This window comes from Arachis stenosperma, chromosome 1 (genome assembly GCF_014773155.1).
Source record: "Arachis stenosperma cultivar V10309 chromosome 1, arast.V10309.gnm1.PFL2, whole genome shotgun sequence".
Classification (NCBI taxonomy): Eukaryota; Viridiplantae; Streptophyta; class Magnoliopsida; order Fabales; family Fabaceae; genus Arachis; species Arachis stenosperma.
This window is the reverse complement of record NC_080377.1, coordinates 36,188,239-36,260,327: the sequence shown is the minus strand read 5'-3', so window position 1 is coordinate 36,260,327 and position 72,089 is coordinate 36,188,239. Positions and strand designations below refer to the sequence as shown.

The 72,089-nt window shown below is 37.5% G+C and overlaps 2 protein-coding genes and 2 non-coding genes across 4 annotated transcripts; 3 read left to right on the top strand and 1 right to left on the bottom strand.

The window, feature by feature from the left end:
- Window positions 1–15,464: 15,464 nt before the first annotated feature.
- LOC130949060 (small nucleolar RNA R71) lies at window positions 15,465–15,566 on the top strand. The gene has a single exon (XR_009073320.1). It is a non-coding gene; the product is annotated as a small nucleolar RNA R71 (small nucleolar RNA).
- A 24,253-nt stretch (window positions 15,567–39,819) lies between these two features.
- On the top strand, window positions 39,820–39,927 carry LOC130948916 (small nucleolar RNA R71). The gene has a single exon (XR_009073294.1). It is a non-coding gene; the product is annotated as a small nucleolar RNA R71 (small nucleolar RNA).
- A 10,273-nt stretch (window positions 39,928–50,200) lies between these two features.
- LOC130977773 (uncharacterized) lies at window positions 50,201–50,701 on the bottom strand. Its single transcript, XM_057902217.1, has one exon. The coding sequence runs from the start codon at window positions 50,699–50,701 to the stop codon at window positions 50,201–50,203; it is 501 nt and encodes a 166-aa protein (XP_057758200.1).
- Window positions 50,702–54,598: 3,897 nt separating this feature from the next.
- On the top strand, window positions 54,599–70,578 carry LOC130960314 (lon protease homolog 2, peroxisomal-like). Its single transcript, XM_057885693.1, has 17 exons — window positions 54,599–54,891; window positions 55,713–55,825; window positions 55,924–56,026; window positions 56,189–56,358; window positions 57,054–57,145; window positions 57,433–57,612; window positions 57,697–57,780; window positions 58,515–58,642; window positions 58,734–58,935; window positions 59,027–59,233; window positions 59,928–60,058; window positions 60,533–60,746; window positions 61,145–61,447; window positions 61,622–61,816; window positions 62,073–62,318; window positions 69,671–69,772; window positions 70,073–70,578. The coding sequence occupies exons 1-17, from the start codon at window positions 54,785–54,787 to the stop codon at window positions 70,154–70,156; spliced, it is 2,661 nt and encodes an 886-aa protein (XP_057741676.1). The 5' UTR covers window positions 54,599–54,784; the 3' UTR covers window positions 70,157–70,578.
- Window positions 70,579–72,089: the final 1,511 nt, after the last annotated feature.

Here is a 72,089-nt window from a genome sequence, read left to right as displayed (position 1 = left end):
ATTACTTTTCCAAGGTTCATAATAACTCAAAAAGAATAAGGGTTATTCTTCCAATCTCTCCAAATCCATAAGATGAAGAACGAAAATAAATTCTTAAAATTGAAATCAATACATTAATTAAAATAGAAGAGTAATAATTTAATCCATAGAACAAATAGAGTGCCTAACCTTAATAGTGGAGGTTCAATTACTCATGGTTCAGAGAGAAAACTAAGGTTTTAAGTGTAAACTGCGAAATGAGGTGCGTTAGAAAGAAGAGAGTTCGAAGGACTGAATCTTTTTCCTTTTATATCTAACCTAATTAATGTAAAATATATTTTCTAAAACTAATTAATATCTTTTTCTATTTTTGAATAAAATAAAGTTTTAAATCAAAATTATATGGGAGATCCTCGTGCTAGCTCCAATTGTTTGTGGGGACCATGTCGAAACCTTGAACCTGGCGGGCCAAGTTTGGTGCCAGTCAAGTTTGGCGCCACACCACCCGTTTGTACACTCAATGGAACATCATCCTGGCACCACCAAGGCAGCACGCATGGGAGGCTTTGTGACATCCATAGTGCCAAACTTGGAGAATGCCAAGTTTGGTGCCACCTCCTGGACTTTCAGTGGCTCTGTTTCTTCCTTCTAAACTCTGTTAAATCCGTCTAAATGCTACCTAAAATAAACCAAATTGCACACAACTCAAAGTAGCATCCATAGTGGCTCAAAGTACTTAAAATCTTGATTAAACTTAACAAATTCAAATGCAAATTCACTAGAAAAAGATAGAAAAGATACTCACGCATCAATCTCCTCAGCATCGTGTTCAATGTTTATGGCCGAACCCCAGTTATACTTGTCGAGTCCATCGAGGTCAGCAACATATAGGATCCACCGTAAGTGAACTCTAGCTCCAGACTTGTTGCCAAAAAGCAATGTGGACAACAACATCACGATGTAACCACATGCATAAACCTGTACTGTGGCCTCTAGTGCATCAGCTGGCATGACTTTGAATTTGTTCTAGAACCAGGCATACGACACGGTGAAGTCATCAACACAATCGTCAGGTGGAAGCTCACCAAACAACTTTTCAAATCACTTCCACGTAGGCTTTTTCCATCAATTACTCAAAGTCGCTGAGACATCCACTAACTAAAAATACATCAATAGAGAGGCCGAACTGATATGCCACATCCTGTAACGTGACCGTGCACTCCCCAAATGACATATCAAACGTGTGGGTGTCGGAACGCCATCGCTACATAAATGCACTAATCAGTGGCTCATTAAGCTTAAACCAATAATCATTCATCCTGGCAACATGCAATAATCTGGCATTATCTAGGTACGACATTATGCGGTTATGCAATATCATCTTCTGTTGCCGACGAATGCTCTTTACACATCGGGTTGGCTGATAAAACAATAATATACAATCTCAACTCAATAATGCATCATAACAACAAAAACATATCTTAATAGGGAAATTCTCCCGTAAACCTCACAACAACCACTATATTTATAAGTATTTTAACCCTAACCACAATATTCCTAAGCATTTTAACTCTAAAATATTAGCAAATATCTAAATTACAAACTATATAGATTACATTAAGACAACTCCATATGTTACTGTCATCAACTATATAAATTGTAAACAAGTTTGAAAATTGACCTTTTCGTCGATAAATCCCACAACGTGTGCAATTCTATTTAATTGGTACATGTTTCCTTCGTTTCTCGCCATGCTTAACCAAAGCTATTATGGCCCCACCATGCACTCCCCCCTACGCCACCTACCGACACTGCAATCGCCACTGTCGGTAGCTGCTGTTGTCGTCCACCATGCAACCCTATTGGCCGTGGCACTGCCGTTGACCCAGAGTCTCCTTCTTCTTTCTCCACCATTGACCGCCTTCTTCTCTAACTCTCCTCCTCTCTAAAAGCCTTTTCGCCGTCAATGGAGTAGCTCATTGTGAAACATAACTTGTGGAAAGGCATTCAGGGGTTCTTTATATTTATAACTTGTGCTAGAATATTGAGATCGGTAGTTGCACATAAATCGTGCTAGGATGCTGTGGGATAAAATTTTTTATATAAATTGTGTTATCTTAATATGAGTTAGGCTAAAAATACGTAACTCATGCTACTCTTACACGAATTATGTTCAACTTGCAAAGCACATAACCCTATCACGATTTGTGAATTATTATTGGAGAAATTTCATACATAAATGGTGTTTGAATATGGTAGTTAACATATTATCTAACACACACCACCTAACACGATTTATATATTAATAGATTTAAAAGATATCATGTTTTGAAATTTTATTTAACAGAATTTGATAATATTTTTTATTTTATTTAAATAGAAACGTCCCAATTTTAAGAATTTTTTGAGAGTTTAACTCTCTAATTCTTAATTATCAAGTTATTCTTTACGGTTAAAATAACATTTCTGTTAATGATATATATCATATATTTTTATATAAATATCTATCAACTATTCCACCGTTTTCTCTTGAATAATTAATTCCATATCATTTTGTTGAAAGAAAAATTATTGCCTTCTCTACATTTGTACGTTATCTTTGTAGACTTCCACTTTAATTATGGATATTTTAACCTCATTCACGGAGTTCACTATCTTTATTATGCTGTCCAAAGATAAAATAATAGACTTATATTAAAACAACAATTTTTCTAAAACATCAAATTGAATATATAAATATAAACATCAAATTTGTCAAAAGATAAATAAATCTGTCTCCTTCTTCAGAAACATCATATTTGAGTTCTAAATATTTTAAAAATTATACTAATAAAGAAATTATGGTTTCTCGAAATTGAAATGGTGAATTCTTAATAAAAGATTTCAAATACTGATGGACTGATGGTGACTAATATGAAAATTATTAGTCACATAATGTTCCCCACTCTCCGGCATGTTGAGTAATAAGAAAACAACCCACCAATAGGTTTTGGGAAGACTTGTGGGTCCCACGATTATTCTTATGGGTCCCACAATCTCTTTCGCATTTTGCTGTTTGGTCTTGAAGTTCGTTACTTGCCCTTTATTTGTTCTTCTATATTTTAAGGTAAAGATTTACGTAAAATTATTTTTATATAAAATTAATTATTAAATTATTTGATATATTTAATTAAATTATTATTTAATAATTTTTAATTAATGATTTTATATAAAAATAATTATTATTTAATAATTTTACAAAATATATTTTACTAAACACATATTAATTAAATGCAATATAATTTATAAAAATTCAGAAAAAATAAAAATAAAATAATTATATATTAATAATTTTACAAATATATATTTTACTAAACACATATTACTTAAATGCATCAGAAAAAATAAAAATTCAGAAAAAATAAAAATTCGTTGCGTTCCTTCTAGACTTATAGCTCTAGAGTAGAGTAGAGTAGGTAGGTGGCATCTAATGTTTGTTTTATTATTCAATGGGAATCAATGAAACTAGTTAACCGATGATGCATTATTCTTCCGACTAATTTCTGTCAATTAATTTAGATATAACGAAGATTCGAAGCAACATCGTTTAAGAGGACACGTGTGGCTGGGAAGGAAAACCATGGTGCATGTGTTACAACTTACGAGGAATGTTAGGCCCATGTGAAATTATTATTTGTTGGTTAATTAGAAAAAAACTATTCAAAACATTTAGAGCCTTAGAAAAAGTAGTTATTTATTTAAAAAAATAAAAAATATTTTATATTTAAATATATCTTTAAAAAATTAAATATTAAAAACTTCTTATTTTATATTTTTTTAAAATAAGGTATTATTAATTTTTAAGTGAATAAATAATTCACTTTTTTAATTATTTTTTTAAAAAAATATATTCAAACATATTTAATATTTAATAAAAATTCTTTATTTTTTAAAAAAATTAATAAAAAAATTTAATCCAAATAAACACTTAATCGATGATAAAAATAATATTAAAAATTAAAAATGACCATAAATCTTTAAGAGAATCAGTTTGATAAAAATAATTAAAAAAATAATTTAAAAAAAAAACTAAGATAAAAACTGTTTTTTAATAATGAGTAAAAATTATTTATTTTACAATAAATAAAAAATAAAAATATTGTGTAAAATGTATACTCCTCAAAATTTTTTGGCAAGACAATTCATTTAAATAAAATATTTAGAAGTTAAATTTATACAAATACAATTTTTAAACAAAATTATATTTGTGTCCTGATTTTTTTCTATCTAAACTGTGACAGGCTACCATAATTTACAATTCTTATATAATCTATTGTACTCTATTACAAATTACGAACAACACTCGTTTAAGTCTAATTTGCTATATTTTACGCAATTTATATTCAAGTTTACACAAAATAAAATTACTATACTTCTACCACAATTTATATTCAACGGTATCGAAGCATAAATTGTTACAAGGTGTAGTAATTTACGAACAAATAGAATAAAATAGTAAATCACATCATAAAATCAAAAATGTATAAAAAAATAGATAAAAATCTTACAATTAGAACATCATTGGTCAAACATTTTTAAATATCGTAGGACTACCTTTGCAATTAAAACATCATTAGTCAGTCTTTTGAGATACTGTGAAAAAAGATATACATGAGATTATTTTTGTATGTAATTTTAAAATTTTTCAACTAAATTTAATCTGTGTCATTGAATATATTAGTATGGTGATCATCATAGTTTTGTTATGATACTAATGTGATAAAAATTACGGTAATTTTATAACTAATATATGAGACGAACCAAATTATTAAAGTAATAAAAAAAATAGCATTCTAATGCGTGTATAAAGTTTATAAAATATGATTATTTCAGAAAAGAATATATGTATAGCATAAGTAGGAGATTATTAAAAAATTATTTAATTTTTTAATTTATTTGTGGATAATATATATATTAATTATAATAAAAAATTATGTTATTTCAAATTAAATGACTTATATAACGATGATTTTATTTATTATTATAAATGCTAAGTTGAATAAGTCATAATTACTTTTAATTTAAAACTAAATAAAAATCAAATCAAATATTATCTTTAATTAGATTTTAGATATTATTTTTATTTGGATTTTAGGTTTAACGAGTGTTACGTTCAAATATAAATAATGTCTTCGAGTTTTAGCTCTAATATATCAAAATTGTTTTTGTAACTTATCTTTTATTATAACAGTTATAATTCAATCTTATTAAAAATGTAGAAAGCTTGAAGGCTTTAATCGAAGAAGATAAAAAAAAAAAAACTAAATTTTTTTAATCATTTTTATAAATATAAATATATAGTGATTTAATATAAATGATGTGGAGTAATAAAATTATTTATTCTAACACTATTCATTAATATTATTAGTGCATCCACTAACTTGGCCTTGCGAATATACAGGTGTAGTGCTCACAACATGTTAGCTCATCAATTATTGAGGTAACCTGTGCAACTCACCTATTTAAGATTCTATTAAACTATTTATATATATACGGTGCTATTTCATATTTAATTTCTTGAGAATGAAGGTGGTTGTACCTCACGTAAAAATTCACAAAAAAATAATAAAGGAAGACATACAAATTGTTAGAATATAATTAGGATCAATTAAGATCAATTAGGATAAAATGTCATTCACGAGTCTGAAGACGTAATAATAAAGATGTAATCTCCTATAATAAATATTTAGATATCCTAAATAATACTAATTAATTTTAATTGATCCTAATTATATTCTAACACAAATGATATTTGCATTACCCACGTGCCACTACTCATTTACCAATTAATAATCTAACTTTTGTTAGTTGATAGATGTGATGCGATAGTTAATAATATTAGTTTAAATATTCTGTTAATTTTTGTAATTTTATTAAATTTTTAGTTAAAATTTTATAATTTAAAAATTTATAATTGAGTTTTTATATTAAATAAAAATTTATAATTAGATTTTATTAATTATTATTTAAAAAAATATATTAATATATTTACTAAAATTATAAAACAAATAGAATAATAAAATTATTAATATCTAATGTTACCTGTGAATTTTTTCATTGAATTACTAATAAAATAATACTAGAATAAGCTTTTATTTATTAACAAATCAAATTTCACATTTTCTTCAAAATAATTTCACTGAATCAAACATCTGATTCACCAATTATTTACACTAATCAATCTGTCAGTCTTAAATAAATGGTGTATACGAAAATAAATCTCAAATACTAATACTTTATCTTCTGGTTTAAATTAAATTATACTCTTTTGTACTACTTTATAAAGCTAGCTAGGAATCTGCCTAGTTAATTAGATGCAACGTATGTTATGTATAAAACAAATGACGATTCTGAACACACTGAAATGAATTGCGAATCCACGGCAACAGCCACATACATTACAATATTTTGTTCTCTGATTACTTTACATGGTTAATTAAAGAACGTCACTTATTACTACTTGAATTTTAATAGTACTAGTGTTATTATTTATTAATACATTATGGCAAGTTTGTGTCTAAGTAAATTAATATATACGCTTGTTACTTTAAGGATTCGAACTTGTACTTTTTTCTTTGGACATTGAAATTGTACTTTATGCAAGAGATGCATGTGTCCTAAAGATTTGTTTTTAGAAGGGGAAAAAAAATATCTCAAATAATCTTCTGAAAAGTGATTAATCATATAATAAAACGTGGGATGCAATTAAAGTTAAACCTGTATGTGTACACTGTACAGAAGTCCACTGAAGCAATTAGAAGGTTAATTAATTTATTCTTGTCTCCCTTTTGCTGTGCATAAACAGTATTTAATATTAATATAATATGAAAAATACTAGAAAGTTATTATAATTTATTGATTTTAGTCAGTATTTTTATTTAATATTAATCTAATTTTTTTAATAAAAAGAAAATTCAAAAATTAATAAAAATTATTATTTTTAATTAATATTTTTAGTTATTAATTTAATTTTTAATTTAATAATTTAAAAATATACTTTTAACTCATATTTTTAAATATTATTAGTTAATAAAAAAATAAATTATATTAACTTTCTAGTATTTATCCGTAATGCTGGGGCGAGTGAGAAGTGATGAGAACCTTTAACACTATGATATTTGGGCACATGGCTCATTGGTGACAGCTAAGAGAGAGACACAACAATTACAAATAATCACAACTTGAGTTTTACAATCATATCTAATTGGATTTACCAAATCTATTTCAATGAACACTTGCTAATATTAATAATCGAATCAACAAAATCTATGGATGGTTTATCTCAACTTGGCAATTTCGGAAGTCAAAAATAGTGTTAATCAATATTCTTGGGAAGAGCATTTCAACAAGATCAGGTAATGAGATTGTGGGTTTAGGTAAGAGAGGAAAGAGGAGATAAGATTAAGATGGAATATATTATTATAATAGAAACATATTTGACATATTTAAAAAAAAAAAGAAACATATTTGAAATATGATGCACTAGTACACATCTAGATTATTATAAATTAGAAGTAAAAAAAAGTTTTTTCCCGCAGGGGGGCTATAGAAATTATAAATTAAACCACGGTAGGATGAAATCAAGTTAAATTTTATGTCTATTTATGGTCTTGTGATATCATTTTTTTTTCTTTTTGTCAGGGGTCTTGTGATATCTTGGCTAGCTAGCGACTATTGAATACTATTAGTTTTTGTTAGTATTTGGCGAAGCTCACCATAGTGTGTATTTAATAACGGGCTACTATGATGAAGAAGCCCAGTCCATTCTAATTGCTCTTCCTGAATGCTTGCATGCTCCATATTACTGATATTTTTTTTTTTCTGCAAATCTGGTACTATAACAGTTTACATCATTTGACCCAAGAATATGGAATTTTTTTTCTGAAATCAATTTAAAAAACCACTATTTCCCATAAAAAAAAACATACTGTACTAAAATCTGGTTTTGGAATGGACCCAGATCTGGTTGGCCCTGGCATTCTTGGGCCGAAAGCAGCCTGTTCTGCATCAATACAAATTGGGGTTCCTACTCCGATTTGCATCAATATGGCGTCCTTATGCCTTCCTCTTATTAAATAATCTCAACTCCCAAGCATAAATGAAACATAAATATCCCTATCATTGCTTTGATTTTTGTGCTTTATAGCATGTCTTTAGCGTAGTTATCGAATCAGAATCCGAATCGGTAATGAATTCAATCAAATTACTAGGCGACTAGATTATTAATTTAAACAAGTTATTAGTTGAATCAGTTGATTCGAATTTAATTAAAAAATTATATAAATTTATATTTTATTCTTATATTATAAGTATTTTATTTTATTTTTATTAAATTAACTATTATTTTTTAATTTCAATAATTTATTAATTAATTTATATCTGTTATATATTTAAAGTATTTACACTAGTTTTGATTGGTTTTAACCAGTTTAACCGATTTATTTTTTTAAATGGTCATAACCCTGAATTGGACCAATTAGAAATCTAGTTCACTAGTGAGTTTCAAAGATAAGAAAAATGGTCTAAAAATATTAAGAGGGGGTCGTAGAGTATTAGAGAGCATCTATTTTTGAAGTTCAACATGATCACATGAATTTGTGGATACAGATTCATGGAATGACTTTGGAGTATATATGTTTGGAAATAGCACAGACTATTGGAGGAATGCTAGGAGTGTTGCTGGAAGCAGAGGATTCAAGAAGTCATGAAATACTAGAGAGGACTTGTATCTATCAACATAACAATTCCTTTGCAAACTGGATTTTGGCTAACCAAGGAGCAACTACCGGATGCTATTCAAGCAAATTCCAGCACAATAGCAGAAGCATTAGTGCTCAGATAAGATTTAATTATAGTAAACAACTTAGAAATGGGAGAAACTATTATTGAATCAGACAATCAAAACAAAGAGCCAACTCAGAGAATTATGGGCAATTCTCTAGGATATTCAGAAGCTATTGGAGGACTCACCAGAAAAAGGGTTGACATGGACACCGAGACAGGGCAATCTCCTAGCCCATGAAGTAGCAAGAGCAACAGCAGAGGGAGTGTTAATGCCAGACTAGACCTGTCATCATCCTACAGAGATACAAATCATCATTAGAAGGAAAATTAGCAGATAGTTATGTATCTGATATATATATGAACATATGAGTGTGTATTGTAGTTTTTGTTCATATATATATATATGAACATACCAATTTTTAGGGGTTTTTCATTCATTTTCTTAGGTTTTAATTAAATTTCTTATGTTTTCTAAAAGAATTTAATAAATAATCAAATATTTGGAATTGGGATAGTGTTTTATGTTTTCAGGAGTTTTTGGCTAAAAAACAAGCGAGAATTAAAGTTTTTCATAAAGAAAACACAAGTACATCAAACGCGTAGTCCAAGAAGTAGAAGAGTCCCTAAAGAAAAGAGGAAATGGAGCCAAAAGCACGTAACATGCACGCCTGGAGGATAGGCATGCACGCTCGGCGGACCCCTCCTTGCTCTTGCACGCCCGGCGGCTTGTCCCTGCACCCAGCAGACCCTCCTTTCTCCCTTCCTCCGCTGGGCGTCCTCCTGCACTCCACACACGCCCGGCGTGTGTCATCCTTGGAAGGTGAATTTTGGGCTTTTGCTCAATTTTCTCGAATACAAGTCTATTTTAAAGATAATTACAATTCTCAGAAAGCAACAATTAATGCCCAAGTTTAATTATCCATATCATTAGAAGTTTTATTCACATCCAAAATATTGAAGACTCTATAAAACTAGTTGTTAATTCTTTCTAGAAACATAAAGGTTTTGGTCGTTAGGATTTGATTTGAATTATTGTTTTGAATTTGAAATTGAAGCTAGTAATTAGTTATCTTATTTTTTTCTCCGAAAGATGAGATTAGGATAGTTTGAATTTGAATTCTAGAATTAGGATATAAATAAGTGAACCTTGTTCACAGACGGACATTCCGCTCCTCAGCACATTTTTCTTCTTGTTTTTCTTTCATTCAATGGGTAACTAATCCTCTGTCAAAGGATTAGGAGCTCTGTTTATGTTTTCTATATATTATTAATCTTATTTATTTTATTTTAAAGTCTTGCATTGATCTATTTCATGATTGAGTTATTCGTTCTTCATTCAGATTAGTATCATCGAACGTTATGCGAATCCCTTTTTATTTCTTTTATTATAATTGAAAATTTTGATATTTGAATTAAAACTTGAAAACTCTTTCATATGGCTCTTTGAATTCAGTTAAGAATATTGGTTCAATTAGTGTGCGACACATCCATGACTTTCAATCACTCTAATTTTGAATAAAGATATAAAATTTGGATTAGAACAAATTTTGAAAATTATAATTTTTTCTAAGGTTTAACCGGACAGAACTAACTTGAATACGTGACATATAATTCGACCTAAGGACTACTTTTAAATCTTATTAGAAATTAAATCAATCTTTGTACTTAAACTCTTTAATTAATTAACTAACAACTATTTGATTAAAGAGAAACTGAGGAATCAAAGAATTGAAAACCAGGTACTAAAGATTTGTCGTGATTTTACAAAAACTAATATTCTTATTCGGTACTCAAATCCCATACGAGGGACTAACCTCTGGTCAAATACATAATATAGTAGTACAAATTAGAGTAGAAATATGTACTAACACTAGACTATAAGAAAATATAAGAAGATAAAATATTAGAAGTAGGCGAAAATTAGAAAATTTTTGTCAACAATATAGCATTATCACTGAAAGGATACCTAGTAACTAAAATAGAATCATTAAGAAAAGAAATATAAAATATGGGAATAGGTATCAATCTAAAGAACCATATACAATAAAAAACAAGTCAAAGAAATCTAAGAATACTTAAACAAAGGATTAATTAGGCCATCAAAGTCTGCTTGGAGCTGTACATGATTTTATGTAAAGAAGGCTTCAGAGATAGAAAGGCAAACTCCCAGGTTAGTTATTAATTACAAACCTTTAAATAAAACCTTAAAATAGATAAGATATCTCTTACCCAACAAGAATGACTTAATTAAAAGATTAAGTAATGCTACTAATTTTTCTAAATTTGATTTAAAATTTGGGTATTTTCAAATATCAGTAAAAAAAAGATAGATATAAAACAGCCTTTATCGTACTTTTTGGGAATTATGAATGGAATGTAGTTCCCCAAGAATTAAAAAACGCACCAAGTGAGTTTCAAAAAATTATGTGTAATATTTTTTAGTCATATGTAGACTTTACTATAGTTTACTTAGACGATGTACTAGTATACTCTAAAGGAATTAACCAACACATTAAGCATTTAAAAAAATTCATCAATATTATAGAAGAGAACGACCTTATCTTATCTGAAAAGAGAATGAACATATTCATAACAAAAGTAAACTGTTTGGAATATAAAATTTTCCATGGAACGATTACTCCGATTAAAAAATCTATTAAATTTGCAAGCAAGTAAGTTTCCAAATGAGATTATTAATAGAAAACAATTACAGAAGTTTTTAGGATGCCTTAATTATGTCGTAGAATTTTTATCAGGAATAAGAACCCTATGTGAACCTTTATATGGAAGATTGAGAAAACAATCTCTTCCTTAAACAGAGAATATATCCAAGATAGTTTGAAAAGTTAAAACCTTAGTCAAGAAAATCCCTTGTTTAAGCATACTAGACCCAAAGGTAAGCTTAATAGTTGAAACAGATACTTCAGAATTAGGATATAGGGGAGTACTTAAATAAGTTCTCCCAAACTCATCAAAAGAATGAATAGTTAAATATCATTCTGGAGTATGAAATTCAACTCAAAAAAATTATGCAACCATTAAAAAGAAAATATTAGCCATTGTTTTATGTGTTTCACCATTTCAAGAAGATCTATTTAAAAATCCTTTTTAATCATAATTGATTGTAGAGATGCACCTAGTATGCTAAAAAATGATGTTAAAAATTTAGTTTCTAGACAAATATTTGCCAGGTGGCAGGCCATATTATAATGTTTTAATTTTACTATTAAACATATTAAAGGTAAATCAAATGTATTTTCTGATTTCCTAACAAGAGAACTTTTGTAAGGTAAAAATGAGCAAGCAGCAAATAAGTAGTGAAGATTATGCTCAACTACCTAACCAACCAATAATTTCATTACTAGCTATATAATTAGCCATCAAATCTCTGATGATGTCACAGATTGTTAAAAGTTAAAAATATCAGCATCAACTAAAAGCTTATATGAAGTACATATAGCTAATAGATATGCATTATTACAACTATCTAATCTTTTTAAAATCAAACCACTACCAGAAGAGCATCCTTACCATGAAAAACGTATACCTATAAAAATAATAGCCTTAGAAAAAGAATGGTTCAAAATGGACCGGAAAACCCTTTATAAAATAGTATTCCCAAATACCTTCCATTATCCACTAGTGAGTACAGAAAATCCGAATCTTCTATGAATTCATCTTAGTTGATACATGGTTAATTGAAGTAATCCATAGTAAAGACCTAACCACCAAAGTTGTAATATACTCCAAAATCAAAATAATCAAAGTAATAACCTTATCAGAATGGAAAAAACCTCCCTTTCATTGCAAATGTTTTACCAGAAAATTTGAACTTCGAAATTATTTCTATTATGATTGTATAAATGCATGGTGGTTTACCCTGTACCTATCTCCGAACTCACACTCGTGGTTCATATGGTTCTACAAGGGAATTTCTCAACAATTTTCTAAGTAGTTCAAGGTATGAATTCAATAATTTGTACCAATAGAAGCCATATTTCCAATGGATGCCAGCCTGACCTACGAATATTTTAAAAGTAATACGTCATTTTTAGAGGACTACAAACTGATTTCCTTCATAATCACTATGAGAATATGCTGGATAATGACATGAAAAAATGAATTAGCAGGATATGAAAACACTCCTAGTATGTAATATTTAATTCAAAACGTAAAAGTAAAATGGTGGAATAAATTTAATCTCAACCTAATCAGTAAAAAGGCCATTGATAATTAGATGACCATGTCTGAAAAAAGATCAAACCCCCAAGCTATAGCTCAAGATTTGATAAAATATCATACGAAAAAGAGACTCATTTTCTAGCACACAAAAAATAGATAATAACTGCCCTTGCAGTAGCAACCTCAGAAGAAGAAATACAAAATTCTTTAAAAGCAATAAAATCAGTCCCATCAAAAGAAGATGAAAAAGTTCAGTACAGCCCAGGACTGTACATATTAGATACCCAATATCTATTTGAACAGTAAAAAAGAGTACCAAATCAGAAAAAAGACACATGTTTAACCATAAATAGAAGAGGTGTCAAAGAAACTCCAAAATCAAGGAGACATCACATGTAGAAGACAGCAAATTATACCAGCAGAATACTAGCAAAATACTAGCAGAATTATAAGACTAGCAACCATAATTCCAAAACTATGACAGAATTAAAAAATAAAAACTATCAAAACCAGAACAAAGTCCCTGAATCAACCAACAGAAAATCACAGTCCCTGAATTAATCCATGAAAAGAGCAACCAGATTTGCGAAAACCACGATAAACTTGTAAAATAGCTATTGTAATAAAGGGCATAGTCCCCCTATAAATAGGGAAGAGGAAGAGGGTGCTAAGGCATCCACTTTTACACACACAATCTTTCATACTCTGTAATATCTAAAGCTTTCATTGTAGTCTTTTATATTTCAGTAATCTCCCATGATGCACACCCAACACCAAATTTAGGTTTGATGTCAGGGAGTTTTTGGAAGCTTGGATTACTTGATTCAACCTTCATACAATTTTTCTTCTCACTTGAATGATGCATGATTTTGAAAACATAAAAAACTAAGTGCTCATCATGCACTCTTGATATTAATTCATCGTTTTCAACATCAATGAGAGCTCTCCCAATAGCTAGGAATGATTTCCCTAGAATAATGAAGACATTCTCATCCTCCTCCATATCAAGAATCACAAAATCTGCTGGGAGAAAAGACTTCTCCACTCTGACCAAGACATTCTCAAATATTCCATGTGCATACTTCATTAATTTGTCTGCCATTTGTAATGTTATCCTTCTTGGTTGCTCCTCTTTGATTTGTAGCTTTTTCATCACAGATAAGGGCATTAAATTGATATTTGCCCCTAAATCACACAATGTTTTTTCAAAAGTTGTGCTTCCAATGGTGCGTGAAATTTGGAAGCTCCCTAGATCTTATATTTTTTTTTTGCAAATTTCTTTGAATTATGACACTACATTCTTTGGTCATCACTACTATTTCATCTCCTCTCAAGGATCTCTTTTTGGACAACAATTTCTTCATGAATTTAGCATACAGTGGCATTTGTTCTAAAGCTTCTATGAATGGAATGTTGATGTGAAGCTTTTTGAACACTTCCAAGAAGTTAGAGAATTGTCTATCAAGGTGCTGTTTCATGAACATTTGAGGGAAAGAAATTCTTGGTTGGTAAGAAGTCAATGTTTCCTTCTCTTTTGGAGCTTTAATTGTTAGTGCATGAACAATGCCCTCATTCTCTTGCTTCTCTTCTTCCAGGTCTTCCTTTGGTACTTTAGTGTGGTCTTCATCCTTTTTGCTAACTATCCTTCTATTCCTCAAGTTAATGGTATTGCATTCTTCTCTTGGATTGGGTATTGTGTCACTTGAGAAAGTGTTGGATGGTCTCTCTGTGAGTTGCTTGGCAATTTGTTCCACTTGCACTTCTAAATTTCTATGAATGCACTTTGATTTTGAAAGTTAGCTCTTGTCTCGTCTATGAAACTTTGAGTTTGTTGCATGAATGTAGAGGTGATTTGGGCTATTGTCGTAATGGTTTGGGATAATTTTTCAATAGTGGTTTCAAGAGAAAAAATTTTGGTTTCCAAAGTAGAAAGTCTTTGGTGTATTTGTGGTTGTATGAGCTGGAATTGTTGTTTATGAGGTGTAGTGAAGTTCTTCGACTCTTGATTGTCCGAATTAAAATTAGAGTGATTCTTCCATCCAGGATTATAAGTTTTTGAGAAGAGGGTCATTATCTAGTGGCGTTGAGAAATTTTTCATATAATTTACTTGTTCCATAGATGCTTATTCTCCTTGTAGTAACCCACATTTGTCATCCTTGTGAGCTCCTCCACATAAGTTACAACTCACTTGTGTTGCCATTGCGGAGACTTTCATGTACCTAATTTCTTTGTGAGTGACGAGATTTGCTGAGACATAATTTTATTTTGTGCCAAAATAGTGTCCAGCGTATCTAGTTCCATCACTCCTCTTTTCATGGTTCTTTCAGAGGAATACAAGTATTAATTATTGGCCACGATCTCAATTAATTACAAGGCTTCTCTTGTGCATGGATCCTCCAGTTAAGGAGTCGAGTAAGTTTTTTGAAGTGGGAGTAATTCGATCATAAAAAATTTGAAGTTGTACACAGTCAGCAAATATATTCGAAGGGCACTTTCTCATCATTTCTTTATACCTCTCCCAAGTTTCATAAAGGGATTCTCCATCTTTTTGTATGAAGGTATGGATATCATGTCTCAGCTTTACCAACCTCTGTAGTGAAAAGAATTTGGTTAAGAACTTATTGATACAATCATCCCATGTTGTTATGCTTTCCTTTAGTTGAGTTTCAAGCCACTGCTTAACTTGGTCCCTTATAGAGAATGGAAACAACCTCAATCAATAGGCTTCAGCAGAGATGTCATTGGATTTGACTATGTCACATATTTGTAGGAAATTAGATATGTGCATATTAGGATTTTCTTGAGGATTCTCACTAAATTGACAATTTTGTTGCACCAAGGTGATGAGTTGGGACTTCAACTCAAAGTTGTTTGCCTCCATAGCAGGTGCTATAATGCTGCTTCTACAATTTTCAGGAGTGGATTTAGCGAAAGACCCAAGAGTCCTTCTAGCATTGACATTACTGTTAGGGTTCTTGTTGTTATTGTCTGCCATGATGCTCTTTGACTCCTCTTTAATTTCTTCAATTTTCCTCTCATTTCTTAATTTTTTTTCTCAAATTTAAGAGGTTCCTTGTCCTCGTAACCTTCCATGAAAACATACATCTAACAAGAAAATTGGAATTTCCAACATCATAGTAGAGAAAATTCTAGTGAGTAGTAAAGAAAAATAAAAAGGTCTAATTTAGAGAATCAATTAATGTAGTAGTTATCAATCTCAATTGATCTCCGGTAAGGGTGCCAAAAATGTAATGTAGATTTTTGCAAAAACACAGCTCGGTAAGTGCATCGAATCATATCAAGTAATACCACAATGAGTAGGTTATCATTCCCACGAGGATTAACGGATTAAGCAACAATAATTAATTGATTATTCTAATTAGACAAATCAATAACTGAGAAGTGAAGAATTCAAACATGTAAACAGATGACAAGTAAATAGCAAACAGTGAGTGAAAACAATAATGGTGAGAATATTAAGGTTTTAGAGATATTCACTCTCTAGAAAAACAATCTTTGTGTTTATTTATTTGAGGATTGCAGAGATCAATCACGACAAAATCATATATAATTAAATTTCAATTCCTTAACAATCCAATTTCTCCTTAATTAACTAATCGCCAATTCTTTGGCCAACCAATTAAGAAAAGAGGTTAAACACAAATCTGATTTAGTTTCAAATAAGATTTAAGATTAGTCTTTAGGTTGAATTATATGTCATTTATCCAAGTTAGTCATAAACAATTAAAACTTACAAGAAAGAATGATTTTCAAAAGTTTTCTAATCCGAATTTTATGTCACTTATTCAAGCTACAGCAATTGAAAATCACAAAGTGTCAGACATTTTTTGAAACACTATTCCTAGTTAAATAAAAAAGTAGTGAGAAAGAGTTTTCAAGCTAATTCTAATATTAAGTTTTTCAAAATAATATTTAGAATCCAAAATGGAGTTAGAATATTTTTCAACAATTCTAAATTTTTAGGGATGAAGAATGAAAAGTCAATCATGAAATAGATTAAAGCATAAACCTCAAATAAAGTAAAATACTTAGATTAATAATCCATAAAAAAATGAAAAGAGCTCCTAACTTTAACAAAGAAGATTAGTTGCTCATGGTGGAATGAAAACAAAACTATAAAATGTGGTGTGTAGTATGAGTTAGATAGCTTGTTCGTGGACAAAATCCTAGGACTTATTTAAAACCTAAATCTAGAATTTAAATTCAAAACTAAATTAAAATAGGATCAAATTCAATTTAAATAAAATCTTTTTTTAATGACTCTTAACTAGCTAGCGATCTTTCTTGTATTTGAAATTCAAAACTTGGTGTATTGCTTTGTTAAAATCATGGGCTTAAAACTTAATCTTAGATCAATAAAGAAAGCCCTTGAAATTGGAGAGATTGGTGAAGGATTTGAAGGATTATGAAATCCCTGGAAGTGATCCAAGTCCATGCGTTAAACGCATGAGCCATAAGTTAAACGCATGGGTTGAGAAGTGATCACTGGAGGGTGCAAATTAAGCCATGTGTTCAATGCATGAGCCACGTGTTAAACGCATGCCTTGATTGAAGCAACTGGAGATGCAATTTGGACCATGCGTTAAACGCGTGAGCCACGCGTTAAATGTATGGGGTCTTTGCGGAGTTACTGGAGGGTGCTCTTTGGGGTTACGTTAAGCGCGGCATGCGTTAGACGCATGGTTGCTTGGCCATCCTTGGGAGCTCTCTATGGTGAATAGAAGCTCCTCTGCTTTGTCCAAAAACTCTTCTTTTTGGTTCCTTCTATCCTTGTTTTTGCTTGTTTCTCTTGCTTACTTATCTTTCTCCTTATTTTTGCTTATTTTTAACAATTTTCTACACACACGAAAGTTCAAAACAACTTCAAAAAATATTGATTAAAGCACTAAAATTTCAATTAAGATTAAAGAATTCACTAACTTTATTCATAGAAATAATAAACAAAACAATTAAAGATACTCATGCATCACTTATAGCATCTTCGACTCCTTTCAAATTCATTCTTACTTCAAAGATATCTAAATGTTCTTGAGGATCTGACTTCCCCTTATACTTCAAGTTTATTGGTTTATCAAAGTACTTTGGCAAGCATACTTGAAGAACATGTGGGGCGAATAGGTTTGTCCCATGATGACATGCTCCCAAGTATTCATATGTTTTCAATGTCATTATTTGAGAATTTTATGTGTTAACCGCTGTATTCGTTTTAATGATATACCAGTTAGCTTTGTTGAATTGGTAACATGGTAAACATATTTAATCGGAAATTATGAGCAATTATTTTTATCCAAAACAGTAATATAGTTCAAATTAAATGTGTAATTATAAACGCATAAGATAGATAAATTACAACGAAATAAATTTTTCTATAAATATAAAAAATAAAGAAAATTTATGTGCATATAACACATAGGTTGAATTTAATGTTTTAGAAATATAAATAAGACAAACCTTTGTGCACATAAGGTGTCAAAATAAACCACCACCAGGTTAATCAATTTTTAGTTTATGAATTTCTTTTTTCTTTCTTTGTAACTTCATGGTAATGTAGACGAAATTTCCTTTTCTAAAATAACTACTTACCAGTTTCGTTACTTTTTAAGTTCAATACGTTACTGTTGATCATTAAGAATAATTGTGATGTTTTATATCTAAAATGTTTATTTGTAACGTGATCCAATTGCATTAGCTAGGTGGTGATGATAGTTAAAGTCAATGATATAGCTGGAATAATTATTCCAATTAAATCAATAAATTTGTTACTATCTATGTGGGGTGATGAATCTTCAGAGGCGTCTTTGTCTTATTTTTGGTTTTCTTTTCCTGGTGGTCTTCTACCAAAATAACAGAAATAAAAAAAAAAGGAAAAAAGAAAGAATCTATGTGGGGGGACATGATTTTCATGTTGGAAATTATTAAATCTATGATCTATTTTTCTATCTCTTTGATGACGTCACCTCATTCTCGTCATCAGCTCATCGTCATATATATCCATTGGGATTAAGGAAAAAATCTATAACAATAATGTGGTCTAATAATGTAACACTGACGGACAGTATTCAATGGTGAATCCTTTGAGTCCCTGCTAGTACTTGCATTCGATTTAAAGTCCATATCTTTTATGTTGTGGTTTTCTTTTTTTATTTAAGGCAAAAGAAAAAAAATAGTTCGTTTCTTATTTGCCTGTATCCATGTAATAAAATATCTTGGTATTTTTATTTTCCTCCGGCTAGCAGGGTCAAGGACTGAAGGTTAATTATGATTTATGACGAGAGGATTCTCTCATAGGTTGTATACAAATATACATATACATTTAGGGGTGGCAAACTGGTGGGTAGAAGCGGATTTTTGCTCTACCTAATCTTATTCTATCATACAATAATTCGTATAGAATCTGTTCTATTTTTATTTACGGGTAGTAAAATGTTCAACCCTAACTGTCTCTGTGGGTATCCGTCCTACCCCTACCCACCCATATAATTATTAAAATTCAATAAATAAAATTGAATTTCAAAATTTATATAATCATCATCACATACATAACATAAATTAAAGTAAAAAATTAAATATGATACAATATTATTAATCATTTACTAATTATTTTACATATATTATACATATTATACATTAAAATTATATATATTATATATATATAGTGGAGGCGGGTATTACCTAAATCCGACCTCGCCCCACCCCTTCCAAGACCCGCCCTACTAAAAACCCGCCCCAATTATATGCGGATTCGAGTGGTATTGCCATCCCTATATACAATGCTATATATACAAGTGGAAGATTGTTCAAAGGTCTTATTTAGGAAATTTCAAAAGTAATTTTTTTGAGTTTTTGACTTATAAAAAGTAGTAGTATTAATGTTTGATGTAATTTTTAAAATTAAATTGTAGCTTTCTAAAAAATTATTTAGGAGTTTATAAAAATATTAAAAAAATGACTTTTCTCATAATATTATTACTTTTTATCATATTTCTATAAAATAAATATTTTTAAAATTAACAATCTAAATACAAAATAATTTATTTATAAACTACTTTTAATATAATTATTTATTATTTAAATTATTTTTTCAAAAAGAGTTTAATTAAACAGTTTATTCAAATCGGACAAATTTTCCTTTAAAAGCTTCATGCATTGCTATATATTAGGCTGATATTGGAATCAGTGTGTTTTGTCGTCAATGTTGAACTTTGGTTAGCCCAAAACAAATCAACTACTAATTCGACAAAAATTCTCTGAAAAATATTATCAATAAAATAATTTTTAAATAATTTAAAAATATTATAAAAATAATTAATAAATATTATTTTTTTTATATTTAACAAATGATTTATCTATTTGATTTGAATTTTTTGATATTTAAATAAATATTTAAAAAGTGCAAAAAAAATTTCGAAATAAAATTTAATCTCTAAATTTTTATTTTTCAAAACAATGTAGTCATTCACAATAATTTAAAAAAAAAGATTCACTTAACAAAAATTACTAAAATTTAAGGATGAAAAAAAATCTTATTATTCTAACAATATTTACAAAAATTTATATTAAAATCTAATTTTTAAAATATTTTTTAGAATATATATTTAATATCTAATTTTTTATCGCATTTTTAAATCTTTTCGAAACTTATTTATTATTAATATTTTTTGGGATTATTTTTATCGTGAACTTTCGAATATTATTTTAGTTTATTAGCCAAAAAAACTAATAGATTATATAGTATATCCTTTATTGAAGAATTCTCCAATTATTATTATTATTATTATTATTATTATTATTATTATTATTATTATTATTATTATTCAGATGAAAACTTAGTTAATACCTTTCACTAGATACAATGCAAATTGTATAGTGTCACTTGGAACTAGCCAACTATTATTATTATTATTATTATTATTATTATTATTATTATTATTATTATTATTATTATTATTATTATTATTATTATTCAGATGAAAACTTAGTTAATACCTTTCACTAGATACAATGCAAATTGTATAGTGTCACTTGGAACTAGCCAACAAACACTATCTTCTATTATTGTTAAAATGCAATTATGTCCATTATAATGCATTTTACATTATTTTTATTTAACGCTAGTATAAAATTGTTGTATAATAGTTAATTTCTACCCATGGAGAATGCAAGTCCGTTTTATTCTGTCGTCTAATGAAAAATGTAAGAACATGTCATGTGCAATTTTTAAATTCAACTAGCACTAACCAACTACTTAACTTATTAGCTGATTATCACTAACCAACTAACACTGACTAATTGGAAAAAAAGAGTGATACTAACCAACTAACAGTGACTAATTGGATTGAACTAATAAAAAAAAGAGTGATGCTAAGTGTATAAGTTTTTTTTTAATTATTTTTGTAATTAAATGTAATTAAATTGGTGCAAAATCTAGCATAGTATATACATCATTACTTTTTCTTTTTTATTATTTTTGCAGCACACAAATTTTTATTAAAAAATATAAAAATTTATTGATATAATATATAAATTTTTGTTAGAGAATCCAAAAATTTATTGATATAACATATAATATTTTTACATAACACAAATTTATTAATATAGCACAAATATTTTTATCATAACATACAATTTTTGTACATAGTACACAAATTTTTGTATATAGTACAAATTTTTGTTACAAATGTATTTTGTTAGTTGAGTGAGTCAATATTTTAGATATGTAGTCTTCCAAAAATTTTTATCCTACATATAAAAAATTCTATACTATGCAATAAGATTAGATTTTTATGTTGTTCACACAAATTTATTTGTTACATAAATGAATAATGGTGCATTTAGATCATGGAAGAAGAAAATAAAATTGTGTTTCAAGAAAGAATTATAATAGAAAAAAACTAGATGAAATTGAGTTATGAAAATAAATTATTGTATTTTCTACAACTAAAACACTTATAATTATATATATACAAGTTCATCTAAGACTAAGTAAAGAAACTAACTACAACTTCAATAAAATTTAACCAACTAAAAAACTAAGAAACTGTTTTTTAGATTTTTTTTATTTTTTAAGTTTGTAACTTGCTGTGATATATGCATTAGTACCTTGTATACTACATGTATTTTATTGGTATAATATAAAATTTTTTGTACATAACACATAAATTTTTAAAGTATATTACTTAAATTTTGTTGTATCAAAATTTTTGTGGTACATCAAAATTTCTATGATCTAGTTTTTTGAATATTTATAGGAGAAGAATAAGATGAAGATGAAGATGATGATAAAGAAGGATGAGAAAGAAAAAAAAATTGTTCGGTAGTTTGGGTACCGGACGGTTCGGAGAGATCCTTCGGATGGTAAGGTGAGGTTTCTGCCTGGTTCAGGGCTGCGGAGAGGGAGCTGGAGCAGACGACTTCTTGAGTTCTTGGTGTGGAGAGGGGGTGTCACCTACAAAGACACTCCGACGCCCAAGTCAATTGAGTGTGCAGGCGAAAAAGGGGAATAAAGTGGTGTGTGACGTACCTCGGGGAGGGGTAGGTCCCTTCCCATATATACCGTGTCAGAGGTGGGTCCCACAAGAGCAGACCCACCTTCCCCGAAATTTCTCTATACAACTGTGGCAGAGCTGGCAGGGACGCGTGTCTGGGTCGGCGGTCGAGCGCCTCGCACCCGACCGTTCGGGTCGGGTGGTCTATGGGTTGGGCGGACCCACATGAGATTTAGGTCGGGCCGTAACAGTTCCCCCAACACGCCAGCAATGGACGCGAACATTGTTGGTGGCGCGTTACGTATTCGCTGTGTCATCGCCAGGTCGGCCGCTCGTGGAGAGGACGTGCCTCTTGCGCGCGTCTCTCCATTGAGAGGGATAACCGTTTGTCGCCTCGTTCTTCGCGTTGGGCATTAAATGCTTGCAATGAATTATTTCAAAACCCTACGCGTAAAGACTGTTTTGCCCTTCGTCTTTCCTGCTTCTTGAGTCAGTTTCTTAACTCCTCAGTCATTCGTTTTAATTCCATTTTCTTTGCATTCTCCTTCTTCCTTCTTGAATTTCCCATTGTGATTTTTGCGTTTCTGAGCATCCATCCCTTCCTGCCTTCAGCTATCACAGTCAATCAGGTAAGCATTCTTCTTTTCTTTTTCTGCTTTATGGTTATTTTGTCTTCATTACCAATCCTTCCGTATGCATGTTGCTTGCTTGGTTTGCATGTCAGATAACCTTAGTGCTAGGTAGCTTTTTAGGTTTTTACTTGGGTTCTGCTTCAGCCATGCTTGATCTTAGTTTGTTAAATAGGCTAAATGTGGTTTTTGGGCTCTTTCCGGATTCCCGATCTCATAGACTAACCGAGTGGTACCCCCACTGTAGGTATGTCTCGCGTCGTCTCACGAGCTTCTACCTTCGCCGTGGGTTACGACCCATATGCTTGGGTGGCTTCCGACTTGAGGGACTCCCCAAACCAGGTGGGCGAGGAGGAGCTTACCGAATTTCGTCAAGCCGAGTACCTGTGCGGGGGTACTGACGAGGAGGTCAACTACGACGTCTTTGTTCCTGCCCCTAGCGAACAGCTGTACGAACTCAATTTCCACTCCCCTCGGGTTGCCGATTGGGTTTGGTTTTACAAAGCCATGTTCACCCAAGTGGGGGTTCGCATTCCCTTTTCCACTTTTCAAATGGCGCTCCTTAATCAGATCTCCGTGGTGCCGTCGCAGCTGCATCCGAACAGTTGGTCTTCCATTCGCTGTTTCGAGATAGTGTGTGAATATTTGGAGTTGCCGGTGTTCGTCGACATTTTCCTTTATTTTTTCAACCTCACGAATCCTTCCAAGGAGGGGAAGGCGAGGAAAGCGTTCATGTCCTTCCGATCTGCCCAGGGTTGGAGGATCTTTGGCTTGTTCGATGACTCTTATCACGGGTTTAAGGATAAGTACTTTAAGGTGCGTCCGGTCAAAGGCCACCATCCCTTCTGGTTGTCGTTAGAGGGGGAGCGCCTCATCCCGATGTATTGGAGTTTCGGGGCGGGGTCTAACACCTTTATTAAGGTGACCTACAAGGGGATGTCCGCCGTGGATAAAAAGATTGCCGACATGTTGTTGGCCGTTTTTGGGAAAAATCATGTGAACCCCCACCTTCTTATGGGTAACTGGGAGGTTGCCCGAAATTATATTTGTGAGTAGCTTTGTCTTGTGTTTCTTGCATTATCGTCACTTTGATTGGTTACGCCGATTAAACGACTAACTTGTTTATTTATTTGTTGTAGTGGGAATGTCTGCCGAGGTGATAGGCCTTGAGAGTTTGTACAAAACTTTTTTGGAGGAGAGTGATGAGGCGAAGGCTGATGAGGAGCCGGGGACCCCTCCCGGGAACAAGGAGGACCAGGCGGCGCCTTCACCCCGTGATGTTGATATGTTGGACAAGCACTCTGACGGGGCGCACGTTTCTCCTGTTCATGGGGAGGCGGCCGGTACCACGCACTCGTCCTCTGCTCAACAGGCCGAGGAAGACGACTTGAGGGTCATCCCCACCCCCAAGAGGCAGAGGTCATTCTCCAGCCCCGAAAGAGCCCTCATCGTGATGGAGAGGAACTTTGATGCCGGGACATTCATAGACTCCCAGTTGCTTCCCGACACGGAGGAACACTTCCATGGCAACGACCTTGCAGGGCAGGTGCGGTGGATGTATCGTACCCTCCTTCGTAGTGCTGCCATAGCTTGGAAGGCTGAGTTTGAGTTGTCAAGTATGCAGTCGCTGCGTAGGAAGCTCAAATCTGCTGCTACAACCAATAATCAATTCAAAACTCAAGTTGAAACGCTTCGGGAGTAGCTGTCCGAGGCGAAGGAGAAGCTTAAGACTGCCGAGGAGAAGGTTGTGTTTGCCGAGGAAAAATTAAAGACCTTTGATGCTACCATATCCCGTTTGACCGAGCAGGAGATGACTCTGGAAAGCCAGCTCAATGCCGCACAAGGTCGGGTGGTCGCTTTGGAGAAAGAACGTGACACGGCCGTCTCATCGGCTAAGACCGCTCAAGCCGAGGCCGAAAAGTTTAAGAAGAAGCATAGAGAGACCATGAAGTAGGGAAAAAAGTGCAATCCTGATGACAGAAGAGGCTCTTAAAGCCCAGGTGAAGATCGTGGCCCCTGACTTCGACATGTCGACGATCGGGGTCTTCAAGACAATTAAGGATTCCAAAATTGTCGATATGCCTAAGAAATGATCTCTTGTATTTTTACATTGAGTTTGTGATTTTGTTGTGGAACTTGTGGAACTTTCCTTTTGGTATACTTTAGTAGTCGCTTGGTCGGCTTGTGATTATTATCTTTTTCTGCTTGTCTGGTAGCGTTTTCATTTTGTTTTGTTTGTTGTTTTCTTGGTATTGGCTTGTCGCTAGCATTTGTTTACCATTATGTTGGTAATTTGGCAGAGTCAAGTCGTGGCTTTGTTGTAGCTGTTCGCTATGGCGTTAGCTTAGTCGGCTCCCAGGGTGATCAGTCCCGGGGCGTCGTATCGTCGTCTCGTTTGACATGTATTCTAGGGAACTTGTTGTCGTGGGATGCGTAAATGGGGAAAAGTAAATGGGAAAGTAATTTTGACAATTGAACATTAATCGGTAGTTAAACAAGTCTATTGTCAATAGGTATTTAACAAAAGTAATCCCTTGAGCTCGTCGGATCGCCTAATCGGCATGTTTGAGCTAGGAATAAAATCTTCTCAAGTTACCTGCATTCCAAGTTCTCGGGACTTCCTTGCCATCGAGCTTCTCCAATTTATAGGCGCCCTTTCCAATCACCTCTCTAACTCTGTAGGAGCCTTCCCAGTTTGCCGCCAGTTTACCTACCCCTTGAGTCGGTAGCCCAATATCGTTGCGCCGCATGACGAGGTCATTTTGTTCAAATTATCTCTTGAGCACTCTGGTGTTGTAGCGTAAGGCCATCCTTTGCTTTAGTGCTATTTTTGATAAATGGGCCGTCTCCCTAGTCTCATCTACTAGGTCCTTTTCCACAGCTTCCTCTACCCCCTTCAGGAGTAATCGTGGGCTCGGTTCGCCGATCTCAACGGGTATCATCGCATCCATCCCGTACGTCAGGCGGAAAGGGATTTCTCCTGTGGACGACTACTCTGTTGTCTGGTAGGACCAGAGGACCGAGGCGAGTTCGTCAGCCTATGCACCTTTTTTGTTTGTCAGCCGCTTCTTGAGGCCTAGTAAGATGACCTTGTTTGCGGCTTCTACTTGACCATTCGTCTGGGGGTGCTCTACAGAAGAGAACTTTTGCTTTATGCCTAGACCGGTGAGGAATTCCGCGAACTACTTGTCAGTGAACTGTGTCCTATTATCGAAGACAACGACTTCTGGGATACCGAATCGAGTTATCATCTGCCTCTACATAAACTTTCGACAATTGGATGAGGATATACTGTTCAGTGGTTCAGCCTCTATCCATTTGGTGTAGTAGTCGATGGCAACTATAAGGTATTTGACTTGTCCCCGGCCGGTCAGGAAAGGTCCCAGTAGGTCGACTCCCCACTGTACGAAAGGTCGGAAAGAAGTCAATAGACTTAGTTCGGTTGCTGGTGCTTTGTGGAAGTTGGCGTTCTCTTAGCACTTAACGCATTTTCTTACGAATTCTTTGGAGTCTGTCATCATCGATGGCCAGTAATACCCGGCTCGGACGAGTTTTCTTGACAGGGCTTTGCCCCCGATGTGATGACCACAGCACCCCTCGTGGACTTCTCTGAGAACGTAGTCCGTTTGGTCGGGATGTAGGCACTTCAGTAAGGGCTGGCTAAGTCCATTTTTAAATAGTTGGCCCTGTATAATCGCATATTTGGCCGCCTCTCTTCTCATCGCTTTAGCTTCCTTCTCGTCGTCAGGGAGCTTACCGTTTTCTGGGAAATTAGTGATGGGGTCTATCCAGGAAGGGCCTATCCTTGTCAGGTGGAGGGTAAATACTGGTTCTTTTACCATGCCTTGAATGAGGGATCGGCTGCCGAGTCCCGGTTTTGTGCTTGCTAGCTTGGATAGGAGGTCTGCCCATGTGTTCCTTTCCCTCAGAACGTGTTGGACCGTGACCTCCTCGAACTGCTTGCTCAGCTCTTTGACCTTCTCCAGGTACTTCTACAGCAGCGAGTCTTTGGCTTGGTAGCTTCCGTTTACTTATGAGGTGACGACTTGTGAGTCACTGCACACTTCCAGCCTCGTAGCCCCGACTTCCCGAGCTAGGGTCAAGCCGCCCAGGAGGGCCTCGTACTCCGCTTGGTTGTTCGATACGGGGAACTCGAACTTAATCGATTGTTCGTATATGACCCCAGCAGAGCTTTCCAAAATGATCCCGGCACCTCCGGACGTTTGGTTGGAGGCCCCATCCCCATGGAGCCTCCACCGTATGCCCGTTTCCTTGGTTGGATCTCTCGTCACTTCAACCAGGAAGTCTGCCATCGCTTGCGCCTTAATCGCATGTCGGGGCTCATATCGCAAATCATACTGGGAGAGCTCAATTGCCCAGGACATTATTCTTCCCGCCAAGTCAGGTTTCTGGAGCACCTGATGAACTCCCTGGTCTGTTCTCACGACAATCTGGTGGCCTTGGAAATATTGCCTTAGTCTATGAGAAGAAGTCAGGAGTGCCAGTGCCAGTTTCTCCAATTTGGTGTATCTTAGTTCTGCTCCTTGCAGTGCTCTACTCACAAAGTAAATGGGTTGTTGAACCTTCCCTTCTTCCCGTGCCAAAATCGCTGCAAGCGCTTCTTCCGTTATGGCTAGGTACAGGTAGAATGGTTCTCCGGCCCTAGGCTTCCCGAGTACCGGGGGTGTTGCAAGGATGTCTTTGAAGTGACTGAACGCTTCCTTGCATGCCGGGTTCCATTCAAACGCTATCCCCTTTCTCATCAGGTTGAAGAAGGGCAGGGACTTCGCTGCCGATGCTCCGAGGAAGCAGGACAGCGCGGTGAGTCTTCTTGCCAGCCTCTCGACATCTTTGACACAGCTCGTGCTCTTCATTTAGAGTATTGCTTAGCATTTTTCAGGGTTGGCTTCCACCCCCCTTTGAGTTATCATAAATCCTAGGAACTTTCCGGCCTCCATGGCAAAGGCACACTTGAGCGGGTTGAGCCTCATGCCGTGTTGCTGGAGGGCCGCAAACACATTTCCCAGGTCCCTCAGGAGGTCATCAGGTTGGGTGGTCTTTGCAAGGATATCATCCACGTAGACTTCCACTGTCTTGCCTATGCGGTCACTGAATATCTTGTTCATCAACCTTTGGTATGTGGCCCCCGCATTTTTCAGGCCAAATGGCATCACCTTATAGCAATAGATTTCTCCCGGCGTTGTGAACGCTGTTTTCTCTTCGTCAGGGCGGTGCATCGGTATTTGATTGTAGCTGGAATAAGCATACATAAAGCTCAGATACCGGTATTCCGCCGCCGCGTCGATGAGTGCATCAATGTTGGGGAGGGGATAGCAGTCTTTGGGGCATGCTTTGTTGAGATCGAAGTAATTCACACACATCTTTCATCTCCTATTGTGCTTTTTTACCCGAACCACATTCGACAGCCAGGTCGAGTAGTCTAGCTCTCGGATAAACCCCGCCTTGAGGAGGCTGGCCGTCTGCCTGGCCACCTTCTCTGCTCTCTCATATGACATCTTCTTTCTTCTTTGAGCCACTGGTCCGGCCTCCAGCTTGACGGCCAAGTGATATGACATGAGTTGGGGGTCTATCCCCAGCATGTCGGCTGGCGTCCAAGCAAACAAATCGCCATTGGCCCTGATCATTTCCACTAGAGGCTCTTTCAATTCATGTGGGAGGTTTCTGTTTATGAATGTGAACTTCTCCTCCGTGTCCCCGACCCTAAACTTTTCCAGGTCCCCCTCTAGTTCGGGTCTGGGCTTGTCGCCGACTCTAGCGTCCAGGTCAGCGAGGAATACCCCTGATGCTTCTGTAGATTTTTTTCTTAAGGAGAGACTGGCGTTGTCGTAAGTGACTGCCATTTTCAAATCTCCTTTTATGGATCCTACCAATCCATCATCAGTGATGAACTTCATTACCAACATCTTCGTACTGATTACTGCTCCGAGGTCATTGATAGTCTTCCTCCCTAGGATGACGTTGTAGGCCGTGGAGTCTCGTAGGACCACGAACTCGGCCATTACCAACATTCGCCCCTATCTTGACCCTATGGATATTGGTAGGGAGATTATCCCATCTGGCTTGATGAAGTGGTCGCCCAAACCCACAACACCGTGTTAGTGCGTCTTTAAATCGGCATCCCGTAGACCTAAGGCATCGAACACGTTGCGGAACATGATATTCGAGTCAGCCCCGGTGTCCACGAGGATCTGCTTGATGAGGCCAGTTCCCACTCTGGCCGTGATAACCATGGGAGGGTTTTCCGTGGCCTTATCGAACCATTGGTCCTCCGGACCGAATGAGATGAGTGAGAGCCTCTTGGAGCTTCGCACGGAGGATGAAGAGACCGCCAGGACCTTGGCATCTTTCTTGTATGCCGACCTCGACCTTGGAGGTGTGTCTCTTGCCGTTACCACGTTCACTATGGTAAGGCCGTGCTCGTTGTCCTCTGGCTCGTGACGTCGCTTCACCGCGAGGGTCTTGTCCTCTCCCTCGCGGTCGCGATCTCGCCTCCTTGGCTCCCTGATGAGATGGGAGAACTCGGCCAGTTTTCCATGCCGGATCGTTTGTTCCAGCGCGTCCTTCAGGTTGAAGCAATCTTGTGTCTTGTGTCCGTAGCCTTTGTGGTAGTCATAATAGAGGCTCTTATTTCCCCCAGTCCGGTCCTTCAGAGGTCGGGGCTTCGACAAAATTCCCTTTTCGGCTATCTGTTGATAAACTTCTATGATGGGGACGGTGAGGAGAGTGTAATTGGTGAATTTCCCGACTCAAGAAAACGGCCTTTGTGTCTTACTCGGACCGCCGTCTCTGGCGTGTTCCTTCTGTCTTTCTCCGCTACCGTGCTGTCGGGTTTGATTGTAGGAGGGCTACCACTTGTTGGCAGCCATGACCTGGTTGACTTCTTCATCGTTAATGTATTCCCTGGCTACACTTTGGATCTCCTGCATTGTCCACACCGACTTCGTGGTGAGGTGCTTCCTAAAATCCTCATTCAGAAGTCTGTTCGTCAGACAAAGGCTGGCCACCGAATCGGTTAGGCCATCTATTTCCAAACATTCATCGTTAAATCGATCCAAGTATTTTCTAGTCGGCTCACCGTGCCTTTATGTCACCCCGAGTAAGTTTATCGGGTGTTTCGCCTTCGCGATTCGGGTAGTGAATTGGGCTAGGAAGGCATGGCTAATGTCCGAAAACCTAGCCACCGAGCCCTGCGGGAGGTTATTAAACCACCATATTGCAGGTCCCGCCAGGGTGACCGGGAAGGCGCGGCACCTAACCTCGTCGCCTACCCCCTCCAAATTAATTCTGGCCTCGAAGGCCGTCAGATGTTCCTGTAGATCTTGAGTTCCATCCTACCTCATATCCGTGGGCTTATCAAAGTGCTTTGGTAACCGGACTTCGAGGATGGAATGGTGAAAATGGGTTGCCCCCATGATCACAGGTCGTCGTGCTCTCGTCATTCTTTCTCCGCCATCCTCCCGATCTCGTCTCGCAGCGCGAGTTCTTCGAGGTCGGGCGTAGATGAAGGGGTCGTGTTGTCTTCTCGGGTGTTCCTGGTCCTCCCGGTTACTTTTTGATTCAGATCTTGAGGTGGGAGTACGCTGGGAGCGGCTTCTGTGGGAGGTCCTTCCCCGGCTCTCGGGAGACGAGGAGTAGTTGGGGTCGGAAGTTTGTTGATGGTGCTCCTGATCCGCCAGTTGGTGCTCCAGGTTCTGCACCCTATGGCGCGATTCCTGCATTATCCTAGCGCTATCATTGCCAGTTCCCCCAAAGGGGCATCTTTCTTGGGCCCTTGAATGTGGCTCGGTACGTCGCGGGGGGGACCTCTGCCACTCTCAGGGAGAGGCGACGGAGGCTGCCCCCTCAAGGCCTGCTCCGCGGCCATGGTCCCCTGGACCCTGTACGATGTCCATTTAGGTAGTCCCCACAGACGGCGTCAATGTTCGGTAGTTCGGGTACCGGACGGTTCGGGGAGATCCCTCGGATGGTAAGGTGGGGTTTCTGCCTGGTTCAGGGCTGCGGAGAGGGAGCTAGAGCAGACGACTTCCCGAGTTCTTGGTGTGGAGAGGGGGTGTCACCTGTAAAAACACTCTAACGCCCAAGTCAGTTGAGTGTGCAGGCGAAAAAAGGGAATAAAGTGGTGTGTGACGTACCTCGGGGAGGGGTAGGTCCCTCCCCATATATACCGTGTCAGAGGTGGGTCCCACAAGAGCAGACCCACCTTCCTCGAAATTTTCCCATACAGCTGTGGCAGAGCTGGCAGGGACGCGTGTCCAGGTCGGCGGTCGAGCGCCTTGCACCTGACCGTTCGGGTCGGGTGGTCTATGGGTCGGGCCGGCCCATATGAGATTTGGGCCGGGCCGTAACAAAATTAAACAATAACAACAACATCAAGAAGAAAAAAAAAAGAAAGGCACTAGCAACCATGACAACAATGTTGAATAAGACATTGATGACAGTAATAACGACGACGACGGTTGGTAGCAATGACGATGACAACGACGTTGAAAGAAGAAGAAGAATAAAGGAGAAAGAAAATGGCAGGCATGTGAATGATTTTTTTGTGTGACTTCATGAATAGTTTTAATTTTTAACCCATTAATTAAATTTAATTACTCAAAAAACTTGAACATCTAACATTTTTAATTAAATAATAATATTATCATTTTAGTTTTGATAATATTAATTTTTTTATAACTTATAAAAAAATACAATACCAAAAAATTATGTGTGAAATGAGATTATGAAAAACATTTAACTACTAAATTAATTTTCTTTGCCAATATCACTATTTTTTTTTAATTTTAAATTTTAAATAATAAATTATATATCTTAAATTTTATTCGAAATCTTAAACTTCTCAAAAAATAAAAATTAAAAAAATAATTTTATAGTAAAATAAAACTGACTATTATTAACAATAATTTAAAAATGAGTTCTCCAATATTTTTTTAATTTATTATTTCAAACGACCAGAATTTACAAAAAGACTAATTTGGTTTATAGATTGTAATTTGTAAATTTAGAGGCTAACAAATTAATAACTAAATTAAAAATAAAGTGGCTTTAAAAAATGTTTAGATGGATTTGAGATTTTACCTTTATTTTTTTTTATTTTAAAAAGGAAACTATAAACATACGTGTGAAAGTAAAACTAAAGAGCAAGAGTAATAACTAGGACTTCTAATTCAACTTCTTAATTATATTTTTAATATTTAAATGAGTAAACGTTTATATATATTATTTTTAAAAATATAAAAATTAAAAATTAAAACTTTTTTATTTAAAATTAAGAAATTTATTATATATTCTATTATATATTACTAATTTTACAATCATGCTACATGTCATTCTCTTACTGCAATTGAAATTAAATTTTTTTCTTTAAAAATTACAGAATTCTCTTCTCCTCCTTCTCTCTTTCTCTAGCTCTCTTATTCATTCACCTACTTTATCTTTCTTATATATCATTATCAATGACTAGTTACAAATTTGACCATTAAAATATATAACATGATCTTCGGTTTCACGGTTACTGAACGGGTCGGATGTGTAGAGTATGTGAAGGAGACGGGGGACCTAGATCTGGGTCGCTCGTGCGTGATCAGACCTTCTGGGCTAACGCCAGAGGGAGAGCGATAGAGTTTCACGGCCTTCCGGGTTGTTGGAATGGAGAGGAGGGGGAGCCACATGCAAAAGGGACTCCGACGCTCAAGTCAGAATTCGTACAAGGTGGCAGAAAAGGTGAGGGTTAGGTAACGTACCTGGGGGAGGGGTAGGACCCTCCCCTTATATAGTTTGCACCTAGGGCGGGTTCCACAGGAGCAAACCCACCTTCCAGGAAATTTTCTCTCCCAGCTGTCATGTAGTTCACAAGAAGAGTGGCGGTGTCGTGGGCTTCTTCCCAGTTCGGGTGTTCCGTACCCGTCGGGTCGGCCGGCCGGGCCGGGGCATCGGACTATGTGGGTTGGGCCAGAACAGTGCCCCAACGCACCAACTATGGTCGTGAGCATCGTTGTTGGCGCGTTCCATTCTACCTTCTCTGTGGTTGGATCCTCGTGGGGGTTGGCCGCTCGTGATAAGGGCGTGCCCCCTACGCGCGAGTGGGTTTTACCATTTCGAGGGAATGTCAATCATCGCCTCGTTCTCCGTGCCTATCATTTATTGCCATTATGGCTGATTTGAAAGCTTGGGAAAAAGTCAGTCCTACCCTTGGCTTTCGTGCTTCCCTGTTGTGGCAGTTACTCCTTAGTGTTATCTTTCTTTTCCCCATTTTCACGTTCTATCTTCTCATTTATGCCTTTTGCATTATTCCTTGCCATTTTTCCTCACCTGCTTTCTGGATTCCACTGCCATTATCTGCTTCCAATTCAACTGCAACCGCATCCTGTCGAATTTTTCCAATTTTTCTCGACAACAATCTTCCTGGTAAGCATCTCCTTTTTTAATGAATGATTACTGTTATTATTGCTACTATTGTCATCCCCTTGCATTTTGGTAGCTTTTAGGCTTTTGCATGTGTGGTGTTTGAGTCATTCTGTTGTTAGCTAGGCTTTAGAGGGAGTTACCATTTAGATTTCTGGTTTTTGGCCTTTGTTTAACTGTAGATAGGCTCACTGTTATATAGTGTTGGTTCCGGTTTTCCCGGTATCCCCATATATTAGTCTGACTTTGAGTGGTGTCCCCACTGTATGAACGACGCAACTTCTCCTCCCGAGGCCCTGTGTTGACCGATATGCCTGGATCACCTCAGACGTGAAGGACACACCTTCCTAAATAACCCTAGAGGAGCTCACGGAGTTCCGCCAAACCGACCAATTATGCGGGGGAGGCCCCGAGGAAGAACGCTACGAAGCGTTTGTTCCTGCGGACTATGAACAAATATATCAACTTTACTTGAACACCCCCTAGTTGCCGACTGGATTTGGATGTATAAGGCGATGTTTACCGTCCTAGGGGTTCGAATCCCCTCCTCCCCTTTCCAAATGGCACTTCTAAACTGGTGCAATGTGACACCGTCTCAGCTGTATCCGAATAATTGGGCTGTTATCCGATACTTCGAGATGGTTTGCGAGTACCTGCAGTTGTCGGCCTCTGTAGAAGTGTTTTTATGACTCTTCATTTTGACCAACCCTTTCAAAGAGGGAAGGCATAAGAAGGGGTTTATGTCCTTCCAGGCTGCCCAGGGTAGGTGAATCTTTATTCGAAGATTTGTTTCATGTCTTCAAAGACAAGTTCTTCAAGGTACCGCTTCCCGAAGGCCAGCACTCCTTCTGGTTGACCTTGGAGGGGGAGCGGCGGATTCCAACCTACTGGAACTTCGGGGCTGGGTCCAATGCTTTTAACAAAGTAACGTACAAAGGGCTGACCCAGCGAGATAAGAACATAGCTGACATGTTGTTAGCTATATTTAATAATAATAATATCAACCCACATCTTTTAATGGGTGACCGAGAGATAGGTAAGATCTGTGTAGGTGAGTGGTCGGTTGGTTCTAGTGTTGCCCTCTCCCTTTTTTTACGAGCTAACGGGTTGTTGTCTGCACTGCAGTGGATATGGCCGCCGAGCACACCGGATTTGAAGATTTAATGGCCCAATTTCTCCCGGTCATAGTGAAGACAGCTCCGCGACCCATACTGCTGAGCACCCGTCCTCCTCTACTGTTGAAGTGCAATCAGCTCTACCTCCTCCTCCGGGACCCACCGACCCCAGCGCAATGGCCGCCTCAAGTAGTAGCTGCATGGTTCCTACTGAGGTAGAGCCGACCGGGGGAGGTCACGATGTGGCGATAGTCGAGAACCCTTGCAAGCGGAAGCCGACCTCCAGTCCTAAGGGGGTCGCTTACTGGTGCACGAAATTGTGATCATCAACAATGGCATCAAAGACTTGGTAGCGCTCTCAAACGTGAATGACACTTTGTCACAACTTCGCACAACTAACCAGCAAGTGCACTGGGTCGTCCAAGTAATACCTTACGTGAGTAAGGGTCGATCCCACGGAGATTGTTGGTATGAAGCAAGCTATGGTCATCTTGTAAATCTCAGTTAGACGGATAATAAATGGTATGGAGTTTTCGAAAATAAAGATAAATAAAGCATAAAGTAAAGATAGAGATACCTATGTAAATCATTGGTAGGAATTTCAGATAAGTGTATGGAGATACTGTGTTCCTTCTGAATCTCTGCTTTCCTACTGCTTTCATCCAATCCTTCTTACTCATTTCTATGGCAAGCTGTATGTAGGGCATTACCGTTGTCAATGGCTACTTTCCATCCTCTCAGTGAAAATGGTCCTCTACGGTTTCCCGCATGGCTAATCAGCTGTTGGTTCTTGATCATATCGGAATAAGATCTATTGATCCTTTTGCGTCTGTCACTACGCCCAACAATCACGAGTTTGAAGCTCGTCACAATCATTCAATCCCTGAATCCTACTCGGAATACCACAGACAAGGTTTAGACTTTCCGAATTCTCATGAATGCTGCCAATGGATTCTAGCTTATACCACGAAGACTCTGATCTCATGGAATGGAAGGCTCGATTGTAAGGCGAGGGCAACCATGCGTCGTGCATCAGGAATCCAAGAGATATGCGCTCGGTCTAAGGTAGAACGGAAGTGGTTGTCAATCACGCGTTCATAGGTGAGAATGATGATGAGTGTCACGGATCATCACATTCATCATGTTGAAGTGCAATGAATATCTTAGAACAAGAATAAGCTGAATTGAATAGAAAATAGTAGTAATTGCATTAAAACTCGAGGTACAGCAGAGCTCCACACCCTTAATCTATGGTGTGTAGAAACTCCACCGTTGAAAATACATAAGTGATGGTCCAGGCATGGCCGAATGGCCAGCCCCCTTTGAAGGACCAATGATGTCCTTGAGCTCTTCTATGTCTCTTCCTTGCCTTTGTTACTCCTCCCTCATTACTCTTTGATCTTTTCTAATCTCATGGAGAATGATGAAGTACTCTTGGTGTTCTACCCTTAATTGGTCCATGTTATAACTCAAGTCTTCTAGAGAAGTGTTGAGTTGTTCCCAATAGTTGTTTGGAGGAAAATTCATCCATTGAGGCATCTCAGGGATTTCTTGATGATGAGCTTCCTCATGCGTCTCTTGAGATCCATGGACGGACTCTCTTATTTGCTCCATCCTCTTCTTAGTGATGGGCTTGTCCTCTTCAATGAGGGTGTCTCCTTCTATGACAACTCCAGCTGAGTAGTATAGATGGCAAATAAGATGAGGAAAAGCTAGCCTTGCCATGGTGGAGGACTTTTCGGCTACTTTGTAGAATTCAAGAGAGATGACTTCATGAACTTCTACTTCCTCTCCAATCATGATGCTATGGATCATGTTGGCCCGATCCACAGTAACTTCGGATCGGTTGCTAGTGGGGATGATGGAGCGTTGGATGAACTCCAACCATCCTCTAGCCACAGGCTTAAGGTTCAGTCTTCTTAATTGAACTGGCTTGCCTTTTGAGTCTCTTTTTCATTGAGCTCCTTCAACACATATGTCCATAAGGACTTGGTCCAATCTTTGATCAAAGTTGACCCTTCTAGTGTAGTGGCATGCGTGTTCTTGCATTATAGGCAAGTTGAATGCCAACCTTATATTTTCCGGACTGAAATCTAAGCATTTCTCCCGAACCATTGTAAGATAATTCTTTGGATTCGGGTTCATACTTTGATCAAGGTTCCTAGTGATCCATGCATTGGCATAGAACTCTTGAACCATTAATATTCCGACTTGTTGAATGGAGTTGGTCAGAACTTCCCAACCTCTTCTTTGGATCTCATGTCGGATCTCCGGATACTCATTTTTCTTGAGCATGAAAGGGACCTCGGGGATCACCTTCTTCTTGGCCACAACTTCATAGAAGTGGTCTTGATGGACCTTTGAGATGAATCTTTCCATCTCCCATGACTCGGAGGTGGAAGCTTTTGTCTTCCCTTTCCACTTTCTAGAGGTTTCTCCGGCCTTAGGTGCCATAAGTGGTTATGGAAAAACAATAAAGCTATGTTTTTACCATACCAAACTTAAAATATTGCTCGCCCTCGAGCAAAAGAAGAAAGAATAGAAGAAGAAGAAGAAAATATGGAGGAGGGAGAGAGAGATGTGTATTCGGCCAATGGGGAGAAGAGAGGGTTGTGTTGTGTGAGAATGAAGAAGGATGGAGGGGTTTATATAGTGGAGGGAGAGGGTATTATTTCGGCCATTTAGGGTGGGTTTGGGTGGAAAAGAGATTTTAAATTTTGAAGGTAGGTGGGGTTTATGGGGAAGAGAGGATGGATGTGAGTGGTGAAGAGGTGATGGGGAAGAGAGAGTGAGGTGATTGGTGAAGGGTGTTTAGGGAAGAGTGTTATTGGATTGTGTGAAAGAAGAGAGAAGGTGAGTTGAGGTATGTAGGGATCCTGTGGGGTCCACAGATCCTGAGGTAATCCTGTGGGGTCCACAGATCCTGAGGTGTCAAGGATTTAACATCCCTGCACCAATTAGGCATGTAAAACGCCATCTGAGTGCAATCCTGCCGTTTAACGCCAGATTGCAGCATGTTTCTGGCGTTAAATGCCACTTCCATGCTTGTTTTGGGCATTCAACACCAGTCTGCTGCATGTTTCTGGCGTTGAACGCCAGTTCTATGCTTGTTTCTGGCGTTTAACGCCAGCTCTCCTCAGGGTGTAATTCTGGCGTTTAAACGCCAGACTGCTGCTTGTTTCTGGCATTCAACGCCAGATTCATGCTCTGTTCTGGTGTTAAACGCTAGCCAAATGCTCCTTACTGGCGTTTAAACGCCAGTAAGCTCTTCCTCCAGGGTGTGATTTTTCTTCTGCTGTTTTTTATTCTGTTTTTAATTTTTGCAATTATTTTGTGACTCCACATGATTATAAACCTAATAAAACAAAAAAAGAGAACAATAGAAATATAGATAAATAAAAATTGGGTTGCCTCCCAATAAGCGCTTCTTTAATGTTAATAGCTTGACAGTGAGCTCTCATGGAGCTTCATAGATGTTCAGAGCATTGTTGGGACCTCCCAACACCAAACTTAGAGTTTGAATGTGGGGGTTCAACACCAAACTTAGAGTTTGGTTGTGGCCTTCCAACACCAAACTTAGAGTTTGATTATGGGGGCTTTGTTTGACTTTGTATTGAGAGAAGCTTTTCATGCTTCCTCTCCATGGTTGCAGAGGAAGATCCTTGAGATTTAAACACCAGGTAGTCCGTATTCAATTGAAGGACTAGCTCTCCTCTGTCAACATCAATCATAGCTCCTGCTGTGGCTAGGAAGGGTCTTCCAAGGATGATGGATTCATCCTTATCCTTCCTAATGTCTAAGATTATGAAATTAGCAGGGATGTAAAGGCCTTTAACCTTCACTAACACGTCCTCTACCAATCCATAAGCTTGTCTTATTGACTTGTCTGCCATCTCTAATGAGAATGTGACATTCTGTACCTTAAAGATCCCCAGCTTCTCCATTACAGAGAGTGGCATAAGATTTATACCTGACTCCAAGTCACATATAGCCTTCTCAAAGGTCATGGTGCCTATGGTACAGGGTATTAAGAATTTACCAGGATCTTGTTTCTTTTGAGGTAAAGTTTGTTGAACCCATGTATCTAGTTCACTAATGAGCAAAGGAGGTGCATCTTCCCAAGTCTCATTACCAAACCACATGGCATTCAGCTTCATGATAGCTCCTAGATATTGAGCAACTTGCTCTCCAGTTACATCTTCATCCTCTTCAGAGGAAAAATAGTTTTTAGAGCTCATGAATGGCAGAAGGAGGTTTAAAGGAATCTCTATGGTCTCTATATGAGCCTCAGATTCCTTTAGGTCCTCAATAGGAAACTCCTTCTTGTCTGGGAGACGTTCCATGAGGTCTTCCTCATTGGGATTCACGTCCTCCCCTTCCTCTCTAGGTTCAGCCATTTTGATTATGTCAATGGCCTTGCACTCTCTTTTTGGATTCTCTTCAGTATTGCTTGGGAGAGTACTAGGAAGGGTTTCAGTGATTTTCTTACTCACCTGGCCCACTTGTGCCTCCAAATTTCTGATGGATGACCTTGTTTCACTCATGAAACTTAAAGTGGCCTTAGACAAATCAGAGACTATGTTTGCTAAGTTAGAGGAGCTCTGCTCAGAATGCTCTGTCTGTTGCTGAGAAGATGATGGAAAAGGCTTGTTATTGCTAAGCATGTTTCTTCCACCATTATTAAAGCCTTGTTGGAGCTTTTGTTGATCCTTCTATGAGAAATTTGGATGATTTCTCCACGAGAAATTATAGGTGTTTCCATAAGGTTTACCCATGTAATTTACCTCTGCCATTGTAGGGTTCTTAGGATCATAAGCTTCTTCTTCAGAAGTTGCCTTTTTAGTACTGTTGGATGCATTTTGCCATCCATTCAGACTTTGAGAAATCATGTTGACTTGGTGAGTCAACATTTTATTCTGAACCAATATGGCATTCAGAGTATCAATTTCAAGAACTCCCTTCCTCTGAGGCGTCCCATTACTCACAGAATTTCTCTCAGAAGTGTACATGAATTGGTTATTTGCAACCATGTCAATGAGTTCTTGAGCTTCTACAGGCATTTTCTTTAGGTGAATGGATCCACCTGTAGAATGGTCCAGTGACATCTTAGAGAACTCAAATAGACCATAATAGAATATGTCCAAAATGATCCACTCTGAAAGCATGTCAGAAGGACACCTTTTGGTCATCTGCTTGTATCTTTCCCAAGCTTCATAGAGGGATTCACCATCTTTTTGTTTGAAGGTCTGAACATCCACTCTAAGCTTGCTCAGCTTTTGAGGAGGAAAGAACTTAGCCAAGAAGGCCGTGACTAGCTTATCCCAAGAGTCCAGGTTATCTTTAGGTTGTGAGTCCAACCATGTTCTAGCTTTGTCTATTACAACAAAAGGGAAAAGCATGAGCCTGTAGACTTCAGGATCTACTCCATTAGCCTTAACAGTTTCATAGATCTGCAAGAATTCAGTTAAAAACTGATAGGGATCTTCTGATGGAAGTCCATAAAACTTGCAGTTCTGTTGCATTAGAGCAACTAGTTGAGGTTTTAGCTCAAAATTGTTTGCTCCAATGGAAGGGATTGAGATGCTTCTTCCATCAAATTTGGAAGTAGGTGTAGTATAGCCATCAAGCATCCTCCTTGCATTATTATTTTCGGTTGTCATCTCCTCTTTCTTTTCGAAAATTTTTGTAAGGTTGTTTCTGGATTGTTGTAATTTAGCTTCTCTTAGTTTCCTATTCAGAGTCCTTTCAGGTTCAGGATCTGCTTCAACAAGAATATTCTTGTCCTTGCTCCTGTTCATATGAAAAAAAAGGGAACAGAAAATAATAATAGGGATCCTCTTTACCACAGTAGAGAGATTCCTTTATGTTAGTAGAAGAAGAAAAAAATAGAAGAAGGAAAAGAGGAAAATTCGAACTCAGAGAGGAAGAGAGGGTTCGAATTTTAAGATGAAGAGAAGAGTGTTATTAATTAAATAAATAAATAGAAGAAGATGAGAGAGGGAATTTCGAAAATAAATTTTGAAAAAGGGTTAGTGATTTTCGAAAATTAAGAGAATAAATAAAATTAAAATTAAAATTTGAAACAATTAGTTAATTAAAAGAATTTTGAAAAAGAGGGAGGTAATTTTCGAAAATTAGAGAGAGAAAAGTAGTTAGGTGGTTTTGAAAAAGATAAAAAACAAACAAAAAATCAATTAGTTAGTTGAAAAAGATTTGAAAATCAATTTTGAAAAGATCAGAAGTTAGAAAAGATTTTTGAAATCAAATTTTTGAAAAAGATATGATTTGAAAAAGATATTTTAAAAAGATATGATTGAAAAAGATATTTTGAAAAAGATTGATTTTTAAAATTAAAATTGATTACTTGACTAACAAGAAATTAAAAGATATTATTCTAGAATTTAAAGATTGAACATTTCTTAACAAGAAAGTAACAAACTTCAAATTTTTTGAATCAATCACATTAATTGTTAGTAAAGTTTTCGAAAATTATGAAATAAAGATAAGAAAAAGATTTTGAAAAATAATTTTAAATTTTCGAAAATCATAAAAGAAAAATGAAAAAGATTTGATTTTTGAAAAAGATTTTGAAAAGATAGGATTTTTAAAATTGAAAATTTGACTTGACTTATAAGAAATAGCTAAGTTTTAAAAATTTTTGATTAAGTCAACTCAAATTTTTGAAATTTTATGAGAGAAAAAAAAGGAGAAGATATCTTTTTTATTTTTGAATTTTTTAATGATGAGAGAGAAAAAGATAAAAATGACCCAAAAATATGAAAATTTTGGATCAAAACACATGATGCATGCAAGAACACTATGAATGTCAAGATGAACACCAAGAACACTTTGAAGATTAAGATGAACATCAAGACTTATTTTTGAAAAATCTTAAAGAAAAGAAAGACATGCAAGACACCAAACTTGGAAATTTTTCATATTTAGAAACTAAGAATTCAAAAATGCATATGAGAAACAAAAAAAAAAAACACAAAACAAGAAAATATCAAGATCAAACAAAAAGACTTACCAAGAACAACTTGAAGATCATGAAGAACACCATGCATGAATTTTCGAAAAATGCACAAATTTTTAAAGACATGCAATTGATACCAAACTTAAAAATTGACACTAGACTCAAACAAGAAACACAAAATATTTTTGGTTTTTATGATTTTATTATTTTTTGGATTTTTCGAAATTAATTTTTGGAAAAACGAAAATAAGTAAAAAAATTTTGAAAGATTTTTGAAAACTTCTTGAAAATAAAGTTACCTAATCTGAGCAACAAGATGAACCGTCAGTTGTCCAAACTCGAACAATCCCCAGGAACTGCGCCAAAAACTTGGTGCACGAAATTGTGATCATCAACAATGGCGCCAAAGACTTGGTAGCGCTCTCAAACGTGAATCACACCTTGTCACAACTTCGCACAACTAACCAGCAAGTGCACTGGGTCGTCCAAGTAATACCTTACGTGAGTAAGGGTCTATCCCACGGAGATTGTTGGTATGAAGCAAGCTATGGTCATCTTGTAAATCTCAGTTAGGCGGATAATAAATGGTTATGGAGTTTTCGAAAATAAGGATAAATAAAGCATAAAGTAAAGATAGAGATACTTATGTAAATTATTGGTAGGAATTTTAGATAAGTGTATGGAGATACTCTGCTTTCCTACTGCTTTCATCCCATCCTTCTTACTACTTTCTATGGCAAGCTGTATGTAGGGCGTCACCGTTGTCAATGGCTACTTCCCATCCTCTCAATGAAAATGGTCCTCTACGGTTTCCCGCATGGCTAATCAGCTGTTGGTTCTTGATCATATCGGAATAAGATCCATTGATCCTTTTGTGTCTGTCACTACGCCCAACAATCACGAGTTTGAAGCTCGTCACAGTCATTCATTCCCTGAATCCTACTCGGAATACCACAGACAAGGTTTAGACTTTCCGAATTCTCATGAATGCTGCCAATGGATTCTAGCTTATACCACGAAGACTCTGATATCACGGAATGGAAGGCTCGGTTGTCAGGCGAGGGCAACCATGCGTCGTGCATCAGGAATCTAAGAGATATGCGCTCGGTCTAAGGTAGAACGGAAGTGGTTATCAATCACGCGTTCATAGGTGAGAATGATGATGAGTGTCACGGATCATCACATTCATCATGTTGAAGTGCAACGAATATCTTAGAACAAGAATAAGCTTAATTGAATAGAAAATAGTAGTAATTGCATTAAAACTCGAGGTACAGCAGAGCTCCACACCCTTAATCTATGGTGTGTAGAAACTCCACCGTTGAAAATACATAAGTGATGGTCCAGGCATGGCCGAATGGCCAGCCCCCTTTGAAGGTCTAAAATCGCATACACTGATTAAATATCAATCCAAAAGACAAGACGCCTAGTACAATAGTAAAAAGTTCTATTTATACTAAACTAGTTACTAGGGTTTACAGAAATAAGTCTAAATGCAAAAATCCACTTCCGGGGGCCACTTTGGTGTGTGCTTGGGCTAAGCTTGAGCTTTACATGTGCAGAGACTTCTCTTGGAGTTAAACGCCAAGTTGTAACGTGTTTTTGGCGTTTAACTCTGGTTTGTGACGTGTTTCTGGCGTTTTACTCCAGAATGCAGCATAGAACTGGCGTTGAGCGCCAGTTTGCGTCATTTAAGCTCGAATAAAGTATAAACTATTATATATTGCTGGAAAGCTCTGAATGTCTACTTTCCAAAGCCATTGAGAGCGCGCCGTTTAGAGTTCTGTAGCTCCAGAAAATCTATTTCGAGTGCAGGGAGGTCAGAATCCAACAGCATCAGCAGTCCTTTTTCAGCCTGAATCAGATTTTTGCTCAGGTCCTTCAATTTCAGCCAGAAAATACCTGAAATCATAGAAAAACACACAAACTCATAGTAAAGTCCAGAAATGTGAATTTTGCATAAAAACTAATGAAAACATCCCTAAAAGTAGCTAGATCCTACTAAAAACTACCTAAAAATAATACCAAAAAGCGTATAAATTATCCGCTCATCACAACACCAAACTTAAATTGTTGCTTGTCCCCAAGCAACTGAAAATCAAATAGGATAAAAAAAAGAGAATATACTATAAATTCCAAAATATCAATGAATATTAGTTCTAATTAGATGAGCGGGACTTGTAGCTTTTTGCTTCTGAACAGTTTTAGCATCTCACTTTATCCTTTGAAGTTTAGAATGATTGGCATCTATAAGAACTCAGAATTCAGATAGTGTTGTTAATTCTCCTAGTTAAGTATATTTATTCTTGAACACAGCTACTTTTATGAGTCTTGGCCGTGGCCCTAAACACTTTATTTTCCAGTATTACCACCGGATACATAAATGCCACAGACACATGGCTGGGTGAACCTTTTCAGATTGTGACTCAGCTTTACTAAAGTCCCCAGTTAGAGGTGTCCAGAGCTCTTAAGCACACTCTTTTTGCTTTGGATCACGACTTTAACCACTCAGTCTCAAGCTTTTCACTTGGACCTGCATGCCACATGCACATGGTTAGGGACAGCTTGATTTAGCCGCTTAGGCCTGGATTTTATTTCTTTGGGCCCTCCTATCCATTGATGCTCAAAGCCTTGGATCCTTTTTACCCTTGCCTTTTGGTTTTAAGGGCTATTGGCTTTTTCTGCGTACTTTTTCTTTTTCTTTTATATATATATTTTTTTTCGCAAGCTTTGTTCTTCACTGCTTTTTCTTGCTTCAAGAATCAATTTTATGATTTTTCAGATAATCAATAACATTTATCTTTTTCATCGTTCTTTCAAGAGCCAACAATTTTAACATTCATAAACAACAAGATCAAAAATATGCACTATTTAGCATTCATTCAGAAAATAAAAAGTATTGTCACCACATCAATATAATTAAACTAATTTCAAGGATGAATTCGAAACTTATGTACTTCTTGTTCTTTTGTATTAAAAATATTTTTCATTTAAGAAAGGTGAAGGATTCATGGAATTATTCATAGTCTTAAGACATAGACACTAGACACTAATGATCATGAAGTAGAGACACAAACATAGACAAACATATGGCATAAAAACCGAAAAACAGAGAAATAAGAACAAGGAATGAGTCCACCTTAGTGATGGTGGCGTCTTCTTCTTGAAGGACCAATGATGTCCTTGAGCTCTTCTATGTCTCTTCCGTCAATCCTTGCGAGAGGTCAAGAGCTTAAGGTCTAAGGTCGGGATCTTGAAGGAGAAATTAGCTTACTCGGAGGGAAAGTTAAAAACTTTTGACGAAGCGGTGCCCACCTTACCAAGCGGGAGATGACTTTGGAGAGTCAGCTCAACTCTGCTCGTGGTGAAACCGTTGCGGCCCAGACTAAGATTACTGCCTTGGAGGCCAAGCTTGAGGAAGCCGGGAAGTCGGCAAAGGATGCCAAGGATGAGGTCGCTAGATTGAAGGGGGAGGTTGCCAATTTGAAGAAGAACAAGGAGACAGTGAGGAATGCACGAGAGGTGATCTCCAGGACCGAGGAAGCGATCAAAGCCCAGGTCAAGCTGCTTTCTCCCGATTTTGACACTTCTGCAATTGGAGCTTTTAAAACTATTCGGGATGGTCAAATTGTTGACATCCCAAAGAAGTGATGTACATTTACCTTGTAATATCTTGTTTTGAACACTTTAGTATTTTGTGTAAACCTGTTTGCCGTTTTGTTCGACATTGGTAATTGACGAACTGTGTATCGTTTTGTTTTGTCCTTGGTAATTAGCGAACTGTTTACCATTTCGTTTTGACATTGGCGATTGACAAACTGTCTACCATTTTGTTTTGTCATTGGTAATTAGCGAACTGTTTACCGTTTCATTTTGACATTGGCAATTGATGAACTGTCTACCATTTTGTTTTGTCAGGATATTGGTAATTAGCGAAGCCGGGTCGTGGCTTTCATATTAACAAGTTCAAATTGTGGCTTACTTTGTAGCCACTTAGTACAGTGTTCACGGTGTCACTGGCTCTCGGGGTGATCAGTCCCGTGAAGCAGTAATCGCGCTAAACTGGTTAATTGACAAGCCATATAATGATAAAAGTAGAGATAAAGATGGAATAAAATAAAATAAAAACATGTTAGGCATTGACAAAAGTTAGCAAGATAATTCAACACGAAGTAAAACGGGCGTTATTGAGTCGGGGAAACGAGTGGTCATTCTGGATTCTAAGGGTCGAACCTTGTCAAATTTGCCACGTTCCATGTTTGGGGTACCCCTTTTCCATCCAGACGTTCAAGCTTGTAAGCCCCATTATCAACCACTTCCTTTACTCGATATGGGCCTTCCCAATTGGCCGCCAGCTTCCCTTCTTCGGGGGTTGGTAGGCCTACGTCGTTGTGTTATAGGATAAGGTCGTTTGGTTCAAAACTCCTTTTAAGCACTTTGGCATTGTACCACAGGGTAATTCTCTGCGTTAACGAAGTTTCCGACAAGTGGGCCATTTTCCTTGTCTCGTCAACCAGATCCTTCTCCACTACTTCCTCCACTCTGCCAAGGAGTAATTGTGGGCTCGGCTCTCCCACTTCCACAGGGATCACCGCATCGACCCCGTAGGTAAGCTGGAAAGGCGTCTTCCCGGTGGAGGATTGTGGTGTTGTCCTGTACGACCATAAAACAGATGCGAGTTCGTCTGTCCATGCTCCCTTTTTCTAGTCAAGTCATTTCTTAAGGCCTTGGAGGATGACTTTATTTGCTGCTTCCACTTGGCCATTGGTTTGCGGGTGCTCTACTGACGAGAACCTCTATTTTATCTCTAGGCCCACAAGAAACTCCCCAAACTTCATGTCCGCGAACTGCATCCCATTGTCCGATATCACAGACTCTGGGATTCCGCATCTGGAAACCTGTCTCCACATGAACTTTCAGCAATTTGCAGATGAAATGCTGGCCAGTGGCTCCGCTTCAACCCATTTTGTGTAGTAATCAATGGCCACGATCAGGTATTTAACCTATCCAGGGCCTACTGGAAAGGGTCCCAAAAGGTCAATCCCCATTGGCTGAAAGGTCGGGAGGCCATTAGTAACCTTAACTTGGCTGTTGGGGTCCTATGAAAGTTAGTATTCTCTTGGCACCTCTTGCATCTCTTGACGAATTCTTGGGAATCCGACATCATCGAGGGCTAAAAGTAACTGGCTCTAACGAGCTTTTAGGCCAAAGCCTTTCCCCCGATATGGTGGCCGCAGCACCCCTCATGAATTTTCCTTAACACGTAGTCTGTCTGGTCGGGGCGTAGGCATTTCAATAGGGGTTGGTTCAGTCCTCTCTTGAATCCGCCTCCCTTCTTAATACCTTTGCGGTTTTGTGGTCGTCAAGGAGCTTGCCGCTTTCTAAGAAGTCGGTAATTGGGTCGATTCATGAGGGAGCGACGTCTACTCGGGTCACACACAGGGCGACTGTTGGCTCTTTCACCAATCCTTGGTTCAAAGACCGGTTTTTTATTCCTGGCTTTGTGCTAGCCACTTTCAATAGGAGGTCAACTCGGGTGTTCCTTTCTCTTGGGACGTGCTTCACCACGACCTCGTTGAATTCTTCACTCAACCTTTTAACCCTTTCCAAGTATTTTTGCAGCATGGAATCTCTGGCTAGGTATGTTCTGTTGATCTGGGACGTGACGACTTGGGAGTCGCTGTTCACTTCTACTCTTGTCGCCCTGACTTCTTTTGCTAAGAGCAGGCCATTAATAAGGGCTTCATATTCTGCTTGGTTGTTAGAGACTGGAAACTTGAACTTAATAGACCATTCATATACCATTCCAGTTGGGCTCTCTAGGATTATCCCTGCTCCCCTGAATGTTTGGTTGGATGCTCCGTCCATATATATGGATCTTCCACCACATGTTCGGGATCTTGTGGGGGTCACCAATTACTTCCACCAGGAAATTGGCCATTGCCTGGGCCTTAATTGCATGTCTGGGTTCATATTGCAGGTCATATTGAGATAGCTCGACTACCCATATCATCATCCGTCCTGCCAGGTCGGGTTTTTGCAAGACCTAGCAGATCACTTGATCTGTTCTGACGATTACCCGATGTCCCTAGAAGTACTGTTGCAACCTTCGGGACGAGGTCAAGAGCGCATATGCTAACTTTTCCAATTTTCTTTATCTTAACTTTGTCCCTTGTAGTGCTTTGCTAACAAAGTAGATCGGCTGTTGGATTTTTCCCTCTTCTCGTACCAAAATTGCTGCCAAGCCTTCGTCTGTTACTGCTAAGTACAGAAACAGTGTCTTCCCGTCCGTGGGCTTGCCGAGAACTGGGGGTGCCAAGAGTATGCTCTTGAAGTGGTTGAATGCCTCTTCGCACACTGAAGTCCACTCGAAAGCTATTCCTTTTTTCATCAAGCTAAAAAATGGGAGGGCTTTGGCCGCCGATGCACTGAGAAAACGGGATAGGGCCGTGAGTCTCCCAGCTAACCTCTGCACGTCTTTGATGCATCTCGGGCTAGTCATTCGTAAAATTGCCTCGCACTTCTTAGGGTTGGCTTCAACTCCTCTCTGGGTTATCATGAAACCCAGGAACTTCCCGGCCTCCATGGCAAAAGCGCATTTGAGGGGGTTAAGCCTCATATTATGTCATCGGAGGGACGCGAACACGGTCTTTAGGTTGCCAACTAGGTCTTCTGATTGGCTGGTCTTTACCAGGATGACATCCACGTACACCTCTACTGACTTCCCTATAAGTTCGTTGAAAACTTTGCTCAGCAGCCTTTGATAAGTCGCTCCCGCATTCTTTAATCCGAACGGCATTACTTTGTAGCAGTACGTGCCACCTGGCATTATAAACCCCGTTTCTCCTCGTCATGCTGGTGCATCGGTATCTGGTTATAACTAGAGTACGCGTCCATGAAGTTCAAAAAATGATATTCCGAGGCCGCGTCGACCGAAGCATCAATATTGGGAAGGGGGAAGGAGTCCTTAGGGCATGCCTTGTTGAGGTCTGAGTAGTCCACACACATCCTCCACTTTCCGTTGGCCTTCTTAACCAGTACTACATTTGACAGTCAAGTCGAGTAGTCTAACTCCCGGATGAACCCTGCTTCTAGTAAGCTGGCCGTCTGCTTGGCCACCTCGTTGGCTCTCTCCTGGGACATCTTCCTTCGTCTTTGGGCTACGGGCTTGGCGTCTGTCTTCACGGCTAGGCAATGCGACATAAACTGGGGGTCGATTCCCGGCATGTCGGCTGGTGTCCAAGCAAATAAGTCGCCATTTGCTCGAATAATCTCTATCAAAGGCTCTTTTAGGTTGTGGGGGAGGTTTCTGTTCACGAAAGTGAACTTGTCCCCTAAGGCCTCGACCTTGAAATTTTCCATATCTCCTTCATGCTCTGGTCTTGGTTTGTCGTCAACCCTGCGTTTAGGTTGGCTAGGAAGACCCTAGATGCCTCCTTTGACTTTTTCCTTAGGGAGAGGTTGGCATTGTCACACGTGATCGCCGTTTCCAGGTCTCCCCTAATGGATCCCACCGATCCATCATCGGCCACAAACTTCATGATCAGCAGCTTGGTACATATTACCACACATAACTCATTGATTGTTTTCCTTCCCAAGATAAGGTTGTATGCTGTGGAGTCCCTCAGAACGACAAACTCCGCCATAAGTGACCTCTTTTCTTGGCCTCCTCCTATGGAGACCGGGAGGGAGACTATCCCGTTAGACTTTATAAAATTATCTCCCAGGCCGACCACCTCGTGTTGATGAGTTCTTAAGTCGGTTTCTCGGAGGTCTAGAGCGTTAAACACGTTCCAGAACATAATATTGGAGTCGGCCCCGATGTCAAGGAGAATCCGCTTAACCAGACTTATTTCTACTCTTGCCGTGATTTCCATAGGAGGGTTCTCCGGTATGTCGTGGAACCATTGGTCCTCCGGTCCGAATGATATCGTTGGGGTTCTTTTGGGGGAGGGTTCATGGTTAGCTAATGATACGGCCAGGACCTTAGCGTCTTTCTTCGCTGCCGACTTCGACCTTGGTGCCACGTCTCTTCCAACTACGACATTCACGACAGTGAGGCCGCGATCATTGTCTTCTTCGAGCTCTTGCCTTGGCTTTACAGCATGGGTTCTATCGTCGTCAGATCGGTCGCATTCTCGCCTCCTGGGTTCTCTTACGAACTATGAGAACTCCGTCAGTTTGCCTTCACGAATCGCTTGCTCCAAAGCGTCCTTCAAGTCAAAGCAATCTTAGGTTTTATGGCCAAAACCTTTGTGGTAGTCATAGTAGAGGTTCTTGTTTCTGCCAGTTCTGTTTTTAAGCTGGCGAAGCTTTGACAAGATACCTTTGTTGGCTATATGCTGGTACACCTAAACGATCGGGGCCGTCAAGGGAGTATAGGTAGTGAACTTTCCTACCCGGGAGAACAGTTTAAAGGGTTTGGTTGGTCCTCCATCCCTGGAGTTCTCCTTGGGCCTTTCCCCGTTTTCGTGCTGCCGAATAGGAAGTTGGGCGGGCTGTCATTTATTAGCCGCCACCACTTGGCTGACCTCCTCGTCGTTGATGTCTTCATTCGCCACAATCTAAATTTCCAACATGGTCCACACATGTTTGGTAATGAGGTATTTCTTGAAGTCCTCACTCAACAGCCCGTTTATAAGACACAAGCTGGCTACTGAGTCGGTCAGGCCGTCAATCTCTAAGCATTCGTCGTTGAACCTCTCAAGATACTTCTTGGTCGGTTCTCCACTTTTTTGGGTCACCCTTAGAAGGTTGATTGGGTGCTTGGCTTTGGCAATGCACGTGGTGAACTGTGCTAGGAAGGCACGGGTTATGTCCGCGAAAGTCGTCACAGACCCTTGAGGGAGAGCATTGAACCATCGGATTGCCGGTCCTGCCAGGTTCACGAGAAAAGCGCGGCATCTCACCTCGTCGCCCAGACCCTCCAGGTTTATCCTGGATTCAAAGGCCGTTAGGTGTTCCTGGGGGTCCTGGGTTCCGTTGTATCTCATGTTCGTTGGCTTATCGAAATGCTTCGGCAGCCGAACCTCGAGAATGGAGTGGTGAAAAGGGGTTGCTCCCATGATTACGGGGTGTCGTCGCCTTCAGTCTCTCCCTGCTCTCTTCCCAGTCTTCCCCCTCCGCGTGTCTCGCTAAGGGCCGGGTGTATATTATCGGGTCTTTTCGTCTCCTCAGTACTTCCCTGCTTTTCCCTTGGCCCTCCGACTCCGCGTATGTTGGAGGTGATCGGGAGCCCGATGTACGCTTGAAGCAGTTCCTCTAGGGGCTTCTTCCTCGAGTTTCCTTTCTCCTCTAAGGAGACTAGGAATGGGGTTGACTCGAGCTGGGCTAGTAGTGTTCCTTGGTAGCCAGCTCCTTCTCCAGGTTTTGCACCCTATGGCGCAACTCCTGCATTATTCTTGCGTTGTTGCTTCCCGTTCCTCCGAAAGGACGTCTTTCCCGGGATCCAAAAGGAAGCTCTTTCCCTCGGGAGGGGGATCTTGTACGTTCAAGGAGGCCACCCTACTGGTTCGTTGAGCGTTCTCCTCTACGCCGGTTCGCCTCCGTCTTAGCCTTCTATTGGGCCCAACAAGAAGTCCATTCAGGCAAGGTCCCCACAGATGGCGCTGATGAGCGGATAATTTGTACGCTTTTTGGCATTGTTTTTAGTATGTTTTTAGTATGTTTTATTTAGTTTTTATTGTATTTTTATTAGTTTTTAGTTAAAATTCACTTTTCTGGACTTTACTATGAGTTTGTGTATTTTTTTGTGATTTCAGGTATTTTCTGGCTGAAATTGAGGGACCTGAGCAAAAATATGATTCAGAGGCTGAAAAGGACTGCAGATGCTGTTGGATTCTGACCTCCCTGCACTAGTAGAATTTCTGGAGCTACAGAAGCCCAATTGGCGCGCTCTCAATTGCGTTGAAAAGTAGACATCCTGGGCTTTCCAGCAATGTATAATAGTCCATACTTTTCCCGAGATTAGATGGCCCAAACCGGCGTTCCAAATCAACTCAAAACTGCCCGGCGTTAAACGCCGGAACTGGCACAAGAATGGGAGTTAAACGCCCAAACTGGCACAAAAGCTGGCGTTTAACTCCAAGAAAAGTCTCTATACATGAAAGCTTCAATGCTCAGCCCAAGCACACACCAAGTGGGCGGGGAAGTGGATTTTTATGTCATTTACTAATTTCTGTAAACCCTAGGCTACTAGTTTTCTACAAATAGGACCTTTTGCTATTGTATTTTATATCTTTGGACGTCTAGTTCTTAGATCATTGGGAGGCTGGCCATTCGGCCATGCCTAGACCTTGTTCTTATGTATTTTCAACGGTGGAGTTTCTACACACCATAGATTAAGGTGTGGAGCTCTGCTGTACCTCGAGTATTAATGCAATTACTATTGTTCTTCTATTCAATTCAGCTTATTCTTGTTCTAAGATATTCATTTGCACCCAAGAACATGATGAATGTGATGATTATGTGACGCTCATCATCATTCTCACTTATGAATGCGTGCCTAACAACCACTCCCGTTCTACAAGCAAACAAGGCTTGAATGTTTATCTCTTGGATCCCTTAATCGGAATCTTCGTGGTATAAGCTAGAATTGATGACAGCATTCAAGAGAATTCGGAAGGTCTAAACCTTGTCTGTGGTATTCTGAGTAGGATTCAATGATTGAATGACTGTGACGAGCTTCAAACTCCTGAAGGCTGGGCGTTAGTGACAGACGCAAAAGAATCAATGGATTCTATTCCAACCTGATTGAGAACCGACAGATGATTAGCCGTGCTGTGACAGAGCGCGTTGAACATTTTCACTGAGAGGACGGGACTGTAGCCACTGACAACTGTGATGCCCAACATACAGCTTGCCATGGAAAGGAGTAAGAAGGATTGGATGAAGACAGTAGGAAAGCAGAGAGACGGAAGGGACAAAGCATCTCCATACGCTTATCTGAAATTCTCACCAATGAATTACATAAGTATTTTTATCTTTATCTTATGTTTTATTCATAAATCATCTATAACCATTTGAATCTGCCTGACTGAGATTTACAAGGTGACCATAGCTTGCTTCATACCAACAATCTCCGTGGGATCGACCCTTACTCACGTAAGGTTTATTACTTGGACGACCGAGTGTACTTGCTGGTTAGTTGTGCGAAGTTGTGAAATTATGTTTAGACCATGGTATTGAGCACCAAGTTTTTGGAGCCATTACCGGGGATTGTTTGAGTTGTGAAAAGTAGAGATCACAATTTCGTGCACCAGGCGCCAATCTTCGGTTTGTCGGTTACTGAACGGGTCGGATGTGCAGAGTATGTGAAGGAGACGGGGGACCTAGATCCGGGTCGCTCGTGCGTGATTGGACCTCCTGGGCTAACGCCGAAAGGGAGGGATAGAGCTTCACGACCTCCCGGGTTGTTGGAATGGAGAGGGGGGGTGGGGGAGCCACCTACAGAAGGGACTCTGACGCTCAAGTCAGAATCCGTGTAGAAAAGGTGAAGGTTAGGTGACGTACTTGGGGGAGGGGTAGGGCCCTCCCCTTATATAGTCTGCAACTAGGGCAGGTCCCACAGGAGCAGACCCGCCTTCCAGAAAATTTCCTCTCCCATCTGTCATGTAGTTCACAGGAAGAGTGGCGGTGTCGTGGGCTTCTTCCTAGTTCGGGTGTTGCGTACCCGTTGGATCGGCCGGCCGGACCGGGGCATCGGACCATGTGGATTGGGCCGGAACACATGATATTCTCTAATTACATTTAAATTAAAATAAAATTAAATATTAAAATTAAAATCGAAATATAACTATATTGTATATTACTAACTAATTTAATAACTAAAATATGTCACATGACACTCATTAAAATTAAGAGAAAATATTTTCTTCCAAAATTAATAAATTCTTTTCTTATATTCTCTTATTTACCTCTCTTCCTTTTTCTATTTCTTTCTACCATTTTCACTCTATATATAATTTATAATTTATATTTTATATTAGTAATATGATAAACTAAAATGTGTCACTAAATATTTTTTCATTACAATTAAAATAAATTTTATTTTTCCAAAATTAACAAACTTCTTCTTCGTTTTTCTTATTTATCTTTCTCTCTCTTTTTTCTCATTCTCTATTTTTTTTGCCTTTCTATTCTATAGAAAATGAAATTAACAAAATAATATAATTCAAATTAATAATAATAATAATAATAATAATAATAATAATAATAATAATAATAATAATAATAATAATAATAATAATAATAATAATAATAATAATAATAATAATTATTATTATTATTATTATTATTATTATTATTATTATATGCATAATTTTTATTTAATTTTAAATTTTTACTGCTTATGTTTTTAGTCTATATTTTTGCTTCTCTTTCTTCAAATATTTATTACATATAATTTAGAGAGAATACTAATGTTGTGATTAAAAGTTAGAATCAAAGTTCAATTGTTTTAAAAAAAAATTTGGGTTAATTTTATAACTATCAATATAAATTTTTTTATACTAATATCTAATTATATTTTTATATAAATAGAGAAAAAATTATTTTTAAATAACAAGTATAAAAGTTAATTATTTCTATTTGTTTAACAGATTTAACACCTAATTAAATGTAAAAATATACACATTAAATTTTTTAAATTTTAGACAATAAATATTAAAATTAATTATTAATAAAAAATTAAACTCCTTTACATAAAAATAAAAACTAAAAATCTTACTATTTGATTTTTTATCTACAAAGTCTCTGATCTTTTTAGCTGATAAAAATTTTTGTTTTTTATAATTTTTTTATAAAAGTAATTTTATTTTATAATTTTTTTGTTATCATCTATCTATAATATAATGACAAAACTTACATAATTTTAAAAGATTTATATTTACATATAAAAATACTAGTTAAACATATGATTAGAAAGATGAATAATGTTTAAAAAGCAAAATGGTAAACAGGGGAGAGAGATAGAGAGAGAGTGTGCATATGTTTAAGAAGGAAACAAAGGTCCAAAGGTCGTTAGTTACGTTCCCTTTCTTTCTTCTTCGTCTTTGTTTGCTTCCCTTCTCCAATTTTCCTTTCTTCTTCTCTCTCACAAGTCACTGATTCATTCATCGGTGGATATTCCCTCACACCGAATCACGACCATGGCCGAATCGGTGGAACTTCCGAGTCGCTTGGCGATCCTTCCTTTCAGGAACAAGGTCCTCTTACCCGGCGCCATCATCAGAATCCGATGCACTTCCCCTAGCAGGTACCAATTTTCTTTCTTATTTTGCGCCTTCTTTTGTTCCTAACCAAATTTGCAAATTAATTTGATCCCTAATAACAGCCTTAGTTGAGTTTTTGCTTTTTGCTTTTGCTTTTGTTTATTATTGTTATTATGGTTTTTTACCTTGTTCTTTTTGTTGTTTGTTTCGGATTATCTTATTTTGTGTTCAAAATAGGTTATAAACTTATAATCAATAGTAATAAAGCTGCTTACTCCGACAATTTTCCAACTTTTAGAGGCAAAAAGCGATTTTTCCTCAGTAAAGTGGATATTTTGAACCAATTATTGGCTGGCTTGGGTGCTTTGCCATGTATAAACTCTTGATTCGAGTATGAGAATATGGTCTCGTTATATTTTACAAGTGTTAGACAACTTTCACCAATTGAGCTAGTTTTTTGAATGAGTTAGGTCTATTCAATTCTAATAAAAATAAAAAAATACCGGAAGAGGTTTACTTTCTAGTTGACAGTTGACTGACGCTAATGTATCTAAAGTCTAAACACAATTTATGTCTAAATTCGTTGAATTTTCAATATTTAAAAAAGTGAAAAAGACATGTTTTTATACGGAGGAAGTAACAATTTTCGTTGTTGATTTCATTTATCACGTGCTGGTCAGATATTTAGTCTATTTTTTTAAATAAAAAAATTATTGGTATCAATGGTATGCTATCATGGAGAAGTCGACAGTTTCTACTTTTGAATGGATTGGCATTTAGCTAACAGTTGAATTTATTCATTTATTGTCTTCAAGCTTGTGCATACTTGTGACTACTTTTCTCTTTTATATTTGTGTCAATGAAGTGTGAAGCTGGTGGAGCAAGAACTTTGGCAGCGAGAAGAAAAGGGGTTGATTGGCATCTTGCCAGTGCGTGATGCTGCTGAAATTAAGCCCCTGGGCCCAGTTGTATCTCAAGGTTTTAAACGGATTAGTTTTTTTCTTGGTCTTTTTAAAGGGAAAAAAATTCGCCAGTTTTGTAATGGTCATTTTTATTCATGTTCCTTGTGGGTGCAGGTACTGATTCTGTAGACCAAAGCGCAAAAGTCCTAGGTGGTTCATCTGATTCTCATAAGCTTGAAACAAAAAAACCGAATGATGTTGTTCATTGGCATTCCAGGTATAGCTAGATTAAACGAGCAGCTTTTGTTCCACTTTAAAATCTAGTATCAAGTTGGTTTGATGATAACATTATAAAATTTAGATATATATAAATTCATCCTTTTCTCACAAGTTTTGCAATGGTACAAAATGAGAAATTTATGGATTTTGGGAATTTCAGAGGGGTAGCTGCTCGAGCATTACATTTATCAAGGGGAGTGGAGAAACCAAGTGGGAGGGTCACATACATAGTTGTTCTTGAAGGCTTATGCAGATTTAGTGTCCAGGAACTTAGCACAAGAGGAACATACCATACTGCAAGGATATCGTCCCTTGAGATGACTAAGACTGGTAATTCCATTATCTTTAACTTCAGTATTAACTTTTGTTTATACTTGGCTTTTCTCAATATTGAAATTGACAAACAGCAGTTGGAAAGAATAATAACATGTTAGAGATGTATCCTTGTGGCAATAATAACTTGCCTTTTGATATTATTTTTTCTCCCCAAGAATAAAACCAATAATCTTGTGGCAATTGGTTCTTCCCACAAGTACTTTCTTGTTCTATATCAGTCTTGTTTTCTTGCTATGAAGTGCATGGTGATGCATTTGCACAGTTAGCAATTAAAGCACCATCATAAATATGTATGTGAATATGTGATGATGTAATGTAGTATGGTAGATATGCTAATGTGAGTTATATTTGAAGTCTTGAAGATATATGTGAGGTATCATTTCCTATTTGAAAAAGATGTCAAAGGTCAGATAAGACAATAATACTTTTTTTGTTTTTTGTTTTTTTTGTTTTTTTTTTTTAATTATGAACCTTCTATTGAGGAGTGGGTATGTGGGTTTACAAGGTCTTGAAGTAGTTTATTCAATTATGATTCTTGTCTTTCGTTTTATCAAACTTTGCCAAATTTTTAGCATTATGATAAAAAGGCAAAAAGGAAGTCTAAATATGTTTTCTTGTGATCTTATTACTGGTGAGATGTAATCCATTATCTTTGAAGATGCTGAGTTACTTCCATTTTTCAAATTTAGAGATGGAACAAGTGGAGCAAGACCCAGATTTCATAATGTTGTCTCGCCAATTTAAAGCAACTGCTATGGAGCTTATTTCTGCTTTGGAACTGGTAATGCTTCTCCTTGAAGATTTCTTCCACCGACATTGACTGAATACGTGAAATGCCATTTGAATATTGGACTTTAAAAATGTACTGTTATAATCTGTTGAATAATACAGTTAGATTTGATATGGTGGCTCAACATATACCTTGACAGCTTGTAGATAGGCTAATCTTTAGGTAATCTGTTGGACTTTTATGTTGTTGATAGAGACCATCATTTATAATATTTTGGGCCAGTCATGCTTTCTTAATTGCATTATATTATGTGCTCACAATTTGAGCTTAATTTACAGAAACAAAAAACTGGTGGAAGGACAAAAGTCCTTTTGGATACTGTTCCAGTTCACAAGTTGGCTGATATATTTGTTGCTAGCTTTGAGATCAGTTTTGAAGAACAGCTATCTATGTTGGATTCAGTTGACCCCAAAGTCAGGCTTTCAAAAGCAACCGAGTTAGTTGATAGGCACTTACAGGTAAGCAATATAGGTAATGGTTCCTAGTGCTGGCCTGGTTTCATATTGTCTGTCTCTAATTCCTGGCATGTCTTCTGCGAACAGTCAATTCGTGTTGCGGAGAAAATTTCACAGAAGGTTGAAGGACAGTTGTCAAAATCCCAAAAGGAATTTCTTCTGCGCCAGCAGGTTAGGGTTCTGGCACCATTTTGGCTAATATATTCGTTAAATGTAAAGCAAGGACATGGGTTTTAATGATATAGTTTCAACCTTGTTAAATTCATTGACATGTTTCAAGCCAACAATTTACAACGATGACTGTGTTGGCTGAACTTCACTCAAAGCAATTTGCTTTAGCATTTCAGTAGGAAACATTTCCTTTATTATTTTAGGATTTCATATTGATGTTGAGTTTAACCGACCCTACTTAGTGGAATAAGATTCTACTGTTTTTGTATATTAATTGTAGGATTCTATCTCATATTTAGGCACTACATTGTAATACCTATTTTTAAGAGAGAAACTTATGTAAAACCTTTTAGTTTCTCTCTGTTTAGATGTAGGTTTAACATGATTGATGTGACCTTGTTGCTTAAATGGCATTGCTATACTCTCTGATGTTTCATATGACAATTGTGTGCATGTTTTTATGCCCAGCCATTGAATATTCTTGGTCTGTAAGGCGCCGGAAAATTCTTGGTAGTTAGCTGTTCTGGTTTTATGATAGAATATGCTGGGATATTGTGTAATGATCAGAAACTTAGTGATATCCACGTAAGCAGCAATCTATTATGTAATGGGTTTAGAATTTTCTGGTCAACTCAGCAGGGTAACATTTTACTATTGTTTATATGTGCTATCCTTTTTTGGCTTTTATTTAATAGCAGTATATTGTTTTCCTTGTTTTTCTAAAAATATTTTAGATGAGGGCTATCAAAGAGGAACTTGGTGATAATGATGATGATGAGGATGACCTGGTTGCCCTGGAACGAAAGATGCAGGGTGCTGGAATGCCTCAGAATATATGGAAGCATGCACACAGAGAGTTGAGGTACTTTCTGATGATGGTGATTATTCATCTTTATGATGAAATTACCAGTTATGGGGATAATCAGTTAAATTTACTGTAATTTCGGTCTCAGGAGACTTAAAAAAATGCAGCCTCAGCAACCTGGGTATACCAGTTCACGGGTTTACCTAGAGCTTCTTGCTGATCTTCCGTGGCAGAGGGCCAGCGAAGAGCTTGAGCTAGACTTAAGAGCTGCGCAGAAGCGTTTGGACAGTGATCACTATGGTTTAGCAAAGGTCAAGCAGCGGATAATTGAATACCTAGCCGTTCGCAAGGTTGTCAATTACTATGACTTTTTTGCCTGTATATATATTGTACTTTGTGAAATTTAATCTGTTTCTAATCAAGTATATGTATGAATCACAGCTTAAACCAGATGCAAGAGGCCCTGTGTTATGCTTTGTTGGACCACCAGGTGTTGGGAAAACATCATTGGCATCTTCCATTGCTGCTGCCTTGGGAAGGAAATTTGTGCGCATATCCCTTGGTGGAGTTAAGGATGAGGCTGATATTAGAGGACATAGGAGAACATACGTTGGAAGCATGCCTGGGAGACTTATAGATGGATTAAAGGTTAATGACTTAATATCCACCTAAATTTTGAAGATACCTATATTACAATCTGTAGGGCCTTTGTAAACATATGCTGAAAATTATTGATAGTTTTAGATTTTGATACATGGAATTCTTGCATTTTCTTTTGCCCTTTGCAATTTGTTTTGTCCTAGTGAATGAAACTAGAGATCAGATGGGTCAATATTAGGAAGCATGAAGACAATTTAGATGCCAAATGTTTGCAAACAAACCACAGAATATTAGAATGAACAATGCAGATTTAGCATAATAGAGGTAGTGGATTCCTACTCTATGATGGTTTTTTGTATGAGGTGTGACTCTTTTCTGAGCATTCAGTGCATATGATTGGAGTTCAGATGAGATGAAGTCTCATTTCCTTCAATAAGATAAGAGTTTAAAAGTAGGACAGATGGCATGAGGGATATTGCCACTTTCATTAGTAGTTCAGGAGTTAGAATCTCTCTCTCTCTCTCTCTCTCTATATATATATATATATATATATATATATATCTTTCTGGTAATCTCATTTCTTTTGTAAATTCATGTGGCAGAGTTCATTTATTCTTTCATTATCATATGATGTAAAGTTAATTTTAGTTACTCTAGTGTTGGACTAAAGAATAGAATTTGTAAAATTTAGTTCATGCTGTTTGGTCTGACACTGAAATGCTTTTGTGCATTTGACCTGTAGAGAGTAGCTGTTTGCAACCCAGTTATGTTGCTTGACGAAGTTGACAAAACAGGTTCTGATGTTCGTGGAGATCCAGCTTCAGCGTTGCTCGAAGTTCTTGATCCAGAACAAAATAAAACATTCAATGATCAGTATCCTATGCTGCAGTAGTAATTTCTTGATTAGAACACATGTTCTATTGCATTTTTACTATCGGGTTGTCAGCCCCAAGTGATCTTTTCCTATTATAAGGAAGTTTCTTATATAGATCTGGACAGAGTTGGCAATATGTTTGTGTGTTTTCACTGTTTGGCTTTGTCCATTTAAATGAAAAGGCTTAGATGATTATCAAGGATTAAGTCATTAGTCAATTCTATTTTTACCCTTTTAATTAGGCTATCGTCTTAACAAGCTGTATATCCTGAATAATCTTCGGGCCTTCACTTTATTTGTCATCGCTGAGGAATGATATATATGCTCTCCTTATTACTGTTGTCTTATCTTACTTCTCTCTTTTGTTTTTGTTTATTTGTTTTTTTCTTTTACTTATCTTTTTTCCTTTCTGTTTAAAATTATTGCGTAACGGGACAGGATTAGTTCAAAAGTTGTTCCTTAATCTTAGCTAGCTATTTGAATGTTCCGTTTGATCTATCCAAGGTAATTTTTGTGGCAACAGCAAATAGGATGCAGCCTATTCCTCCACCACTTCTGGATAGGATGGAAGTTATTGAGCTTCCTGGATACACACCTGAGGAGAAGCTCCAAATTGCCATGCATCATTTGATTCCAAGAGTTTTAGACCAGCATGGATTGAGTTCTGAGTTTCTTCAGGTTCCAGAGGTACTGCTTGTCTTCAATATGGTAGTTAGGGAGTGATGCAGATTTTCTGTTCATTTGCCAGAAGAACAAATATTTTCAGTTCCATCTAGGGTTAAATTTAAGCAAGCAAACAAGTAAATATTCTAGTGTCCACCTTTCAAAGGAAAAAAAGGGACTAAGATGTTATTTATGAATCTGTCATCTTTTAAATAAATCTATGACTTAGCAATTAAATTTATATTTATCCAGCGTAGCAGATATCTTTTCTTAATCTGCAAAATCTTTGGAAGATCAATGGTATGTTTTAAACTTAGGTCATACTGTTGTTGATTGAACACCAGAAGTCTCGCTTTAGTAGTTCTTGGGAAGGATGCAAGTAATCTTTTGTTACAGAATTTTAATGAACTCCTTTGATGTAGGAGATGGTGAAACTTGTCATTCAAAGATATACCAGGGAAGCTGGTGTGCGAAATTTGGAAAGGAATCTGGCTGCCCTGGCACGTGCTGCTGCAGTAAAAGTTGCAGAGCAAGAACAGGTAGTTCCACTAAACAAAGGGATGCGGGGACTTGCTACACCACTTATGGAAAACAGACTTGCTGACAGCACTGAAGTTGAAATGGAAGTGATACCGATGGGTGTCAATAGTCGGGAAATATCAAACACGTTCAAGATTGCCTCTCCTCTCATTGTTGACGAAGCTATGCTTGAAAAAGTGCTTGGGGTAATTAATATAGAATGATATGTTATAGTACATAGAGAAGGCTTTGTTACATTTAAATGAGTTACCCTGGTTATAGTTCTCAACTTCTCATCCTGAAAGGTTTTCACTAAAAAATCTAAGATTTGATAATATGCTTGAGAAGTACTGCCTATTTATTGATATCGTTGAATGCAGCCTCCAAGATTTGATGATAGAGAAGCTGCAGATCGTGTTTCAACCCCTGGAGTCTCTGTTGGACTGGTTTGGACTTCTTTTGGTGGAGAAGTTCAGTTCGTGGAGGCTACGGCAATGGCAGGGAAGGGTGAACTGCATCTCACTGGACAACTTGGTGATGTTATCAAAGAATCAGCTCAAATTGCATTGACATGGGTAAGCTATAATATCTAATTCTATTTTTCCTCCCATCTTCTTACATGCATCTTATGAGCTCTCTGTTTCAAATATCTATGGCACCTGTGCATATATGATTAATTATCTAAGGGGTTTCATTTGCCAATAAGTATTGTTTCAAGGCACTGTCATTCCCTTTAGCAGCAAGGTGGTGTGTACTTTAACATTGTGTGTGTGACATGTAGTGAATCAATTATCATTACATGCTCGTGACTATAGAGGATTGATTTTATAGGTAAGGGCAAGGGCAACTGACTTTGGGCTGGCTACGGCAGACGGTATTAATCTTTTAGAGGGCCGGGATGTACACGTTCATTTTCCGGCTGGCGCTGTACCTAAAGATGGTCCTTCAGCTGGTGTGACGTTGGTCACAGCGCTGGTATCACTCTTCAGTAAGAAGAGGGTAAGATCAGATACAGCTATGACTGGAGAAATGACATTGAGGGGGCTTGTACTCCCTGTTGGTGGCGTCAAGGATAAGGTAAAGTTCTTATGTCTTCATCATCTGTATAAACTTTCTATGAAGCTACGATGGGTCTTTGTTCCATACAAGGATGAAATAGGATGTTAGCCCAAATTAACTACTATACTGATTAGTACGACTGTACGAGCAAGAAACGTAACTCAGATAAAATTCATAAGAAAAATAAGAAATACAGGTTCATTTGCTTGTGAAACTTATTCTGTTCTTAAATCTTAGTTAGACTCTGTTAGGGAATTGGGTATTATGGGGTGCTCAAAGTCCCACATCGAGTAGTATGGGATGTTTGATGTTGTATATAAGAAGAGTGATTCTTCCCTCTTATCAGTTAGTTTTTAAGGTGTGGTTTCCCACTTTCCTTAAATACTTAATACAATTTCTTTTTGATCTAATCTGCCGACTCTTTTGCCATTGGCCATGGTCACCACATTGTCCACCATAAAGTAGGGAATTGGCCATGGCCGCCTGTTAACTAGATCAAATCAAAATCAGATTCCTAATTTTTTTTATGTATCTTTTTTGTAAATAGAATCAATTATAATATCTTTTTTTTAGTGCAGCTTAATTTTAGGGATTTTACGATTAGAAATCTTTTTTTATTTTATTTTAGGCTAGAATTGTTTTCTATGTTTTAGTTATTTTTATTTCAGTAATTCCTCTCTAAAGAGGATGATTCCCTATATATTTGATATACATAATATTCAAACACTTCAAGTTGGTATTAGAGCAGGATTTTTGCATTGTGCCTCTGATTTATAGCTATGGCTGACAGTTCCTCAGTCACTAATCATGAACAGAAGGAGAATACCACTCCTATTCCATTAGATTTAAAATCTGAACAATAGGTACTAGTTAATGGTGACTCCCATTCAGTTCAGATCACCACATTTCGACTCAGTGGGTCAAACTACTAGTTAATGGTGACTCCCATTCAGTTCAGATCACCACATTTCGACTCAATGGGTCAAACTATCTTAGGTGGTCTCAATTAGTTCAGATGTACATCCGTAGAAGAGGGAAGATTGAATATCTCATCGGTGAGTGAAGCCAGCCCAACGTCACTAACCCACAATATAATGTGTGGTATACCAAAAATTTCATGGTGATGACATGGCTGGTAAACTCAACGGAGGAGGATATCAGTAGTAACTATATGTAATATACCACTGCTAAAGAATTGTGGGATAGTGTCAAGGAGATGTATTCTGATATTGGGAACAAATCCCAAATTTATGAACTTACTCTGAAAGTTAGAGAAATTCAACAAGGGAGTGACAATGTCACCAAATATTTTCACATTGAAACGGGTGTGGCAGGACATTGATGATTTCAATAACTATAAGTGGAATTCAGCCGTTGATGCCAAACACCACCAACAAACAGTGGAAGGGAGGATATTCCAATTTCTTGCCAGCCTCAATTTGGTGCTAGATGAAGTTTGTGGCAGAATTATTGGAAGAACAATCCTACCCTCAATTGGAGAAGTATTTGCTAAAGTTAGAAGAGAAAAAATTCGTAGAGCTGTGATGATGGGAAAACACAAGACTGAACAGACTTCTTTGGAGTTTAATGCACTGTTAGTGGCATCTGCTACACTTAAAAGTTCATCAAATCAGAAACACCCCTCCGATCTTTGGTGTGACCACTGCAATAAACTTCGTCACACTCGAGAAACCTGCTGGAAGATTTATGGAAAACCAGCACATCTTAAAGGCAGCAAACCTGATCTTAGAGAAAATTGAAAATAGGATGGAGAGGCTCTCTCATGGATGGAGTGGTGGGAACAACACACCATTTCAGGCATGGAGACAATTCAAGGAAAGCTTATTGAAACGTTTTCAACCTGGAGCTACTTTCAACCCTATGGCTTCGTTACAAGAGGTGAAGCAGGTGGATGACGTTGCTCAGTATGGGCGTGAGTTTGAGGATGTAGCACAAATGCAGAGAAACCTGGGAACATAGGCTCTCATGTGCATCTTTGCAAATGCACTCAAAAAGAAAATTCAGGCCGAGTTAGAGGTGGCTCGGTTTGATAATTTACCAGCTCTAATGGATAGAGCCACAGCTATTGAATCAGGCGAAATCAAGCATGGAAGGAGACTGGGGTTGACCCTAACGGCAGGAGGGCGGAGGGGTTACCGAAAGGGAGCGGGTCAGGAAGATCTAGTTCGGTGGGAGCTAGATTTGGATTTTTCAAAAATCCTAGTTCGGCGAAGTACAACACCCACGACATCAGAGGCGAATCGAGGGGCGAGATTGGATCCATCACAAGCGGAGGCACCCTTATTCCTCGTACATGCCTTAACACCAGTTCAAACGGAGGTAGCAATGCTTCTCATTCGCAGACGACTCGTAACAGCTTCATACGACGACTCGAACAAAGAGTGGACAGAGAGACAGAAAATGGTTGTGCTTCAGATGTGGAGAGAATAGGGGAGTTGATCATAGGTGTTCCATGAAGCACTATCAAATCATACTCCTAGGAGAAGATGCAGAAGAGGAGGTAAAAGGAGACATAGGGATGAACAAGAGGCACATGAAAGGGAACCTGAACGGGAAGAACTGCAACTGTCATCATATGGCTATTGGGGATTTACTACTCGCAAGACCTTTAAGGTCCAAGAGGAGATTCAGGGTAGAACAATTGTGGTGCTCATCGACCTTGGGGCTTCAGCAAATTTCATTGCCACTGAGGTGATTAGGCGGCTGGAGTTACCAGTGAGAAAGATAAGGGAGTTTCAAGTGGAGGTGGGGAACGACCCTATAGAAAAGGAGCATGAAGGCTGTGAAGGAGTTCACTTGAATATTCAAGGGGTCCAAATAGTCCAAAACTTCTTTGTAATAAAGCTGGGCTGTTTGGAAGTGGTGTTAGGAGCAGGATGGCTGGCGAGTCAAGGGAGGTTTGTGGGAGATTATGGAGAATTAACATTGAACTGGAAGCAAGATGGCATGGAGATGCAACTAAAAGGTGATCCTTCCTCGAGCAGAAGCAGGGCTTCATGGAAGAAAACTTTGCACACACTAAAAAGTGATGGGGAGGGTTATGTTATCACCACCGGGGTTGCTGCCACCGAGGAGCAAGAGGAAGAGGTGATTTCTGCAAAAGCTAAACAATTTCTACAACAATATGGGGACTTATTTCAGACCCCTGTAGGCCCCCCCATCCAAACGCGAGAAGAACCATGCAATCATATTGAAGGAAGGGTCAGAGATTCCTCGCATCAGACCCTATAGATACCCACAATATCAGAAAATCGAGATTGAGAAAATTGTAGAAGAGATGCTGAATTTTGGCATCATACATCCAAGCACTAGCCTGTTTTCAAGTCCGGTGATCTTAATTAAAAAGACAGATGGAGGCTGGCGATTTTGCATAGATTACCGAGCATTGAATCGAGAGACCATAGCTAATAAATTTCCAATTCCGGTGATTGATAAGCTACTGGACGAATTGGGAAATGCAAGAGTATTCTCTAAACTAGACCTCAAGTCCGGCTATCACCAAATAAGGATGAAAGAAGATGACATCCACAAAACCGCTTTTTGAACTCATGAATGACACTATGAGTTTCTCGTGATGCCTTTCGGGCTCACAAATGCTCCTTCCACTTTCCAGGCACTCATGAATCAGGTATTGCGGCCATTTTTGAGGAAGTTCGTTTTGTTTATAGCTCGAGTTTGGAAGAACAGTAGGGTCATTTGCAGCATATTTTTGAAGTCTTCCCGTGCAACTAGCTTTACCTCAATAAGAAGAAACGCAGATTCGCCCAAGAACGTATTGAATACCTGGGTCACATTATATCTGAAGAAGGAGCGGTAGCACACCCCAAAAAGGTTCAAGACATGATGGATTGGCCAGTTCCAAAGGACCTCAAAGGGTTGAGGGGATTCCTTGGGTTAACCAGATAACTATCGTCGTTTCGTGAAAAATTAGAGAGGTATAACTTGGCCCCTTACACAACTATTGAACAATGATCAATTCAAGTGGAGAAATGAGGCACAAGTAGCTTTCGAAGCACTCAAGACTGCCATGGCGACAGTCCTGGTGCTGGCGGTCCCTTCATTTTCAAAGCCCTTCGCAGTGGAAACTGATGCTTCCGGGAAGGGAATAGGGGCGGTACTGCTGCAGGAAGGTAGGCCAGTGGCTTACATGAGTCAGAAACTTTCTAAATAGGCTCAAGATAAATCTGTTTATGAGAGGGAATTGATGGCTATGGTCTTGGCAATTAAAAAATGGAGGCATTACCTCTTGGGTAAACGGTTTACTGTATATACAGACTAGAAAAGTCTTAAATTCTTTTCAGAAAATTCCAATTTGATGCTGTTTCCATGGTTTTAGCTGCTGAATGGGCAAACTTAGAAGAGGAGGTGCAACACGACCTAAAACTCGAGCATCATGTAGGATCTGATTTTCGGAAAGGAGGTTACTACTGGATATGCATTGAAAAAGGGGAGGTTGCTGCACCATGGGCGTTTGGTTATTCCAAGGCATTCGAAGTTGATTCCCAAGATATTAGAGGAATTCCATGACACAAAGTTGGGAGGATATTCTGGTTTTTTCCGAACTTATAAGAAGATAGCTGGAATACTGTATTGGGAGGGAATGAAGAAGGCTATCATGGATTACGTGAGACATTGTGAAGTATGCCAAAGGAACTAACATTCCACCTTGACTCCAGTTGGGTTGCTACAGCCACTCCCTATCCTGACAAATATTTGGTCGAATATAGCTATGGACTTCATTGGAGGACTACCAAAGGCACAAGGGAAAGATTTCTCACCCTTATTCAACAAAGGAAGTTGCAAACCTTCTTGTGAAGGAAGTGGTGAGACTTCATGGGTTCCCTACACTGATTGTTTTTTTACCGTGACCGGCTGTTCATGAGTAGTTTCTGGTGAAATCTTCAAAGCAGCAGGCACATCATTAAATATGAGCTCAGCCCATCATCCCCAAATAGATGGGCAAAGCGAGGCGGTCAACAAGTACATAGAAACTTGGGTAAAATATTGGTATAACACCAGTTATCATGGGTCGATCAAAATGACCCCTTTTAAGGCCCTTTATGGAAGGGATCCCCCGGTTTTGCTGCGAGGTGAGGGAGAAGCTGCGTTTGAAGAAGTAAGAAATCTTATGGAGGAAAGGAATTAGATGTTGGATGAATTAAGGTTTCAACTAGAAAGGGCCCAAAACCGAATGAGGACATATGCTGATAGGAAGAGGAGGGACGTAACTTTTGAGCCAGGAGAGTTTGTGTACCTCAAACTGCAGCCTTATCGAATGAAGACCTTGGCAAAAATGGTCAACCAAAAACTGAGTGCAAGATTCTATGGCCCTTATGAGATTCTGGAGAAGATTGGGCAGATTGCTTACAAGCTTAAATTACCGGAAGGAGCTCGGGTGCATCCGGTCTTCCATGTTTCTTTAAGAGTATGAACTACAAGCTAAACCCCAAAAAATCCTAGCTGTTGGAAAAAATGCGGCTGGTAAATTGGAGGTGTTGATCAAGTGGAGGGACCTTCCAAAATTCAATAATTCGTGGGAAGCAGCTGCAATTCAAGAAGCCTTTCCTTCCTTTCACCTTGAGGACAAGGTGATGCTTTAAGGGGAAAGTAATGTCACATATTTTGGAGAGAGAGAGAATGCTGAGTCAGCAGCAAAGGCAGCTTAAAAAGGAAAGAAAATAATTCCTTTACCTTATCATTATTCTAGAAGAAGCAATAAAGAAAATGGAGGAATAATAGGGTAGGAGAAGTGTGTAATCATAAGTGACAATAATTGATGATTCGATTAGTCAGATTAGAGAATCAGGAAGGCGTAATCATAGGAGTTGAATGCTTGATTTTAGGAGATAATTATGATAATTAATTTGGTTACAGAGAGGGAATCCAATAAAAAGAGAAGCTGATTAGGTGAGAGGTAGGAAAAGATTTGGAAAGGCCTAGGCTACGAGAGAAGAAGATTTTCAAAGTTCCTCTGTTCTATTGTATTTCTATATTTCTCTTAAAATAAATTCCAGCATAACAACTAACAATACACCACCCTTGGAGAGTCGACGTCCACGGTGGCTTCCCTCTATCGACACTGATCCAACGGTAGCCACTTTGCTACCTGTTATCCGTATTCGGTATTCACCTTAATCCGGCCTATAAGTAGCCCTTTCCATGCCGTCAACAACCACGCTCTGATATCATTGTTAAGTATCTAAAAAAAGTGGAAAACCACACTTTAAAAGCTAGCTAATAAGGGGGAAGAACCACTCTCCTTAGATACAACGTCAAGCATCCATACTATCTGATGTGAGACTTTGAGCACCCCACAATACCCAAGTCCCTAACAAAATGTCATGGATAGAAGGTCAACATTTGGGTATTGTACTTTTGTTGGAGGAAACCTGGTTAGTTAGAGGAGTAAAAAACATAGTATTGTGGCACGAAGTAGTGCAGAAACTGAGTTTAGAGCAATGGCTCATGGAATATGTGAAGCACTGTGGGTAGAGAAAATCCTACAAGAACTAAAGGTTCCCATTTCTCCACAAATAAAGTTGTATTATGATAACAAATCTGTAATTTCTATTGCCCATAATTCACTCCTACATAACAAAACTAAACATGTTGAAATTCACAAACATTTTATAAAGGAAAAGATTGAGAGAGGACAGATTTGTATCTCATATGTTCCGTCCACGGAACAATTAGCAGATGTTCTAACTAAATGATTACCCAAAGCCAACTTGAGGGGGAGTGTTGACTAGATCAAATCAAAATCAGATTTCTAATTTCTTTTATGTATCTTTTCTATAAATAGAATTAATTATAATATCTTTTTCTTTTTAGTTTAGCTTAATTTTATGAATTTTATGATTAGAAATCTTTTTATTTTAGGCTAGTATTTTTCCTATTTTTTAGTTATTTTTATTTCAATAATTCCTCTATAAAGAGGATGATTCTCTGTACATTTAATATACATAATATTCAAACACTTAATTGTCCACCATAAAGCAGGGAACTTTTTGTTATTTAATTTTTATATTTTCACACTCGCTGCATCCAACCAATAATCCTCACTTATAATTCATAGATATGGTTAAGTGCGTTCATTTGTGCGCTCTGTTTACTTGTGTTAATTTCGTCCTTTAGACAAGCAAACAATTTGTGTGCTTTGTTTGTGGGCATGCTACAGTGATATTTCTTGGGAAAAGAGTTTGAGAGTATGTAGTGAATTGTTTGACAGACATGCAGAAAAATAGGCATCTCATCAATTATGTGCTTCAAATTATTGTATAGTTCAGTGATTTAGAACTATGCATTTTCTTATCAAGGACCATCATCTAATTTTTGTCAATCATTCACAGGTGTTAGCAGCACATCGTCATGGTATTAAGAGAGTTATCCTACCTGAAAGGAACTTGAAGGACTTGGTTGAAGTACCATCATCAGTTCTGGCCAATATGGAGGTAATTTTACTTATTTCTACTTCATGCTGGTATGTAGATTTAAGATGTCCCACATTAGCTGTCATACAATAAAGTGCAAATCTACCATGGGTTTTGTATTGGATATTCCTGTGTTCTTAATTTGGTAAAGTATTATTTTGGACGATTCAACCGATAAAAACGAAATTAGAATTTAACCCAAACGTTAGGGACTATCCTTCTTAATTCCCATAGTTCTCAATGCATGTCCTAAATGGCTAAATAGCTTATATTTTAAATGAAATATTAAACCACATCTTGCTTCTGAACTTTCCTTAACAGATACTGATTGCGAAGCGGATGGAAGATGTGTTAGAGAATGCTTTTGAAGGTGGGTGCCCTTGGAGACAACACTCAAAGTTATAGCATAGCAGTTTGGTCTTTAACTAGCAGCAATCTGTGTGTTTCAATCACAAATGGCTTTTACATGGCATCAACATCTGGTCCCATTCCTTGATCCTTGATTGATTTTGAAGACATTGGGAGACCGAGTATGTAACAATAACAATAACTCGGATGCGCAAAAATTCAGGAAAAATATATAAACAATTCAGATGCGAGCCAACTTCTCCATTGGAGCAGAGGTACTTGTGGAACTTTTACATGACCACCATATGGCATGTTCTTACCCCACCCCCCAGCTGCCCAGCACCCTTCATGATGTAAATTAAACTAAATTGTTTTTTTTTTTTTTAATTTCATAGTTGTGCATATATAATTAATTTCTCTAAACAAGGGAGCTAGCGCTCTCTCTCTCTCTCTCTCTATATATATATATATATATATTTGGTTGTTTGGCCATTTTTTATGTTTTTTTTTAAATAAATTAAAAAAATATATATTTACTCTTTTAATCAATTTTTTGTTTATTTATTTATTTTTTTTATCGTTTATGGTAACTTCGTACTGTACTTCCACAGTTACACCCAGATGAGAGAAAAACTACTCCAAAACGGTTTATTTGTTGAACCTGCTCATTTTCTAAATATTAGAGTTAAAACACATGATTTGTTAGGGAGCATTATAAAGTAAGCACTTTTTATGTATTTTAGCTTTTTGCATATCGAACAATGACATTGTACTTTTGAAGTTTCAAGTTTGCTGTCATATTGTAATAGAGTTATGTTACATATACACTAAAATTAGCCACCAAAGTCTGCTAGTAATATAAAATACACATTGAAAATAAATTAAACTACACATGTATTTATACACAAATATATTAATGGTTGATTTTAGTGTACAATCAGCATTTTTTATTGTAATATGCTTTTGACGTAGTCTGTTGACTTAGACTTGGTTTCTGAGGATATTGTATTTTACGTGAAGGTTTTCTCAAGTTTACATTTCACCTAGTTTTTTTTTTTATATTAATTAAAGAAAATTTTTTTAGTATATTATAGACTTGAGTAAATGTTAAATAATAATTAATAAAATTATTAAACTATATTTGTGCTTGTTAATCATCAAAATTTAATCTGAGATGCAGTAAAGTTAATAATCTTTTTCCTTTTTGTGATTACAAAACAAACTTCAAAATTTTTTCAATGATTTTGAGAGATGCATATCAAATGATTAAGAGTATAAGAGCCTAAGGTAATCGTTTTTCAAAAAAATCGAAGTACCATATCAAAAACCAACTTAACCAATTCTAACTCGAGTTATGTTGTCAGTTCCTATAATCGACACGATAAACTCCGACACAAAATCAGAGGTGAGGATAACATGACACTTCATATAGATAAGATATACGTATGAAGCACAACAGTATATCAGAAATAAGGGTAGGGCATAGGCATACAATACATCTCTAAATGAGCATCATATTATTTATCAATTCAATGTCTAGAGTAGTAAGACATAAATGGATAAAGAATGGAATACAAATGAAACCAAAATGGCTAAATCTACATGATGTCAAATGAGCTTTGTAATACTCTACTATATAAATCCTTATGTTATAGTCGTAAATTAGAGATGGTGAGACATTACGACACCTAAAAGCAAAATACATACATATATTCCAAAGCTAGTAATATAGTTAGGAGCTTGTGAAAAAAGAATAACAAAATGACAATAGCATCGCACTCGAAATATTAAAGATAGAAAGCATCGATTACACACACACACATCAGATTTGAAAAAAGATACATAACAAGTACTAGTCTCGATTTACGAAGAAACGACCGGCTAAAAAAGATTACAAACAGAAATATACTCAAAAGACAATCATATTTCTCCAAAATAAAACCTCTAAGAGGGATATACAATACATATTTAAAAGTGGAGAATAAATATA

Bases quoted from the DNA above. Each gene is read 5' to 3' on its own strand.
- LOC130977773 (XM_057902217.1), bottom strand. From the start codon at position 50,701: ATGGGAGCAACCCCTTTTCACCACTCCATTCTCGAGGTTCGGCTGCCG.
- LOC130960314 (XM_057885693.1), top strand. From the start codon at position 54,785: ATGGCCGAATCGGTGGAACTTCCGAGTCGCTTGGCGATCCTTCCTTTC. The intron at 59,234-59,927 runs GTTAATGACTTA...TTTGACCTGTAG, and splicing joins GACTTATAGATGGATTAAAG to AGAGTAGCTGTTTGCAACCC. The intron at 60,747-61,144 runs GTACTGCTTGTC...CCTTTGATGTAG, and splicing joins AGTTTCTTCAGGTTCCAGAG to GAGATGGTGAAACTTGTCAT.